This window comes from Denticeps clupeoides, chromosome 6, assembly GCF_900700375.1.
Source record: "Denticeps clupeoides chromosome 6, fDenClu1.1, whole genome shotgun sequence".
In the NCBI taxonomy this organism is placed as follows: Eukaryota; Metazoa; Chordata; class Actinopteri; order Clupeiformes; family Denticipitidae; genus Denticeps; species Denticeps clupeoides.
This window is the reverse complement of record NC_041712.1, coordinates 23,113,891-23,185,678: the sequence shown is the minus strand read 5'-3', so window position 1 is coordinate 23,185,678 and position 71,788 is coordinate 23,113,891. Positions and strand designations below refer to the sequence as shown.

At 45.0% G+C, this 71,788-nt stretch overlaps 3 protein-coding genes and 1 pseudogene across 3 annotated transcripts; 1 reads left to right on the top strand and 3 right to left on the bottom strand.

Annotated features, from left to right (window-relative positions):
• Positions 1-13,067: 13,067 nt before the first annotated feature.
• LOC114793069 (ubiquitin-associated and SH3 domain-containing protein B-like) lies at positions 13,068-33,997 on the bottom strand. The gene is made up of 14 exons (XM_028984705.1): positions 33,544-33,997; positions 19,326-19,379; positions 18,291-18,477; positions 17,979-18,177; positions 16,778-16,947; positions 16,292-16,500; positions 16,006-16,156; positions 15,743-15,863; positions 15,539-15,661; positions 15,085-15,177; positions 14,652-14,796; positions 14,463-14,569; positions 13,638-13,747; positions 13,068-13,393 (listed from the first exon to the last, which is right to left on the bottom strand). Exons 1-14 carry the CDS (start codon positions 33,669-33,671, stop codon positions 13,256-13,258), a joined length of 1,935 nt encoding a protein of 644 aa, XP_028840538.1. The 5' UTR covers positions 33,672-33,997; the 3' UTR covers positions 13,068-13,255.
• Positions 33,998-34,529: 532 nt separating this feature from the next.
• Positions 34,530-38,684, bottom strand: LOC114792662 (junctional adhesion molecule A-like). Its single transcript, XM_028983991.1, has 10 exons — positions 38,423-38,684; positions 37,117-37,176; positions 36,911-37,030; positions 36,672-36,812; positions 36,310-36,512; positions 36,110-36,212; positions 35,898-36,005; positions 35,667-35,679; positions 35,436-35,493; positions 34,530-35,272 (listed from the first exon to the last, which is right to left on the bottom strand). The coding sequence occupies exons 1-10, from the start codon at positions 38,475-38,477 to the stop codon at positions 35,234-35,236; spliced, it is 900 nt and encodes a 299-aa protein (XP_028839824.1). The 5' UTR covers positions 38,478-38,684; the 3' UTR covers positions 34,530-35,233.
• A 1,604-nt stretch (positions 38,685-40,288) lies between these two features.
• On the bottom strand, positions 40,289-45,851 carry LOC114792463 (upstream stimulatory factor 1-like). Its single transcript, XM_028983608.1, has 11 exons — positions 45,734-45,851; positions 44,551-44,634; positions 44,190-44,239; positions 43,885-44,000; positions 43,611-43,736; positions 41,902-42,049; positions 41,763-41,817; positions 41,484-41,542; positions 41,313-41,407; positions 41,103-41,231; positions 40,289-40,938 (listed from the first exon to the last, which is right to left on the bottom strand). Exons 2-11 carry the CDS (start codon positions 44,556-44,558, stop codon positions 40,852-40,854), a joined length of 873 nt encoding a protein of 290 aa, XP_028839441.1. The 5' UTR covers positions 44,559-44,634; positions 45,734-45,851; the 3' UTR covers positions 40,289-40,851.
• An 8,072-nt stretch (positions 45,852-53,923) lies between these two features.
• Positions 53,924-67,314, top strand: LOC114792479 (tubulin-specific chaperone cofactor E-like protein; annotated as a pseudogene).
• Positions 67,315-71,788: the final 4,474 nt, after the last annotated feature.

The following is a 71,788-nucleotide window of genomic DNA, read 5'->3' as shown; positions in this document are numbered from 1 at the left end:
TCAAATGACTAGAATACACTCACACGCCACAAATGTACTGGTTTCCATTCGTGCGGTCAACACTTAATGGCGCTTAATGGTTGAAGGTTTACCTTTTAGAATTACAATAAAAAAAAAAAAAGACCTTTTTTACCGTATTGGGGCGCAGCATTATTGCTCATTCCAAGAACTCTTTTAGGTAAGATTCTAAATAGACCTTGTCCTGCTCGCGACACAGAGAAGCGCAAAGCATAAACCTTCAGGTCAGTCCCGGGTCTCCGTTCGTGGAGAAACGTCACCGGCCATCTACACAGGCCTGTGAGATGAAGACATCTGATGAAGACATCAGCAACGTTCTCATGTCCGAATGCAGAATACATGACGTTGCTGTGTAAAAAAGAAACTTTTTGCACATCAGCATCACCAGGAACATTACTTTTATCAACATTTGCATTTGATTTAAATCCTCACATCATATCATATTGTCACGGTGGCAGGACGTGGCGAGGAAGAAGGACATATACGCACGTATACATCACCAAACAATGACCCGACGGAGAACAGACACAAACAGGGCAGCTTTATACAATTATACACAGGTGATGACAATCAGGAAACGTAACACAGGACCAACATGAAACTCCGGAGTAACCCCTGCCGGACCGGATCATGGTTTTCCACCTATTTTTAAGTAACTGCATTCAAAATCAAATTTCACATTGAACAGAAATACTTTATTGTTGTATTCTGAACATGCATCACTATAACTTGCTGCTGTATAAAAAACAGGATCCTGGAGATTGTCCTCTCGCACATACACTCCCACCGAGTCATAATTTCCAAATGGCCTCGTATCTGGAGGTCTTTTCTGTGCACAGAATTAAACCAGATTACCAAATTACAGTATAATGGGGCGAAACAATTCAATTTATCACTAATCCTGAGCAGCAGAAGCCATTCCTGTCATTCGTTGCCACATGTGACCCGAAGCACATGGTGACATACGAGGGAACTGGCGTTCAAATATAAACGGCGGCGCCGTAGCAGCACAGTCGACCACAATGTAAAGAGGGTCTTCTTGGATGTCTGGTTGTCCCTTTTCAGATGAATAGCACAAGAACGGAGACGTTTTTCATTTTTCGAATCTCGATGCGAGTCGGGGGTGAAAAAGGACGGAACTCGTGCGAACGTGAGCGGGATCATTAGTCCCGCGTGGAACGCCTTTGCCGGCGCCGGGGGCCGCGTGAGTTATTAGCAGTGTGGGAACGCGCCGCCGCAGTCTGGTGTCGCCCTGTTTCATCATGTTTGCTGGCCTACAAACCCGGCCCTGGGCGGCCCTGTCTGCCCATTATCTCCCACTCCGCTCGCACCGCGGTGACCCACTTTCCCCGCCCGCTGCCGCCTGACTCGTGACGCGCCGCTGCCCAGCCCCCGCGCCCGGCAGAGACGGCGTGTCCAGACCCCCCGCGCCCTCATTCCGCCGCCATGCGCGCTTCTGTCCCCGGAGCCGGTATCGCCATCTCCACCTGAGACCAGGTCTCAAATCCCATGCAGAAGAGAGGCACCCGCGGGTCCCGAGGTGACCTTGAATGTGGGCGTGGCCACGCACAGCTGTCCGAGAGGCGTAATCCCGCGCGCAGACGGAACGTTCTGTCTGCTTCTCTGCCTCGGCCTTTTCCCTTTTTTACCTCCCGCGCGGAGATAAGCCCGAGCTGAACTCGCCGCCCCGACATGCCCCATGTCCCCTTGCAGCTCGGCAACACTGAGCATGCTCGGTTAATCTGACAGATGTAGCCTGCATGTGTATAGATATGAGTGTGTGTGTGTGTGTGTGTGTGTGTGTAGGCAGGTGCAGGCTGCTTGTGTGTGTACGTGTTAAGTATAAGTGAATGTGTGTGGATTTGGATGACTGAGTGTGTGCAGGTGCAGCGTCTATAGCGGCGCGCGGCGTGAACCAAAAGGGCTTACCTCTCGTCTCCAGACAGGCACCCGGCTGATGCAGGAGGTCAAAGGTCATGAGAAAAGCGTAGAACAAAGCCTGTCTCGTGGGGAGAGCAGTGGCGGGAGGTAAGGTGGGGTGTGTCGGTGAGCTCTGGGTGTGTGTGAGGGACGAGGACTCACCTTTCTGAGACAAAGGTTCCCAAAGGTCCCCTGGGAACACGAGCAACGGTACCTCACGTTTCCTAAATCCCAGCCGACAAACCCGCCAAACCCGTCGCAGACCCCCAGATCACTTCCTCCACACAACACGCCAGAAGGCGTGGACCAATCTGAGCCTTTGTGTCACGAACTGACCCCAAAACAAGTTGAGGTGACCTTTGGCCTGGCAGCACATTAAAGCTGATCAGAGGCAGTCACAGGCCGTCAAAGCCGATCAAAAACCGCAACGCGTCCACGCGGGCGCGGGATGAAACTGATCACATCGATTATCTATTTTACTTTGAGTGTTACCCAAAATCCTCTTGGAATGAGAAAAGGTCATTACAAACTTTTGTTAAAAAAAAAAAAATTTGTAATAATAATATTAATAAATAATATTATACAAACTATTTAAATCATAGTAAACATTTATTATTCGACTAATCTTACTTGTCCAAGCCTATTTTTCATATTGTTGTTATACCATATGAAGTTTATGACTACTATATGATTACATAATTGTTGTTTATGCCTGATTGTACTGATATTGATTATACATTCTGGTCAAACAGCACGCAAAACACATATAAGCACATGATATGCAAGGAGAGGATTCATTAGAACGTTCAAAAGCATCTTTGAATTAATCCTTTAATGTGTCTAAGTGCAGAGAATGTATAATTGATCAGGTGCACACACTGTTCATGGCTCAGGCTGTGCCTTCTTTTCATAAACTAAATGAACGTTTGGCCATTTTTAGAATAAATTGCCGGTGATTTACATCACCATGTTGTTATATCCTGCTTGCAATGGCATTGCGGAATTGAGGAGTTTGTCCTCTCCGCGCTACAGTTCTCGCGCCCGCCTAATCCCGCTGCAGGCATCAGATCAGTGAGGAGCGGAGAGGGGTGTTTAACGCACGGTTGCTGATCAAACCTAAAGACCAGTGACCTCTGACCCCCGCGCCCTTCCAGGCTCCTGGGACGGGAAAGGGGGAGGGGCTCAAAGTGCACCGAGTTCAGCTCACTCTTACAAGTCGGGCCTTATGAACACGCGCTCCGTCACTCCCGGCCCGTATTCCTCCGACAGCTCATACGTGTTGTGATCTGAGGTGAATGCCTCCCTGTTGCTATGTATTCCATATAAAAAAATATTTTATTTGCAGGACAAATAAAGGATCATCTTATCTTATATCACAAAAACCAAAAAATTCTGACACGTAAACAGCTGAGATATCGGTTAAAACCCTCAAGCTGCAACCAGACCACAGATTCAGGAAAAGAGATCGTGTTCATCTCAGGAGGACCAAGCAGCCCTGCTTCACCATGTGGGACCACAGTCGGAACCCCGGCTGTTGTTACGTAAAGCATGTTTGGATATGCTGCGTATGATCGGGATGGGGTTCGGAAGATCAGTAAACCATGCTGAGTTTCTAATTGCAACGCTACATGAAACTTTGTAGTCGTAATGTAGGTGTTAATGCACCACTTTTTATTTTATTTCATCATTTATTTTCTCTTCTGTTTGTTTCCTCTCGAAATCTCTTGTTAAAGTTACCAATAGTGCTGACATTTGCAAACCTATTTGTTCTCTATCTCTATATTTATTTCCACTCCCCCTATCACTCTTGCTATAAGTACTTTGGTGACAAATGTATTCATATAACTATTATTCACAATGTTACATTGAGGAAAAATTTATTACTGAAGTAAACTGAAAAATGACCTCAATAAATATAATAAATATAATACATTTCCCACTGGCCTCCAAACCTGCTGGCAACTGAAATATGCATAGCAGCTGACATTGGGGAACTAAACTAAAGCACGATACGTTCTTATTATCCATATCTTGGGAGACCCTACGCTAGATGTGAGAGCGAAGTGACTGTCATTGTGAAACACAGCACAACACACGGTGCACACAACGAAACGTGTCCCCTGCTTTTAACCCGTCACCCTTGGTGAGCAGTGGGCAGCCACGAAAGGTGTGTTGCATTGCTCAGTGGCACCTTTGGCGGTTCGGTGATTCGAAGGAGGCGCGATTTATGGAGCCGCGATTTATTGGCTCCGGTATGCGTAAAAGGCATAAAATGTCTAAAGTGGGACCATTTTATGCTGCGTGGACAACGTAGTGCAGTGTATACACTGTAAAACGGACCTGGCTTACCATAATAGTACTACGTCAAAACTACAGCACCTTAACCGAAAATATCCTCACATAAACCGCACTTCTCCAAGCAGACTCGGAGCTTCTACAAGGTATTATGATTGCTAACTAACATTAGCGCTTCTTATAACATACATTATTTGTAATTATTTGTGTTATGAGTCGATAGTGACGAGGCATGACAAGTAGCAAGAGAGCAAATACACCAAGATCTCACTCATGTAATTCACACGCATACACAAACACACACAAACACACTGATAGGTTACATCTCAAAACATGTACATCATGTACATCATGAATATTTCACAGAATGATTGATTAAATGGGATTAGTTCTGGAGTCAATAACCCAAAGGTTTTTAAGCTTTGATCTAATAAAAGTATTGAGTTTGAATAAAAAAACTTTTTTGTGAGGAATAACAGCCAATTGCTTGTTGCATAACACACTTTTGATAGAGTTGTTTAAAAATGCAAAAGTATGATTTATCAGATTAATCAACGAAAATCGAATACTCGATTCCAAAAATATTCTATATTTGTAGCCCTAGACGCTGTGCAACACCTGGGCGTATGTGAGGTATTAACAGGAGAGGGTTTAAATTGGGGCTGCACGATTTGGGGAAAAAGACATATTGCGATTATTGAGATCAATATTGCGATATGCGATATGATAAACATACCAACTACTTATAACCTGAAATGCCCAGTGCTTTCAAAATACAATATTAAAATACAAAATACAATATACAATAAATAAATCACAAAAAACTCTTTTACATTATTGTCGAACGACAAACCCTGGTAAGGCTAAACAACTGTTTTGATTATATTTGGCCATTATAAAATCCCGTATTATAGTTCTTACGTTTAACCAAAACGTTGTTTGGAGGCTGACTTGAACTCAGGGATGCATAGCTTTGCTAGCTTAGCTAAGGTTAAGATTTGTAAACAGAGGTGAATTTCTTTAGGAAACCTTCAAAATTTGAGAAAAGTTAACTAAACAGCTAAGAACAGTCTAAATAGTTAATGCCTACGTTTAGCCAAAACGTTGTTTGGAGGCTGACTTGAACACAGGAATGCATAGCTTCGCTAGCTTAGCCTATCTTAGCTAAGGTTAAGACTTATAAAACGGGGATTTTATAAAGGCCAAATATATTAAAAACAATTGTCCAGCCTTACCTATGAAATGTAATCCCTGGTTTGGAACGTACAGCGGTTTGTACAGCCCCAAGCAGCAAAAGAGTGAGCCATTTTTATGCACTTCTCTCCATAGACATGTATATGCTTCATGCCACAGCAGAGCCTCTCGCAATATGGCGGCGACGTTGACGTACGATGCAGCGCGTCATGCGCCGTCTAACCATATGTCTCCGAATCGAAAGTCATGTGACCAAATACGTCACATCCGACTGAAGTGAGACTCGCAAACTTTGAGAGAATGAGAGAATGGATCGGATATGTTGCCGATCCAATCCATGTACTAATCATTTAAATCGCAGCTTTTTGCGTTCATGTAATCGCACAGACTGACATCGTGATTACGATTAGATTAATCGTGCAGCACTAGTTTAAATCATCCAGAATATGGAATCAGATTTGTGCCAAAATTCTGAAACAAATATAAGATGTTGACATGTAAAATTACAGGTTGGGATTTTTTACATCTCGATCTTTTTCATTTTCTTTCAATTTCGCTGCTCGTTGTTTTTTTCAGTTTCACTGCTGGGTTTTCAGTTGCTTTGCGCCCGTTTACGTGCCTGAAGATTTGATTGGACTTCTGGCACAGTTCTCTCACGTGGGCTTCACCTCATTGGCCAGCAGGTATTTGAGTGACAGCTCCATTCCTCTGAATTAGTAATGGAAAGTTTGTCTCTTTTCAGAGAGCCGGCTCTTGCGGCACGGCTCTAAATAGTCAGAGATTGTCAATGTGAAGCACAGCACAGGGTGACACAACAAAATGTGTCCTCTGCATTTAACCCTGAGTGAGCATTGGGCAGCCATGACAGGTGCCCGGGGAGCAGTGTGTGGGGACGGTGCTTTGCTCTGTGGCACCTCAGTGGCACCACATATGGAATGATATTTGTGTACACAATCAACTGCACGATTAACCGTTTGTAAGTATTGATCAAATACACTGATTATGATGTGATCCACATGTGATTGCTAATAGCTGATGCTGTTCTTGAAGCCCATGTATTTCGCAGTGACAAAGTTCTGGGGAACAGAGCTGTTGCTCAAATACCTGCTGGCCAATGACGCAATGCCCCGCCCACACAAGAAAAATGTGCCAGAAGTCCAATCGAATGTTCAGGCTGCGTAAATGTAAAACGGGGCGGAGCAACTGGTGGAGCAGTGGTGGCCTAGCAGTTAAGGAAGCGGCCCTGTTATCAGAAGGTTGCCGGTTCGAATCCCTATCCCCAAAAGCACCGTCTCCACACACTGCTCCCCGGGCACCTGCCATGGCCGGCCACTGCTCACTCAGGGTGATGGGTTAAATGCAGAGGACAAATTTCACTGTGTGCATCATGTGCTGTGCTGCTGTGTATCACGTGACAATCACTTCACTTTAACTTTAACTGAAAAGCCAGCAGTGAATCTGTAAAAACGAGCAGCGTAACTGAAAGCCTCACAAGCAAATATGAAAAAGAGCAAAAATGTAGGTTGTCAAAATTCCAACCTCCAACCTGGTGGTTAAGGAAGCGGCCCCGTAATCAGAAGGTTGCCGGTTCGAATCCCGATTCTCCAAGGTGCCACTGAGGTGCCACTGAGCAAAGCCCTGTCCCCACACACTGCTCCCCGGGCGCCTGTCATGGCTGCCCACTGCTCACTCAGGGTGATGGGTTAAATGCAGAGGACAAATTTCACTGTGTCACTGTGTGCTGTGCTGCAGTCTTTCACAATGACAGTCACTTCACTTTTAAATTTTTTGGAATAAATCTGATTCCATAAATGAGGAGGCAGTTCATCTTTGAAATGCATAAGTCAGTCTTGCACACCCATGACCCTGTCAGCAGTTACTTTTTTCTTGGTACCAAAAACACCCCACAAAATTCTTGTAATTACAATTTCACTGGGTCTATTTAGATGCAGCAGCCTTTGACAAAATACCAAAGCCTGCCTGTGGGTTTAACTCAGGTGCCAGACTGGTGTGTGTATTTCTGAACTGGCGGAGAGAAGTGAAGACAGCAGCGATGTGCGGTATAAATGGGATAAGTGGCATGCCCTATAAATTTGGCGAACGGGAGACATCTTGATTATACCGGCCTGCTGCAGAAATATCTGCTCCTTTGCGAAAACGACAGCGTCGCATCACCTGCACTTGCAGCACGAGCACAGAGAGCGCTGAGCACACGGCAGATCCGCGGATCTTTAAAAGTTCTAAATTCCAAAAAAATAAGGCCTTAAATATCATTAAAATGACCAGTAATCCTTACATTTAGAGTTTAAATGTAGAGATTGCGTAACTGATCGGGCAAGTGGGTGGTAGTAGCCTAGTGGGTAACACACTCGCCTGTGAACCAGAAGACCCGGGTTCAAACCCCACTTACTACCATTGTGTCCCTGAGCAAGACTGTCTCCTGTAACTACTGATTGTAAGTCACTCTGGATAAGGGCGTCTGATAAATGCCATAAATGCCACAGATGGTCCTAGTGTGTTGGGTGCAAAAAAATCACACTATTTTTAATGTAAACTGACAATATTTTTAATGTAAATACTGAATACAGAAAATCTTTCAGTTTTATATAGTCACTCGCATCATACAAATACCTGGTATTTCACTGGCCTTATGTGTGTGACAGAAAGTCCACTTGGAATTGCCCAGATCTTGTTTTACCTGGTATACGGTTATGCTATATGTTGATTTATCTGTAAAAAAGTTTATTATACAACTTCCTGCTGCAGTGCCTTTCCTATGGACCCATTATTCTTTCAAAAACAGTCACATTTAAATGTACTTACCAAATGATATATGTGTAAATTTATATCACAGTATGAACTTTACCGCGCGGCCCTAGAAGACAGGACATTTTCCTAAAAAAAAACGGTCGCAAAGTAAAATTCCAACAACGTTCCAGTAGCTGCCTGCAGACAATTCAATGTGTCACGTACGCAGTGTGTGTTGAGGTTTCTGTTTTCCTCCAGAGGAGGAATTCTAGCCTGCGTATAACCTCTTTCTCTCCGAAAGCCACGCTAATAAGCTGTGACAGGCTCACTGCGACATTGTGCTACTTTCGTCGGCCGTCAACTTACTGAGACGCGGGCACTTCAAAGCCTGCCGGTGGAATTAAACCAATGCCGACACGCCGGACGTCTGTGCCATCCGCGCTAAATCCGCCATCTTAATATTCCGAGTGCTGTCTGCAGTGCCAGCGGTGTAAAACCGGAGCCACATGCTTACAGGATATTTAGAAAATGTAACCTGCCAGTAACCTGCTCCACTGTAAGCGTGGAAGGGGGTGTCCCAGGACACTAACTAGCTATTAATCGACTGAGAATTATAATACATTTTGCGGGTTTGGACTGATAACATCTAGTCCACTCTAATAAATCCTACACAGCGTGGCCAGATACTGCTGATGGTTTTCCAGTTCAAAAGCAAAGCCACCCAAAGCATAATACATCCTTTATTTGGAACAGCTACGTAGCTCACTGTAAAATATGAATGCAAATCAAACGAATGCAAACGCTCCACTTACATAAAATGCACAGCAGCAGTCAACCCACACAAAGTACAGAGCTCAACAATTGGCTAGAAACAACGTTAGCTACCAATTTTCATCTGGAAGCATCTTAATGACAACATTGCTGTTTTCAGGATGGTCTCTACAGTCTAGTGTCCCTATGTGTTCCCTCAGCTACAGTCTTAAATCTCACCTTTTAAACTCACATTTGTAAAAATGTCTTTCTTCGGATTATAGTATGTGTTTGCAGAAATAGCGGCCCAGGCAAACTCCTTTATCCAACAAAGCAGTATTGAAAACAGTCCAATCTGGCGACACCGGCAATTCTTTGCGTATAAAGAGGTTATTACCTGGTTTATTTTGATTAATCAAAAGGATAACTTTGTTTTATCTAGTGTTAACTAAGCATTCTATGCTGAAACCACACCCACAGTAACAAGCAAATAGCTTTAAAATTCAAGTGTTGTAAACAAAAATTCATTTTTTGATCCCAATCACAAAATAAATTGTGGATTTAAGACTTTTCAAAAAGTAATACAACATATTATTTGTATATCGGCTCCTTTAAATAATTCAGAGTGTATATGATAGAATAATGGGCGTAGAATGCGCCAGAAGGCAAACATTTTGGGACTTTTAGAGGCAAAATATTTTTTCCTAATCGGATATTTGACGCTAGTTGACTTTATCCTGCCAGATCCCGACTGAACTGAAAACTGATTTGGCGCTTCTGTTCTACTAATGTCCTTCTTAGTAAACCATCATGATAAAATATTGTAATTAGTCATGGAAACATACCTAAATCCTGCTGCTTTTTCGCCCCGCGTTTTTTTGTGCCTCTCTGCTCTGCGCCAATAAGTACAGACTTGTACAGACTCGCAAACCCCGGCAAACGATACTGAAACAAGTATTAATGAACGCATTTGGGTTTTTGTTTCGTATGATTTCTACTGGTTATCGCGTGCCAACACATAAAAAAAAATGAAAATGTAATAAAGTGCGTGACATTTCAGACGCCGTTGAGCGCCCCCTGCTGGCATGGCGGCTGCTTGTGCTCCGGGCGCCCGGCGTTCTGTCCTGTCTTGTACGTGGACTCTGCTTTTCCGGGCATCTCTTTATTGCACAACGTGCATTTGTTGCTTAAGACATCAGAACACCCTTTCAAATGCGCAGAAAACGCAGCAAAGCAGTGGGTGTCTGGAAGGGGCGAAATATACACTGGAAGAAAAGTGCAAACGGGAACATTCCATGCAACTCATCGGAGGGTTAAGTCGGTAAAATAACTTGGCCAAACAGCGTTCTCGGCACTGCCAATTAATCTCGGATCATTAAACGTGGACGAGTCGTGTCCGGAGAGCAGAAGTGGCCACGCGTGGGTTTCACAAAGAAAAAGAGCCCCATCTTGTGGCGCGGGCCGGGGCTGCACAATTCTCGTTTGGCCTAAATGTTGCCTATTTTTCCCTTTTCGCACGTTGATGTTTGTTTATTTTTTAATGATTTATGTTAATATAGCAGCAGTTGTTTTTAGGGAGTGCTGTGATTTATAAGATGTCATTTAACTTGCTTGCGGCCCTTATTTACTTGCTGCATAATTTAAAACTAACTGCAACAACGAATCCTCTTAAGACTGAGTCCCCAAAGAATCTCAAGCAGAGTTTTGTATTATATATACAATTTGTCAGGAGAAAGCACGAAAATGAAACAACACACTTCTGTATACGCAGATAAAACATTTATTTGCAAACATAATTTATATTCGTAAGCAGTAAGTCGTTAAAATAAACATACTATTTATTGATGCAACCTTTTGCAACAAAAATACACATTCTTCTGGAACTATTTGTTTTAATAAACAATAATATAAATACAGAGAGCATTATCATTATTTTATTTCTGTTACATGTACAGTTTTCAAGTTGGCTTTAAAACGAACAGTTTCCCCTTCTGCATGCAGAGCACATGTGGAAATTGCAGTCAGTGCGTTAACTGATCGAAAGCAGAGGTCATTTAATTTCCAATGAAAATCATAATTTAAAAAAATAAACCGTGTACTATCATAACAGGACAGGAAATTCAACAATGGAGGGCAGGATAAAAACAAAGTTATAAAGCCTTTTGAATTTATCTCACTGGATGATGTTAGTTCACTCAGAAATAATATGCTTCATAATTATACCAGATTTCAAAACAGCACTGTTAAGACACAAAAGTTTTCAGTACAAGAATGGTGAAGTCCGCATTTTTTACCATGGACCTCCCTTCACCTCGCAGAGACAGGAATCTTGAGACAAGTCCAATGCTACAGGCTGGTGACAAAATCCGAATGAATTGAGTGGAGCGGCATGGTCCAGGGTCTCCAGAGGCCGGCAGCTCCGGCCTCTAAAGGGAAGGGTCACTGCACGGCCTGGAATGTTGTTTTCCCGTACACAGGAATCACATCATGTCACCTTCAGGTCACCCAACTCAACATGCCTTAAACAACATTTCCACAACCACCATCACAACGACTAATGAGGGAAGAGCTTTAGTAGGAAGAAGTTTGGAGAGTTTGAGCTGAAGAGCACAACTGTCACAACTTCCTCCTTTCTTTTGTCACCAGTCTGTGCTCCTGTTGGATAATATTGGCTTTGGCTTCACGTTTTGCAGATAACGGGGGAAGTGGGGCTTAGTGGAAGAACCCTGGGTCTCTCAACGCTCTGATACGGAGGCACGGAGCAAACTCGGCCACCGAATTTCCTTATGCGGACACAGCTGCACATTTAGCACAGGGAGCGGTCAGTTAGAGCAGACAGCACATTATCGTGCCGGACGTTACTTAGACCTTCCATCCAGAGACACCGGTTCTCCACCACACGCATCATTAGGCTGTTAATGATTGGCTGGAATAAAAGGAACAGGACAGGGGCCGCTGGGCCGAGGCCAGTCTGGAAGAACCAGGCAAGCACCAAACATTTTGGCAGCTTTACAAAAAGAACAAAGAAAAAAACAAACAACGAAAGGACCAACTGGTCCGGTTTTCTGGAAGAATTATTAAAATCACAGCTCTTGCTCAGGAAGCATTCCGAAGCCCAGAGCATAGGAAGCGTATTTCAGTTTCGCAAAAAAATATCTCCAGGTCTGGGGGAGCAAGACGTTTAAAGCATGAAATACAATCATGGGAGGAACTAATAGAAAAATAATTTTAAATGTGCAACCACCTCAGGCCTTCTCAAACATAAAATATTAACATGAAGGACCGAGCTGGACGGAGACATGGCTACACTGACAGCATGCAGGGGGAATAAATGTGGAAAATATAGCAGAGTTTGATATGTTATAAGTGCTGATGTCAGAAATTAACTGTATTATAGATTGCTGCTACACACTTGGTCTGCTTCGGTGTTAAAGCACCAGTCTCAGTGGTGACAGACGAGGAAATGCCATTGGCGGGAGGGGGGTGGCCTTTTACTAAACAGGGGGCATTTTATAACGTTGCTGAAACATTGCTAATATGCTAATATTGTAGTCTGAAAAGTACTCAATGTATGTCTCACCCTTCAAGATGGAATTATAAATTATTTTTGTTATAACGGTTTTGTTGGTCATCATGCAGAAATAACCGTAAAGTTAAGACGTCACATGGTGCGAAGGCGAAGCCCCCCCAGCTCCACGACGCCCTTTGTTCGGTCTGATTGTCTGGGCTCCGCCCCCTCAAGTTGTGCTTTGTTCTGGAAGGTTTTGTGCAGGTGAGATGAAAAGATGTGGTGCTCCAGGTGGGCGGGGCCTGTAGGTTTCTCATGGTCCTCACAGTGAGTTGAAGTGCAGCTCTCTAGTCCCCCCTGCTGGACATCTTGTGTGCTGGGGTGTCCTCCCCAACTTCCTCTGTCACTCTAACATGTCATCCGGCCAACCACAAGGTCTCTTTCTCTCTGTGTAACAGTAAACCTGAGGTCGTCCCCATTCCAGCACCTCCATATTTGTTTGGTTGGGAGCTGAGGGTGCAGGCAAAGTATGTTTGGGCTCAGGAGTCCTCAGTGCCCCTCACCCAAAAAAAAAAAAAATCTACCCATTCTTCACCTATGGCTATTGACCGGTAAACATTGGGGGACACGCGACACATGTAGGAATACATTTATCAACTTTCATCAGCCAAAATACAGAATATATATTATAGACAAGAAGAATGGGCGTGGTGCACTGCAGCTGCCCATGGACAGCGATGGAAGAGTGGGCGTTGCCTTTTTTTTTTTTTTTTTTTTGCTTCTGGCTCCGACCTGCATTGAACCCCCCCGGCTCCTGGCTTCTCAGTCCTGCAGAAGGGTCTCCCGCCAGTTGAAGCTGTGATTGGGCCCATGGGTGAGAGGCAGAATGGGCGGGTCCACCAGCTGCCACACCCCTGTTTCAGCCATCTCCTCGCAGGCACAAAAACCCAGGTATGGAATCTGAGAAAGAAAAGAACAAATGATCAGAAAACTTGACTAAATCCCATTGCTTATGTAATGACTTCCACAACACACAAGGACACAGAGCAATATAGAAAAAAAAATGTCTAAACACAAATTGGACATAGAAGACAAATAATGCACATAGTCTTCCACACAATGATAGTTTAACTCGTAATAAATATATATACAGTCGAACCTGACAGAAGACGGAAAAGACGGAAAAAGCAGCAAAAGAACCGACCTTTCGGACCACTTGTACAAAGTCCTTGGAATTCTGTGGGCTGAGACCTTGCATCTGCCGGGTGCAGGCCTCCAGGGAAGAAGCGTGGGCCACTATCAGCACTGTGTTTCCTGTCGGGATACAGAGCGCATTGTAGGCAGTGGAAAGAGGGACACAGGCGGGGGTTACAGCGGGGGGGGCGGGGCTACAGCCAGACCTCGGCGCAGGGGTCACACCTGCCCAGATGAAACGCTGGAGGGGGGTCCCCGCCCCACTTCGCAGAAGAATAAAGCCTATTCTCCCCGTTTCTTGGCAGGTCGTGGAACAACACATGTGCACCATATGCCTTCATGCAGAAGGACCCTGCAAGTCCCCCTTTAGGGCTGGTTTCTGTTAAGAGGCCAGATTATTTGACTTGCACACACATCTGAGCTTGTGTATTCAGGAAGCGCCTCAGACTTGCTGATCTGGGTCTGGTTTGGTCGTTTGGTGCAAAATTAAAATCAGAGAATTCCAACTCTTGCTAATCTGGAGCGCGGACAAGACCATAGTAACGAGGTCCTGTTCTAAATTACGTGCATGTTTTGTCTGCGTACACACATCTGAGTGACAAATTAAAGGAAAACTTGAATAAATAAGTGAGTTAAGAAGGCGCGGCCGGTCTTGCTGTAGCTCTTAGGAGAAAAGATCCCTCCCTTTGCTCATCATTACATACTGACTTTGAGTGATGAATCACAAGACAAAAGGAAACTGTTGGTTGTGAAACTGACAAAAAACATATAAATATTGACCTTGACATCCCCAGATATCAGTGTGTGTGTGTGTGTGTGTGTTGGGTTGACTCACCCAGGTTTTTACACTCGTTGAGAATTTCCCGGGTCACCTGGAAACTGCGGCTGATGTAAGTTTCGTAAGTCTCGGACACGGTCAGCTTACTGATGGGTACATGAGGTCTGGAAGGCAGAGGCGGACTTTCACACATACAGCCAATGTTCATGCGAGTGGCTGTGTCTGTCTGGGTCCAGATCCTCTCACCTGTAGGTTGTGTCCACGCTCAGGTTAGCAGCGGCCAGGTCTGTCACAGGGATCCAGGTGGGCAAGGAGTTCCCAGAGACCCACTTCGTCCACTCAAACAGGCCTGGCTCCACCCGGATCTTCATTTTCCCATCCTGCTGCAAGCCTGTAAAGACACTCAAGCTAATGATCACCTCATAAAGTGGCTTATGATGATGACAGAGTAGCCATGAAGTTAAAGAGAGAAGTAAAAATCATACAGCCATGCCCTCTAAAGTACAGATCATATGGCCACGCCACCCCCCCAACCTCTCTTTAGAGAGATTCAAGATTTTTTTATGTGACAAATACAAAGCTTGAATCTCTTGAATTTCTAAAGTGAGATCTGTACATGAATTTTCGAGGGCATGGCTGTATGATCTATTTACAAACTGTAGGGGGCGTGGCCCTGTACCTCTCAGGATGTTGTGGGCCGTCTGCACACAGCGCAGGGACGGGGAGCAGTACACAAAGTCGACCACTGTGTGACTCTCCAGCAGAGCTTCACCTACACACATTCAAGTAAACCACAAAGATGCCCAGGTTAGTTTTCAGAATGTTATATATTGATTTATATCGGTGATATAGAACTTTTTTACATGGTACAAAATGAGAAATCCACAATAGCTCGGTCAGAAGCTACTGAGGCCTAAACTGGGAAGCCTAATCCATTATGTTGTTAGTGGCTGACACTGGAAGGCAAAGTAAACTTCCTGAATGCCAAATCGCTCCCAAACCATGCGTAAAATTTGTTATCTATGGTCCGCATGCGGACCAGGACTCTGGGCACTTTGTGCGCACTCAGCCGTACTCCGGGCTGCCGTTATCTAAATGATCCATGTCTGGTGGGGCCGCAATGCAGCGCTGACCTATCAGGCGGGCCTGGGTGGAGCCAAACACAGTGATTGGGCAGTCTTTATCATAGTCCCTGAATCCTCCACTCCTGGATGGAAGACTAGGGGGCATGTTGAGATTGGTCCGCACATACCGACCTGGTACAAACACAAACAAGATTAAGTTATTGTCATGGAAAGAAAAAAAAAAAAGTGAACTAAAAAATGTCAGGCTCAAACCTTTGGCATCAAAGCACTGAGAGATCCAGTGTTTCCCAAACACCACATCCATTCTCTCTCCATGGCGACAGACAAACAGGGTCCTCTTGGGTCCTCTTGACTGGCTATTAGCACGAAGCATCTGAAACAACATCACAGCAACCTCAGAAGTAATCATGGGTAATAAAACCTGGTCATATGTCAGATATATATGACTATGCGTGCCATAAGCATATGATGTCTGTTTATTCTGATATCGTCGAGTGAACATAGCGAGGGTTCACCTGCATAGGTTGACAGATAACACTGAGGGTGGGTGGGTCTATTGGACTCGACTCATCAGGAAGACGACCATCCTGCTGTCCGTCCAGAAACATCCCACCCATAGCACCCCCCGGGCCGGTCGGGGAAGCACAGTTGAGGAAGGAGTGGGACCTGTGGGCCAGCAGGAGCATCGCAGAGAAACACATTTCCTATCACTCGAAAAAAAGCAACTAACTAGCCAGAAATAAACTGAAAGAAAAAATGATTGAAATGGGCCGTATCGTCTTGACGAATTTCTCTACTCACCCATGGAAGACCCAGGTGTCACACTCGTCCGCTCGGCTGACGTAGTTTTCAGGCAGTAGGCCGGACAGCCCCGTGCCCATGGAGGTCCCGTACACCCAGCCCTCGCTGGCGCTGCCCTGCTCCATGGGTGACATAAAGATGAAGTCCCCCGTGACCAGCTCCAGCTCGTCCTCGTTCTGTGGTGTGTACGGGTACATCACCCGGAGTGTCTTCCATTGTGAGGGGAAACAGGACGACATTTTACATTTACAGCATTTATCAGACGCCCTTCTCCAGAGTGACTTACAATCATTAGTTAAAGGGACAGTCGCCCTGGAGACACTCGGTGTCACAATGGTAGTTTGAACCTGTGACTGTGGTCTTGTGGTTCATAGGCTACCACCATCTAACCTGCCCTGTGGCTTTCTGCTCACATGACAGTACAAAAGGGCTGTCAAGTGCACTCTTTAGAGCTGCACCACTAGACCAACATTTGAAGCACCATACCTCATGATTGGCGAATCGGATGTCGCGAGAGTACAGCACTGCCAGCCAGTCACAGCCCTGCGACACGTCAACGGCCTTGGCCAGCTTCTCCAACGAGGCGAGGTGATTGGCCTGAAAGTGGTACGCCAGGGTCACATGGAGCTGCTTCTTATGGGACTCCACATGCACCTCTTAACAGAGTAAAACAGGCAAAAAAACAGACATTAAACACGTGAAGGTTTTCAGTTTGGGGAAAAGTGTTCATTTTGCAGCAAGTGCTGCATCGTTCATTGTTATAAAGGTGGTTGCTGTTTGATAGCATAGCTTATATGATCATTTTGACCCCTGTTGCTACCAACATGCTACACTTGACCCTTTTGCATGCTGCAGTGTGACTCAACTTCATTACTTCCTGCAAAGCCCGTCTCCCACCACCCATCCTCACCACCTTCTATAGAGGGACTATTGAGAGCATTCTGACCAGCTGCATCACTGTCTGGTTTGGGAACTGCACCGCATCGGACCACAAGTCCCTTGTGACAGCTGAGAAGATCATCAGAGTCTCTCTTCCCTCCATAAAGGACATTTACCACACACGCTGCATCAGCAAAGCCACCAGCCTCGTGAAGGGTTCTACACACCCCTCACGTGCACTCTTCACCCTCCTGCCATCCGGAAAAAGGTACCAAAGCACTCGGGCCTTCACTGCCAGACTCTGCAACAGACTCTTCCCACTGGCCATCAGACCACCTGAACACTCAGGGACTTTCCACTCTGAACTGACACACACACACACATACACACTACCTTGTATGTACAGAACACATTTCTATTACATTTCTATTACAGCAGTATTTGTACCTTTTTTTTTTTTTTTACTTGGCAGCTTCATTATTTGTCTGGTTTATCGGTGTCACACACGTGCACTTTCTGTTAGCACCAGGTTCCAGAGAAACGTTGTTCCGTTTCACTATGAACTGTCTAACATGTATGTAGCTGAAATGACAATAAAGTTCAACTTGAACTTGTTAGTGAATGACGTTGGTCTTAATAAAGGTGGCAGGTTTTAAAATGACACTGACACACCCGACTGAATGCTTTTAAACATGTAAAAGTCTTCCGGTTCGTTTCTTAATTCTGCATCTGCAGCTAGACATGTAGTCTGAGGATTAGGATGCCAGATCAGATGTCGGCCCCAGCCACCCTCCAGCCTGACGTGCACCTGCTTTAGCGACGGCCTCGCTGGCGAAGTCCGACGCGAAGTTCTTCAGCACCTCCGCCACCTGCTCCTCCACGAAGAGCCCGATGAAGTTGGAGCAGGTGTAGAGCTCCAGGGGGATGGGGTTGGGGAAACGGCCTCTCCACTGCGCCACAGTGTTCTGCAGAGCTTCGCCCAGGGCATCCACCTTTGAATCTGGGCACTGCAGGACAAAAAAAAAAAAAAACATAGATGACACATTGATATTTGGAAAAAACACAACTCAAAAGCGCCAGTTAGAATATAACTGGAACCGCAGAGAGCTTTCATTCTCACCATGAAGAACTGGCAGAGTGTTATGTGAGGGAAAATGTTGTGGGCTTTGTTCTTGCCGCAGAGAACACGGCTCTGCTGCCAGAAGTGGGTGAGCTGGTGGAGGAGCGGCCCGCTGGGCCGCAGGTACAGAACGTACTCCCGTGGCAGCGAATCGTCCAGGAACGGGTCGTCCACATGTGAGAAGAGCCTGCCGAAGGGGAGGAGAACAGCATGTGCAGAAACGTAGATGAAATTCAGTGCTGGTGGGTGGAATGTCTAAATGTTTGGCTTGAGATCGAGGCCTTTTACATGCAACACACATTCATAAAAATTGCTATGATTTCATCTACAAACAGGTTAAATAGTTAAAAAAAAAAACGTTAAATAGTTAAAATTGGCAACTCTGACTTGTCTGTAGGTGTGAGTGAGTGAGTGAATGTGAGTGCCAGAATGGGCTCCAGCAGCCATGACCCTGAGTAGGACTAAGCAGTTATGAAAAGTGACTGAGTGGAACTGATAATTTGTTAAACCCAAAATTAGATGCAAAGTCTCATACAAGGAAGCACCACCAGATGGCGATCAAGTGATCAAGATTAGCATACAAATCCAATAGATTTTGTATTGCCCCCTGGTGGCCTACAAAAATTATCATTACAGATCAGAAGACCTATCGAATGAATTGGAAATGTATTAAAATAATGTTTCCATCAGTAATCCACATATTGTGGCATCTCTTCACATAGTTCTGGATATTCCGATTTCTGTTCTGACTTTTCTCTCATAAGTCAGCTGTTGCACATTATCATTGGTGAGACGTGCATGATGGGTATAGGAGGCACTGACCAATCAGCACACAGATGGAATTCAGTCGTTCACCATTACATCTTTATGAACGTGATGCTTTTAGCTCTAGTGCCCAGCAGAGGGCATCAGTGGCACATTAAAAGAGGGAGGGGCGTTAGGCCTCACTCTATGGAACTGGACTCGGATTAAATCATTCACTTCAGTTGATATGTGAAGGTGGACGTGTTTGTGCTTTAGTACGTGTGAACTCACCAATCACAGGCAGCCTGAACATTTCTGCCCCCAGTGGAAATCAGGGCTTTCAGTCTGCAGGACAAAAGGAGGGAGGGAATGACAGGGGGGGGGAGAGAAAGAGGAGAGATGAGCTCCATGGCTGCACCAGTCATGAAAATCAATAGTCTCTTTTCCGGGGGATGTTTATTACAATATGAGCACTCAGGAGTGAGTCGAGACAAGCGCGCATTGAGTCATGAGAAAGGACACACACACACACACACACACACACACACACACACACAGCGTGAGGATTTTATTAGGAATGACTCAGGAATAAGTTATGACAGGCTCATACACAAACCTTCAGCATTAAATAAAATTAGCATTTTCTTTTTTTTAGGTGGGAAATGTTTTTTTCTTTTTGGATTATTATTATTTTTGGTTTGTCTTCCCCGTAAAAAAAAAAAAAAAAAAAAACAGAATGGCTACATAAATAAATCTGCCATAAGTAAATCTGCCCTTCATTAAAATGTTAATTTTCAAAAATTCCTAAACTGGCATCAAAAGAAGATAGAAACGGTCACATGTTGCAACACCACATACTATAAATGCACAATTTCTCCAATTTTACACTGCAGTTGAGGAGCTCAAGAGCTCAGTGCCTTTAATACAAGTATTTAGTATTATCACGTTGTCTACATGTTTTTTGTTAAATGTTATGAACTTGCACTGCCTGTGTCCCCTGTTTGCACTTTATGTAGCCTGGTTTGTCTGTGTTGCACACGTGCACTTTATGTCAGTGTGTAACTTTATTTAACTGTTTAAATGTTGCATGTAGCACCAGGTTCTGGATAAACGTTGTTTCGTTTCACTCCTTACTGTCTAACACGTATATAGATTAAATGGCAATAAAGCTCAACTTCAACTCATTTTGCACATACTATAATTAGATAAAGGTGAAAGGAAAAGAGGGGATTAAAACATATCTGCGGTTTGAACTACATGACTCTTTTTTCCGTAAAATTCCGAAATCCGCGACCGAACGAATAGTGAATAGTCGCATAATCCACACCATCCCTACCCGCCCTGCTGAAAGTTAAGAGGAACCACAGTGACAAACATGCAGACCTAATGGCAGCATTGCCATGTTCACCCCATAGGAAACGCTCAAGTCTGTGGAATCAGTGACTAAAGCGTGAGTGAGTTTCTACCGACTGCGCTCGTCAAGCGTGCCGTGTCCGAGTTTAGGTATGATTCTGGTCTCTTAGGAAAGCTTTTATGTCACGTACCTCATGCCATGGGGGCAGAAATAAAACAGCATGATGAGAAGAGGTCATGGAGCCTGGTAGAGAGGAAGTGACACTGTTTAACAGGGTCATTAAAAACCTGGAAAAGTCATGGAATTTGAAAATAGATTTTTCCGGGCCTTGAACAGTTTTGGGATAAGAAATATCCCAAAATGAGAAACACTGTCATTTATGTTCAGCTTTTCAAGGTTGTCAAGGTTTGAGTCATTAACAAGTAAATGGAAAAGTCATGGAAATAATTTTCTAAAAACGTGTAATAACCCTGTATTTACTACATGTTACCAGGTACTACCTTGGGGGGGCAAAACTAAGATTTGTTTTTAAACAACTGATCTAGAGATTATTTTAAGGATGAATTGATCTAACGATTAGTTTTTCCCCAAAACGGTTTGATTCTCGATTATTTCCACTTTCCACTGACCAGTATAGCAGTTTATACATTTTAATTTACCTATAGGAATGAAAAGAATTTTTTCACATTCCAATACAAAGTCCCAAAGACATGCGATTTCACTGATCAACAGGTCTGATCGAATTAGGGGGCAGGCGGTTTAACCACAGGTGGCCAGAGTCATGAAAAATCAATTTTGCCCATATTTTTTGCAAATATTTTAGGTAGTTGACAATATAAAGTACAGGCGTTTGGACACACCTTCTCATTCAATGTGTTTTTTTTATCTTCATGACCATTTACGTTGGTAGATTCTCACTGAAGGCATCAAAACTATGAATGAACACATGTGGAGTTATGTACTTAACAAAAAAAGGTGAACTAACTTAAAACATGTTATATATTCTATCTTGTTCAAAATAGCCACCCTTTGTGTTTTGTGTTCATTCATAGTTTTGATGCTTTCAGTGAGAATCTACCAATGTAAATGGTCATGAAAATAAAGAAAACACATTGAATGAGAAGGTGTCCAAACTTTTGGCCTGTGCCTTTATACCCATATATTACACAGAGAACCAAGAGTCGCCTGTAACACCTTAAACATTCGTCACACCCACTCACGAAACGGAAATACTGCTCCGTGCTAAGGTGCCCCCTTATAGCCTACTCCATCTTCCAGTTTAAAGTACACATAAAGAAATAACTTCTTTCCACATTCAAGCATGCCCATATCTTTGACGAACAATCGTGTTTCTTGCACTGTTCAAATCATTCAATAACGTTGACACGAAGGCTACGCTCCCCAGTGGAGACAAGGTGTATAATGTTGGATTCCAATTTATAGACATTTCCCCCAAACACACACAACCAGCCAACACCTCTGACTCCTGAACCTTAAACGAATTCCAACATTTTCATTCATCAGAGCAGGAGAAACTCGGGATATCGGAGCTGTATTGTTTTTCCCCTGCGATTGCCTGTGCATTAGGAAATGGAACTGACACCATGAATCCACCGACATAGATTCTCCTCCTTCTGGGAAGAAAAGGAGCCGATTGCATTACCTCGGAATCTAATTAATGTCTTTTTATAAACGTTTGACAAAGGGCCTGTAGGGACGAACTGCCCTGGTGCATGGTTTAAAGACTCCTTTACCCAGAATGCCAGAATGGACAGGCCTGAGGTCTGTGAACTGAAGAAAATGGGGCCCGGGGTGCGTGGGCTTCAGACGTGTTCTTCACACAGCACGGTGTGTGACCACACACACGCTTATCTGGCAGCATCTGTGCGTGTGTAGGTTGAGAGGTTACTCCATTTCCCCACAGCAAATTTCCATCTCTTGTCTCGCAGCGGCGGATGATGAGGACGAGCAGTCATCCGAGCGTCATCTTCTAAACATGAAGTTAAAAGCCTCAGGAGACGCACACACACACACACACATTCTGGGCTATCCTCACACCCCTCCATGTCAAATGTACTGCATGCCGGTAACCCCCACTGGTCTATATTTATCCACATGCCACACCCAGCCATCCCCAGGCTGGAACGCCCCCATTGCCCCAGAGCATGCTGGGATAGGAAGACCCCAACACATACAGCACCATATGGACATATGCATACATGGTGAAAACTCGCACACACACACACACACACACATTGCAACCCATTTGGCCCAGTTTCACAAGTGATCACTGAGCAGATAAACCACAGACATAATCAATACAGCGCTTGGTTTGTCACTGATAATCTTGTCTTATTTCCTCAACATGACCAGTAAGCATATAAAAGATACGATCACATATAAAAATGTGAGGCGAGAAGTTCATCAGGACGATTTCAGCCAATGCACATGACCGCTCACCAGTAATACAGGCACACTAAAGGTGTTGCTCACCACAAAAAATAATCAACTCAAACCCTTTTAATCCAGAGCATCACGTGTTTGTGCCCCAGAGGAAGCGGTTCGGCTTTGTTCTTCTTTGTCTGGTTCACATAGTTGATTAATTATATGAAGTGACCTTTAATAATCCAATAAGTAGGCTTTTTTTAAGCCTTGTTCCGATACAGAATGTGGGGAGGAAGCCTGTTTTTTTTTTGTTTTTTTTAAATCACACTTACAGCATCTCCAAAGTAAGAAACTCACACACACACACACACACACACACACACACACACACACACACACACACTCACACACTCACACAGATCCCCACCCAGTGTCTGCAGAGTGATTGTGTTTCAGCCTGGACTCTGAGCAGGAACTGAATGATTTATTTATAAACTGCATTTCCTGTCCTTGGAGCGAGTGAAGCCGGACCAGGGCTTGCACACATGTGCATTTGTTTATGTGTGTGTGTGTTGCAAAGATGCTCACTACATGTGTTCACATTCCTGGAAGGAAAAGAAAAGGAGTCAACTTTTTGGGGCGGAACCAACGTTTCTTAAAGTTTTTATTCTGTGCAAATTCTATGTGCCGTATCCATTGGCAGTAAGGAAGAGACACACACACACACACACACACACACACAGCTTCCCCCAATCCCATCCTTCCAAACCCTAAGGGAAAATACACACTTCCTGTTTATACAGCAGCCAGCCACTGTGCCCGTCCACAGCAGGAGACCCCCGGTGGAACCCGGGACCCCCGCACACCACCCCCACGACAACAGCCCCTGTACCGCACTGTTCCGCGTCGACTTGATCATTACACAGAACCAGCAGGCTGTATTAATAAAGTACAGCGTCGCTTTTGTGCTTCGGCCACGCCCCCTTCTCTCTCCCCGTTCTTCCTCCCTTTCGCCCACAGACACAGAAAGGAAGGGCCTGTAACAATGGAGGGAGCGCTGGCTCCGATTGTTCGCTCTAGCCCCCCTCTTCCTGCGGCAGGCTCATTAGCGCGCCACGCTAATTGCACGGCCGTGACAAAGCAGGTCCTTCTCTCGTCACGCCACACTGCCGGCTGGTGCTGGCATCGCTCCCCGACTCTCCTACACTCGCCGCTCTGTGTCCCGCTAAGCACAGAGGCGGCTCATAGGACGCTGGGGGTCGCGGGGGGTCACGGGGGGGGTCCGTCGGGAACAGGGTGACACCAGCTAGCCACATTAGAACCACATGACTTGCAATTATGGACGACAAGTCATTACAAGGCGCACGCAGCCTATGGCACCGGTCCCTTACGTCACATGGACTCCTACAAGCTGAAGGCAGGAGCTGCTGGTCACCACAGCGGCGTTAGAAGTGGTTTCTGAGGAGCTCCGGACGGAGATGTGAAACCCCCTTTTTGCAAGGACATGTGTTTAATATTGCGGTACTGAGAGTCAACACGGCCCAGATGAGGTCAGGAAGAGAAAAAAAAAAAGCACACTGAGTGTGTGTGTGTGTGTGTGTGTGTGTGTGTGTGTGTGTGTGTGGTGACTCACTCAGACTCTAGGTACTAAATAATCACGAATGAGAAAACAAAATGTGAATCTCAACACAAAGTCATTCAGGCCGTCAGCGCAGCAGAAAGGGTGAGTCACCAGCTTCCTGGGCGTGGTCTGAAACCAGAGTTCGATTAGAACCGGTAGAACCGCACATAGAACCCGACACAAGAGATTTATCACAATCGGCACTCATGGTGGAAAACAGCACTTGGCCCAACTACAATTTGACTCATGTTCTCCTTCTGAACTGGTGATTTACGAGTCGGACTGTAACATGTGATGAACAGGAATTATTTACTGTATATCGTTTCTCATATACGTTATATACATGTTCTCATGTTCTCCTTCTGAACTGGTGATTTACGAGTCGGACTGTAACATGTTGAACAGGAATTATTTACTGTATATCTTTTCTCGTATACGTTATATACATGTTCTCATGTTCTCCTTCTGAACTGGTGATTTACGAGTCGGACCTGTAACATGTGATGAGCAGGAATTATTTACTGTATATCGTTTCTCATATACGTTATATACATGTTCTCATGTTCTCCTTCTGAACTGGTGATTTACGAGTCGGACTGTAACATGTTGAACAGGAATTATTTACTGTATATCTTTTCTCGTATACGTTATATACATGTTCTCATGTTCTCCTTCTGAACTGGTGGTTTACGAGTCGGACTGTAACATGTGATGAACAGGAATTATTTACTGTACATCGTTTCTCGTATACGTTATATACATGTTCTCATGTTCTCCTTCTGAACTGGTGATTTACAAGTCGGACCTGTAACATGTGATGAGCAGGAATCATTTACTGTATATCGTTTCTCGGATACGTTATATACATGTTCTCATGTTCTCCTTCTGAACTGGTGATTTACGAGTCGGACTGTAACATGTTGAACAGGAATTATTTACTGTATATCTTTTCTCGTATACGTTATATACATGTTCTCATGTTCTCCTTCTGAACTGGTGATTTACGAGTCGGACTGTAACATGTTGAACAGGAATTATTTACTGTATATCTTTTCTCGTATACGTTATATACATGTTCTCATGTTCTCCTTCTGAACTGGTGATTTACAAGTCGGACCTGTAACATGTGATGAGCAGGAATTATTTACTGTATATCTTTTCTCATATACGTTATATACATGTTCTCATGTTCTCCTTCTGAACTGGTGATTTACAAGTCGGACCTGTAACATGTGATGAGCAGGAATTATTTACATAATTTCATAAATTATGAAATTACAGAAATTCATGTATGTATATGGCAGTATGACTTACGAGGTCGAATCCCTGTCTGGGAGGCCTGAACTCCTGAACACGCTCATGTCAGTTATTAGTTGATGTTATAAACAGTGGGTAAGGAAAATATTCAGACCCTCTTAAATTTTCCACTCTATGTTATATTGCAGCCATTTGCTAAAATCATTTTTTTCCTCATTAATGTTCAATTTCAAAAAACTTTATTTATCCCCGAGGGGCAATTTAGAAGGCGCAGTGGAGGTATAAACGTATAAAACACGTTACAATAGACACAACATATGTTCCTTGTATTGCACTATGAACAACAATAAATAACTGTACCTAACAGGAGCTGTAAGGTGCATCATTTATAAAGTGTGTGAGGTGATAATGATTGTTTTGGGTAGATGTCCAGAGTTCAATAGTAGGATAGCTTTAGGAACAAAGGTGACCTTCCTCTGTGTCCTGCAGCCGGGTCATCGGAACCGGTGTGTGGAGGGGAGCCACTCAAAGGCAGAGTTCAGAGGGTGTGAGGGGTCTCTAATGATCTTGAGTGGCAGCCTGCTTGTCTGCAGGTCACAGATGCATACTGGTGAAATGGAACCAGCAGATGATGGAGAAGATGTACACACATCACCCCATATTGACAGAAATAAACAGAAGTTTTGATATTTTTTAATATAAAAAATTCAACCTCCTTGAACCTCCTTCAGATGGTTCTACACCTTCATTTGAGTCCAGCTGTGTTTGATTATACTGATTAGATTAGGAAAGCCACACCCCTGTCTAAAAGACCTTACAGCTCACCACGTATGACAGAGCAAATGAGAATCATGAGGTCAAAGGAACTCGCTGAAGAGCTCAGAGACAGAATTGTGGCAAGGCACAGATCTGGCCAAGGTTACAAAAACACTTCTGCTTCACTTTCCCAAGTGCACAGTGGCCTCCATAATCCTCAAACAGAAGACGTTTCGAACAACCAGGACCCTAGAGCTGGCCTTCCGGCCTAACAGCTATTGGGAGAGAGGAGCCTTGGTGAGAGAGGTAAAGAAGAACCCAAAGATCACTGTGGCTGGGCTACAGACATGCAGTCAGGAGATGGGAGAAAGTTGTAGAAAGTCAAGCATCACTGCAGCCCTCCACCAGTCGGGGCTTTTTGGCAGAGTGGCCGAACGGAAGCCTCTCCTCAGTGCAAAACACATGAAAGCCCACAAGGAGTTTGCTAAAAAACACCTGAAGGACTCCAAGACTCTTAGCAGTAGCGGTGTGGAGAAGACCAGGTACTGCTCATCACCTGTCCATTACAGCCCCATCAGTGAAGCATGGTGGTGGCAGCATCATGCTCTGGGGGTGTTTTGCAGCAGCAGAGACTTGATGGCTGGTTGCAATTGAGGGAAAGATGTGTGCCGGCAAGTACAGGGACATCCTGAACTAAAACCTTCTCCAGAGTGCTCAGGAACTCAGACTGGACCGAAGGTTTACCTTCCAACAAGACAATGATCTCTGGAGAGACCTAAAAATGGCTGTCCATCAACATCCAGGTGTGAAAAACTTGCATCGTTCCCAAAAGGACTCGTGGCTGTATTAGATCAAGAGGCCACATCTACTAAATACTGAGCAAAGGGTCTGAATACGATATTTCAGTTTTCTTTGTTAATAAACCTGCAAAAATGTCAACAATTCTGTGGTTTTCTGTCTATATGGGGTGCTGTGTGTACATTAATGAGGAAATAAAATGAACTTTAATTATTTAATGGTTGCAATATAACAAAAAGTGAAAAATATATACATGTGACCACTGTACATGTTCTTTTGCTGGGTACATTTATTGCAGATGAATAGCCTATAAATGTTCTAAAACCCCTTTAAACAAACTGTCAGTTATGAAAAATGTACGACTGTTGTCCCTATTAACACTTTTTTCCAATACAAATTATATTGCAAGCTCAACAAATGCATATACCGTCTCAGCACATCCACAATTCTTGTGGATTAACATATGAATGTTAATGATGGACACACACAATCATATCATTGGTATATACACAAATGTAAATACACGTGAAAAAGGTTCTGAGCATTTGCAGCACTGGAAGGTTCTACTAATGTAGCTGAGCTGAGGTGGTTGTTCTGTTTGACTTATATGGGGAAACATCTTTGTTAAATGTTAATACTTTTTTAAAAGCTGGATAAAAAGTATTGGATAAATACTTTAATCACTCCGTTATTATTTGAAACACAACTGTCTGTGATATTTCTATATTTGTTGGAGAGTTCAAAGACCAGATCTCTGTTCCCTCTGTGAGTGATCTCATGTTCGGATTTTATTTGCTTTTCAGGCTCTTTGAAGCTGCTGCATTATTACACCTTCCACCAAAGGGGTACATTTTGTAACCAAATACATAAAAATAAACCGGGATCTCTCCCGGGTTCTAAAAAATTGATTCAGAAATGCAATATGAAGTATGAAAACTGATCTGAAATGAGGATGAGGAGGAAGAGAGAGCGAGACGCAGCGAGTTGCACATGAACCGACACACTCACTCTCTCTCTCTCTCTCTCTCTCTATCATCCCGCCCCCACATCGCTCTGCCTTGGCTCACACGGGTTCCTTTATGTCCCAGCAGCCTCAGCGCTCTTCTAAAGGTCACAAACCACTTCCTGAACGGGCCACTTCCTCTCGGCGGACAAACTTCTTGATGCGTTTGCACAACAAAAACACACACACACACACTCTAAATTCCATGCACAAAAAAGACATTACTGAAGGAGAGGGCAACTTTGGTGTCATATGCTGCCAAAAAAAAAAAAAACAAACAAACAGGGAGACGGCAATCTGAGGTGTGTGAACGTTCTCGCAGAACTACGTGGAACACAAGATGTAAAAGGGAGGTGTAAGAGGTGCAAAGATGTCGCGGTGTTAACAGAACCGTGAGACGATAGTTAACAGCTCTATTCTCAGTATAGCCCATCAGAATCAAGCTCGATAATAGACCAGCAGATAAACAGCCCAGTCACCGTTATCACGCCAAATTTAAATGATTTTGTAAATTATAAGTCTGTGTGTCATTTCAGAAAGCCACATTTTGAGTTTCCTCATTTATGAGGCCGATGTGCAGCCCTGCAGTAAAGAATGAAAATTTCTAAATATCAGTGCACGCACAAACGAGCTCAGCATTTGATCGTAAAACTCTGAGGCTGGATGGTCCAATTGCATCCTGTCAACATCTTGACCTTCGTGACGGAGGCACCACTCCGACGTTCCACCGCGTCTCCCTCGCTCAAGCACCATCATGCAGCGGCCACACCACCAGACCCATAAGGGAAGGCGCCGTGTCATCATTATCAGGCCACAAAGGCGTGGCAGCGCATCGCCGGCGCCCCCTGAAGATCCAGTTCGGTCGGGAGGTGTAATTAAACAGCCACCTCGTTACCCACCGACCCTCTCTGAAGTCCATCTCCAGCGTGAGGTAGACATGCCAGACCACATAGAGAAGCCCTGAGGCGCAACCGCACACTCAGGGGGTGGTGGGGGTTATGGACAGATGGCTCATCTACACACACACACACAAACACACCAAACTGTTTTGATGTCTCTGTAAGGAAGCATGATAATAACTGTTATAGTGCATGTGTTAAAAAAAACGTGTAATAACCTATGAGCAAACTTTTTTTGTGCGTGTGTGAAATTAAATGGTCACCCTGTCGCCTCGATGGGAACGTTCTGCACCTCCTTCCTATCTTTTACTTACTGGAGTTCTAAACGCTGTAAAGGTACGTCAGGATTAGCACAATCTGATTTTGTGACACGGGCCTGTTATACTAATTTACACTTCTAATTTTTACTTCTTCACAAAAAAAACACACACACACACACACATTAATATATATATATGTATGCATGTGTGAAGTCATTGTCATTGCAAAGCACACGTTGACACGTCGAAATGTGTCCTCTGCATTTAACCCATCACCCTTGGTGAGCAATGGGCAGCCATGACAGGCGCCCGGGGAGCAGTGTGTGGGGACGGTGCTTTGCTCAGTGGCACCTTGGCGGTTCGGGATTCGATTACAGGTCCACTTCCAGTACCTGCCAGGCCACCACTGCCTCTGTGTGTGTGTGTGTGTGTGTGTGTGTGTGAGAAACATGCGGAACACACGGCACGAGTGTCACGCAGACTTCTGCAGGGGACTCAGCCGGGGTGTGAAGGGGACGCCCCTCAGCAGCAACACCTGTCCCGATTCAGGAAGGAGGCCGAGCCGAGATTCGGAAAACCAGCCTCCCCCTCACTCTCTCTTTCTTTCTTTCTTTCTCTTTCTGTCTGCTCATTGAATGGAAAACTTATGCAACTCCTCGCCCGAGGTTGCATCATCGGGGTGAGACGGCGCAGAGCCCCTTGGGCGTCACAGACAGCTCGGAGCGCTCAGTGTTTCCATGGCGAGAAACCACCCCGGCCCATATGCTGACCTGCCTGACGCCCACGCCACCAGAGGAAACCTCGAGTGAAAGCACTTTCCACCGTGCCCTCAGTCAGACGGGAGAACTCCTGAAACCCGGGCCCGCCTCCTCGAACCCGAGATGAGAATCATTCATCAGAAAAACCTCGAACGCGACTCATACAGCAAAAACAACTGTACTCTTCCAAACCAGCCCGTATCGAAATCCGCCTGGCGTGACCATCGAATAACCTTTGCTTCCTGTTTTTGCTGACAACACGATTAGCCGTTTAGCTGCAAACTGCGTGCTACAAATCCAAAGTTTTTGGCCAGTTAATGGGTGGTAGTAGCCTAGCGGGTAACACACTCGCCTGTGAACCAGAAGACCCAGGTTCAAATCCCACTTACTACCATTGTGTCCCTGAGCCAGACACTTAACCCTAAGTTGCTCGAGGGGGGGACTGTCCCTATAACTACTGATTGTAAGTCAATCAGGGTGTCTGATAAATGGTGTAAATGTAATGTAATGCCGCTGTACTTTACTGATACAGATCGATGTCTGATAAGCATCGCTTCTCTCTGATGCTAGAAAAAAAAAATAGGATATTCTGTTGCAGAGTCCATGTTCCAGAAGATGTATTTGCATTTGATGTATTTATCCATCAAGATCAACTTCCTTCGGCACTGCCAAGTTCCCGTGTGAGCTTCCGACTTCTGCACAGCGGTCACAAAAAAAAATTTGTGGAAGTTGTGCATGTTCAGACAGGCAAGCATGAAGCAACGCGAGGGGCTGACGACGAGAAACTTCCATGGAGGAGTGGAGGAGCTAAAGGTCCCCTGACAGTGGTCCCCTAATACTCTATCTGAAGTCTCTTTCTGAGATTCAGCCATGGTGCAGAATTTCAATTTCACCAGGACGCACCGTTTTGGTGTCTGGTAGTGTTAGAAGCAAATCCTACGTGCTACCATTGTGTCCCTGAGCAAGACACTTAACCCTGAGTGTCTCCAGGGGGGGGGGGGCTGTCCCTGTAACTACTGATTGTAAGTCGCTCTGGATAAGGGCGTCTGATAAATGCTGTAAATGTAAATGTAAAATGTAAATGTTTGGAAGCCATGACGGTCGGTGAAGATAATGGTTTAGGGGAGGGGTAGGAAATTCTATGAGCGGAAAAAGCATGAGAAATTATGTCCCCTTATGACATAATAAGGGGACAGATTCCACATCCGACCGTCTGAGCTGCCTCTCTCTGAACGGCGAATCAGAATGACCAAAGCGCTCTTTACACCTATCACCATTTCTAGCCACTGCAGGACCATAGACAGGCAAGAGGAACTATTTAATTAATGTTAAATCATTTCACAGAGTCACATTTTCATGATAGGGGACCTTTTTGGGGAAGTCAAGAGTGGTTATATGGCCTTATAACGGTGCGCTCAGAGGTTATAACAGTAATGGCAGCTAACACAATATGAATTATACTGTCAAAACAAAAGGCCCTTTGTGCTTTTGTTGCATCAACTGATCATATCTGCGTCCCCCCAACCAAGCGAGGCGCTGGGCCGAAACCTGCCACTCATGCGCTGAATCATTTAATTCATTCATTATTATAGATTGGGCCTGCTGTTACTTAATCATCGTCATTATGAAGACATGAGAAAATATCTGAGCCAAAACCTTTTCCGCCCACTGAAAATGACCTGTCAAATCCATGCAAAAACAGGCCTAACCGGTCTTTAAATAATCTTCTGGGGTTTTTTTGTCAGATTTTAATCATCTGACACCATAAGAGATGTGGCCTGATCAATTAAAAAAAAAACTGGTCTCGAGCGACATGAACCTTTCATTCTGGAGACTAAATGAAGAGCAGGAAACCTGTGATGCAGAATTACGCTTATTTCCGCAGTCGGAGATCAAGCATCTGAAGCACAAAGCGCCGATGATGTGACACACGTGTTGACTAAATTCTTCTTTTTCCCACGAGTCCTGAAACAGCTCGGAGAACGAAGACCTCCTATTCCGACCCGACGGGAGAGCCGGTGGCGGCTGGTGCAGAGGGAAGGTCGGGTGCAGAAGTAGTTCAAGCTTCAATTAGCCAGAAAAACAGAAAATCGATCTAAAGCAAACACTAAAGCCAAACCCTTACTTCTCATCACTTCCCCATATTATTTGCTTATCTGAGACTTTTTTTAAGAAACGTTTCGAAATTAACTGTTGTGACTGACCACGGCTTGCGAAAAAAACCTTTTTAAGTCATCTGATCAACCATGCCAAAAAAAAAAAAAAAATCACTCCCGTACTAATTATTTGAATAATTTATCAACTTTTGTGTGTTTAAGTAATCTTGGTTTTTATAAATGTGTAATAACAGCATATTGCTCCCGCCTGAATATGCAGAACCAATGTGCGGTGCGGCCCAGGACTAGGCCAAACTACCAGCCCGATTTCCATAAAACACGGTGGACCGACGGAACTCAGACCAGCGGCTCCACGAACGTCCTTTCACTTTCCGATGCGGCCCATCGCTTTACAAGCTGTAACATTCAGATTTATGTGCAGTACGCCCCTTCCTAAACATTATTCTCTGTCTCATTGACAAAGACGTAGTGCTTCTGATCACGAATCTGAATATCGTAGCCATGATATGTTTCCACTAGGCTCAACTTAAAGCAGTATTCATCGCCATCGCAGTGGCTACACCTTTTTTTGGAGATGATTTCGGGGTAAAAATTAACACACACAACCAAACGTGCGGATTTAGAAATCTCTAAAGAATAATCTCTGGTCATGGACGCACCGAACTCACACAGACAGGCCATCCGAGAGGCCTTTTAAAAGCAGATTAGTGTTCAGGGACGCGGTAAAATGGCATTTCACTACAAGGGACTTGGCCAAATCTCTCCGACCCCCACCGAAGGAGTGCCTCGGCGCGGCACCTTCCCTCCCGTCGGCGGGATTATAATCTGCTAACATTTGGATGATAGCACGGAGATGTAGAGGATTTTGCAGATTATGGCAAGCGGGGTATTAAAATGACCTGAAGTAAATAAAACGACATGGCTCCTGTCTGCTTTAGATCTTAAACCACGAAGCACAGAAGCCAAGGAGCTCTAGACTTCGGCAGTCACCACGGAAAGGTTCCTGCTCGTTACATCTACGTTACATTTGTGGCATTTATCCAGAGTGACAGGGACAGTCGGGGTTCAGTGTCTGGCTAAATGGTCGGGCAGGTGTGGTCAGGACTGGGCCAGCATCAGCACCTAATAACATGGCCGGCCGGGAAAGCCACCACCGTCTTCGGGTGACCTCTTGGTACGACCCCCCCCCGTGTCAGAAGCTCGCAACTTTACGGCTTTCGTCCCACCGGAAGTCGAATTTGCGCGGCCGCTGTGAATGCGGCCCGGGTGGAAAGCGGGTGGAAGGGGGTCGTCATACTCACGCCCTGGTTTTGGGGAAGCCCATGGTCAGCAGCACGTCCAGGCTGGACCCGTGTTTGACAGTCCCCGGCCGGGTCTGGCGCTGCCTCCGCGGGGTGACTTTGGCGTACAGGTCCTCTTTAGCCGCCATAGCTCACCATTCCCTGCGGTCCTCTGCGGCGCGGGGGGGCATGGAAGGGCGGCCGCGGCCGAGATGCGTTTAGACGTCGGGGAGGATGGAGAGACACAGAACGCGTAACGCTTTCCTGACGGCGCGACCGACCGACCGACCGCCTTCCCCCCCTCCCCGTTACAGGCGCCCCGTGGTCGGAAGTCACTTTCGCTCCATGGCGGCCGAGATTCTGCGGAGAACGCGTCGCCGCCCGTGGCCCCCGGTCGCCGTCGGCCAGAAGTGTTGCAAGCGCCACATCTGTTGACTGCAGAATTTATGAAGCCCCGGCCGAGAGACACTTCCTCCTCGGGATGACTTATTTATGAATGGGGCCTGAGTGGCAGCGCGTTGGGCCAATCGGAGGGCCGCCCGCAGGCGGCCACGCCCATTGCCTTAAAGGCGCCGTTTTCAATTCTGCGCTGGGGGCGGGGAGAGGACCGTGCGAGTTACATAAGGCAAAAGATCTTTACAGTTCCGTGGTTTTTAATACGCACGGACGCGTTGAACGTAGCTTCTCTTGAACGAGTGTAGCCCAGGCGGATCGCTGCATCTTCTTATAAACCATAAATAATTTACAAATACTTACCCCTGACGTATGACGCATGCGAAAAACTGTGTGTATTTGTTTTACGAAAACAAGCAACGCAAAAATATCGAATAATTAAATAATACACCACAATGGAAAATGAACGGAGTAACATTTTCTTAATTTTCAAAATTAAATTAATCACAGTAATCACATCGAAAGTTTAAAATAAGTAAATGCTGTTCGTGATTAAAAGCTGGTGGTGATTGATCGCCACCCAGCGGCAATTCACACACAACGAGGACCGATGAGACAGTTAAAGAGAACACATTTATTAAAAATTATTTTACAAAAAGCATGTTATAAAGCCTCTACTGTAACCCCAAACAAAAGTCAGCTAGTCTGCTCATAATTGAAGGTAAAAAAAAATAGATTAATAACAGCATTCACTTAAAAGGAATAAAAAGGGGGAAGGAAAGTCAGCATTTTCTGTCTAAGTATTTACATTATACAAAAGTTCAAGCCATTCATGAACATATAACGCAAAAGAAGCATAAATAGAGAAGAGCATCCCTAAAAGCACAATTCATACAGTAAACACACATTACAAGTAACTTCACATTTAAATGTGGGCGTACAGGCACCATTTCTTAGCCACATTAGGGGTCCTAGAATATTTCTGTGGACCACCCTAATTATTTATCCTTCAAGATATGAGTCTCTACAACCAAATCCTTTATATTACTATAACCATACAGAACATTTTCCACTTTGGTGCTATAACTAGGTATGTACATCATTCATGATTAAAACTATAAAGACACACACTCATTGTTCATTGAAAAGGATGCTTGAACATTCAACATGATCTGCTAAAATTCACCACCATGATATTGGAAAATAATAAAACAAAAGTAAAGTCCTCGGTGTCCATGTACTACAAAGAGTTCATTCAGCTAAAATGCTGCAAACACCACACACCCGACAGCTGGTAGGACTTCCTGCGCGCCACTGGCTAGACAACGAAGGAGGATTTCTGTCTGAACTCTGAACCCTGAGGGACAGAAGAGAAACATGCACTTAAGAATGGAAAAACTGAATTGTAAAAGCATCTGCGCAAGAAGAAGAATAAACTAAAACGCAAGGTGTGCACTAAACAAGACAGAGAACACGGAATCTTTTAGACTGCTTAAGAGACAGACTGAAGCTGAACTCACATCCCCTTCGTCTGGATTGTTTTGCGGTGGCGGACGATATACGCCAGGGTCTGATTTCCTGCGGAGATGAACAGAGCGTCTAGAACATTTCACATCAACACAAATCACATTGATTTAATTAAAAACCACAAATAAAAAAAAATAAAAAAAAAAAGTTTCAATAAGGTAAACCAGTCCCACTAGATGAACTGAAGCAACACACCCGCCCCCCAAACAAAGAAAAAACCTTACCGATTGTCCTTTTCTGTAAGAAACAAAAGACAAAAGGAGTTTTAAACCCACAGTTTTTCATTTACACACTTCATTTCACATTAATATGATTCAATAAGCATAAGGTTTAACAGCAAATTCAGACATCCGCAATCTTTCACACTACTACTATTCTGTCAGTTTTATTATCTTTACTGTAACTGGTCTAATTGGTCTGTTAAAATGCAGCGTCGGTAGGTAGGAGCAACGTACTGGGCAGATAGCCTTTGCGATACGCAAACCACAGTGCAAATCCCAGCAAGGCCACCGCCAACAGCGCCAGGATAATCCCTGCAGCAATGCCGCCGGTGTTCAGATCGTCTGAAGGGGAAGCAGAAATATCTATTTACCGTACTCATTTACTCATTGGCTTTAGTGGAGAGAAAAAAAAAAAAAAAAAAAAAAAAAAAAAAAAAGACACTCACGAACTTCCATCCTCACTGCAGCGCAGCGCTGGGCAGGGCCAGCTTCATTAATGGCTTCGCAAAAATATTCCCCAGCGTCCACCTTGGACACACGAGGGAAGGCCTGCGAAAGAGCAAACGTTGCTAGGATTTTGCTATAACCGACGGCTGACGACGCCGAGCGGGCCGGCAGGCGAATGGGTGTGGTGGAGAGAACTGACCAGGCTCCCGGTCACAGTGTTGACCTTGTAGGACGAGTTCTGGAAGCTGCTGAACTTGCTGGGGTCCTCCGGAAGGGGGACGTTGTTGAAGTACCATTTGTACGTGGCCGGAGGAGAGGCCTGAGGGTCCTCGCACGTCAGGAGGGTGTTCCTGTCCGTCGTGACAGACAGGGGGATCCGACAAATGGGTGGCGAAGGTGGCACTGAGGAACGGAAAAGGGCAAAAATTACCAACAAGGAAGGCAAGAAACCTTTAATTTATTCTGCAACACAGGGCACTTATTCGGGTAGCAGGACAGGGATGGAAAAATAAAACGAACCGGTGTTACCGTATTATCCAGCACAGGCCAGAGATGTCTTACCCAGTACGATCAGCTGGATTTTTGCATCGGCGTACTGTCCCTGGCCAGCCACCGTGCAGTCGTACTGCCCGGTGTCCTTTCTGGTCACTTTGCTGAACCTCAGGCCACCGTTGTACTGTGTGACTCTGTCGGCGTACTGGCCTTTGGGTGAGGAAGGGGAGAAAATAAAACCCAATAAATTCCACCTTAAAACCTGTGTCCCAAATCGGCTACTAGATTAAGGTAGCGGTGGTCCCCACTTGTAGGCTTTCCGTCATAGAAGACGTAGGACGTTTGAATCCCCAGAAGGTCCTTAAACTTCCACTCGACTCGGGGACTTGAGCCAAAATCCGCCGAATAAGTGCATGTCAGATCGGCCCCTGAAAGATACAAACAGAGAAAACGTCGAATGCCAGGAGTCTCAACGCCGCGCTCATCTGCCCATCAGGCCTGCTGTTGGTTTTACCTTGGTTTTCAGGCACCTTCAGCGTTGGAGTGGTCGTGGTGGCTGAGAAAGCGTGCGCACCTACAGACAAGACAAGCGTCACAGTTACACGGGCTTTCCAAGAAGAAACATATAAATCCCATCTCTTTCGGGAAATACGTGAGGTTTTTTTTTTGTAAAATTGCCTATTTCACAGACTAAAAAAAAAAAAAAAAAAAACTCAATAATGATTAAAAAGTGAAAGTGGCCATTTCAGGTAGATATCTATTAGGAGAATTTTAAGAGATTAAGTATGGGGTCCTCGACTAGCGGGATTCAGCCCCACCGTACAGAGAAGCAAAGTATCTGTTTGTGAAGGTTGTTAACCTTTATCGGATCTTTATCTCGTCTATTATTTATCTCATCTTCGGAGGAATGTTTTTCTGGATTCGCCAGGTGTGTATGTGGTTTGTGGCATGGCAGTCACGTGGTACGCACAGGCGCACACACACATTTGAAAATCGGTCGCGCTTTAATGGAGCCTCTGTATTTCTGTCTTGGTTGCAGGAAGGAAGAGAACCAAGCAGCAATACTTCTGCTTCCGAAATCCGAGACCTCTGAGCGATGGTTATTATTTATTGATCTGATTGCGAGTCGCAGGTGTGGAACGTGAGAGTCCTGTGGCAGGGTTCTGAAGGGGTCACTGTAGGCCGGAAGAGCTTGGTGGCCACTGGGCCGCGCCCCATAATCCAGCTCCTCCGCACGGAGGACAGGGGAGAAGGGCCTGTGGATGCGAGCATCCTAGCAGCGACCGTGAACTGTGAACCCGCCTTTAAAACCGACAACCCGGGCCGCCGAATGGCAGTTGGGTTCGTAAAGGTCACGAATTCCGAGTTCGACCCCACGGACCCCCCATTAACCCGGAATCCACGAGCCAAAAGGAGCAACATGATCCGAACTTTATATTCCTACACAAATTGTCAAAAGAAACACGTCGCGGGTGTAAAAAGAAGACGAAGAAGAAGGTGAAACCGCCGCGCCACTTCCGTGTTTGTAAGTCCACACACCTCTGGTTTCGGGGAGGGGTGAAAATCAACTCAACCTACTAATTCACGTCGAAAGATTTTTTTTCCCTTAACAAAAATATACATGAAATTATTTTTTAAGGACTTTTAACTCACTTTTAAAACGATTTTAGCTGTTTAGATTCCGTGAAATTACCATACACGCATAAGCGAAGACTTAAATTTAACAATTGATTGATTGGGAGTCTACAAACTGCCAGAACTTTAACACGTAATAACAAAAAGAAATCCTATGTGAAGAATAAGAGTGAAGGTAACCTTACCTGTTGCGAACAACAGACAAACCGCAAGGCCTGCAACAAACATGTCGGCCGACATTCTTCTGCTCGTCCTTTCCCGCTTCAGCGAGCACAGATCCGTCGGAAATATCGATTTGGAGCGAAACTCGGGATTTCCCCGCCGCGAACTGCGCCCTGTGTGTCGCTACCGGGCGTTTAACGCGCAGAAGCGGCCGCGCCGAGCAGCGTCTCCGGACGGCGCCACACCTGGACTGAGGGCAGGTGAAGCCGCGGCGGAACCTGACGCCCGTGCGGCGTGACGTCACGACGAGTTTCGCCCCGCGGGAGCCGAAGCGAAACGCATTTACATGTACAGCATTCACCCGACGCGACTTACAGTCAGTAGGTACAGGGACAGTCCCCCCCTGGAGACACTCAGGGTTAAGTGTCCTGCTCAGGGACACGATGGTAGTAAGTGGGGTTCATTTACATTTACATTTAAAGCATTTGGCAGACGTCCTTAGAGCGACTTACAACGTGCTTTCAAGTTACCATCGATGAAGAGATCAATTCCAGTTCACTAGGACCCTCAACTATGAATACAATCTTTTTATTCACTCTTGTTGTAGATTCTGTACACAAGTTACACAATAAGAAGGTTACAAGTTAATCTAAATATTCTCTAAAGAGGAAGGTCTTGAGCTGCCGTGTGAAAATACTCAGTGACTGAGCTGTTCTGACCTCGAGGGGAAGTTCATTCCACCGCCGAGGGGCCAAGACGGAGAAGAGTCTAGATGAACCAGTGGATGGGAGCCAGTGGAGGAAACGTAGCAGAGGGGCGGTGTGGGACAATTTGGGAAGGTTCATAGGTGAGTGTGTTACCCACTATGATGAATGCGAAGGTTGGAAAGGTTTGCAGTTGTTCATCTCAAACCTATCGGAAGTATTTCCAATTCAGACGTAGAATGAACAAACTGAAAGTGAAGTGATTGTCATTTAACCATCTGCCACGAATGCGAGTATGTTACCCACTAGGTAGTAGGCTAGTGTGTAACACACTCGCCTGTGAACCAGAAGACACAGGTTCAAATCCCACCTATAGCATTGTGTCCCTGAGTAAGACACTTAACCCCGAGTCTTCAGGGGGGGGGGACTCTCCTGGTCACTACTGATTGTAAGTCCCTCTGAATAAAGTTAATGAAAATGTAAAAATATAATATGTTACCATACAGTAAATAGCACATCTGTTTTAGGGTGGTAGTAGCCTAGTGGGTAACACACTTCCCTATGAACTAGAAGACCCAGGTTCAAATCCCACTTACTACCATTGTGTCCCTGAGCATTGTCTCCAGGGGGGTACTGTCCCTGTAACTACTAAGAATTTGTAAATCGCTCTGGATAAGGGCTTCTGATAAATGCTGTAAACGTAAATGGGACGGGGCTTTGCTCAGTGGCACCATGGTGTTTCGGGACTCGAACCGGCAACCTCCCAATTACGAGTCCGCCCCCTCACCCGCTAGGCCACCAGTGCCCCCCCGCTGCGTGGATGCTGGGCGACGCAACTCTGTCCATTCTGAAACTGTATGATCTGTATATCGTGATTAGATACGGACTTGGTTTAAAACGCGTGTTCTTGGTATTATGGCAGCTGTGCGACTTAAACAATTAATCACAAGGAATCTAGTGTTTTCACATCGTTAATACATTTAAACAACAACAAAAAAAACACATTAACAATTCAATTTTCAACATTTAATATAAATTGCAGACTATATTTCCAATTCCAAATGAGTTATAGAGGGGGGGGGGGGGGGGGGGGAGCATCAACAAAAGGAAATAACGTTATTCTATCTTCACACATTTAACGTTTGGCATATGCATTATTTCACATTTGTAACCAGTTTTACTAATCCACACACCATTCCATGCCAAGTCCTCATACAATGAGCCTGTAAAAAATATATTGTGTGTACAACTTGATGGTTTATTAAATTGTCAAATAACAGCCAGCAGTGCATCGATGACAAAATTATACATTTTGTAATTTGACAGCGTAATGAATTGTACTGTATCTCGATGTGAACTGACTAGCCGTGATACCTTTAAATTACGCAGAAAGGAAAGCAAATCAAATTGGCGAAAAAAAAAAAAAAAAATGTTCATCTTCTCGTGACTTCCGGTCATAGTGTGACAACCGGAATCCACATCGCAGGATGTAGCGTTCCACAGTCGACGCTTTATCGGTCTTTCGACTTCACCTACTACACGTCTTTTAAATGAACTCGGTGTCCATGGGTGGTGATGCAAAACAATCTAAACAAACACAGATGCGTAGTGCTCGTTACGATTCAGAAGACCGGGGAATTGATGACTGGGGCTTTTTGGGTGGTAACACTACAAGAAAGGGGGGGCGGGTAGGGGTTACAAATATAGTGCAGTTCAGAGTAGACCTTCTGCCACCCTTTGACCTGCCGTCACTGCGGCTCTGTGCTGGCGGCTACGATGCCGTGCTGTCGCATTTGACTTCTCAGCATCTGGTTCTTAGACTTCCACTCCTCCGCCTGGGCGAAGAGACGAAAACAAGAAACGAAACGTTGAAAAGGTAACGTGAGCAAGCGTTCAGGCGTGTACCGGCAGATAACGCGGTGTAAACAGGGTAATTACGTGCCGGTAGTCGACCAAAAAAAACGGAGCCCTGAGGTGAACCCACAGAGATATGCTGTACCTCCTGTCTGAGAAGCTGGTTGTCCATCCTCAGCCTCTCCAAGGTTTCCAGCTCATCCGCCAGCCTGCCGTTACTCTGCACCAGCTCCTGGATGTAGTCGCAGGCCTTGGACAGAATGCCACCTTTACTCTGTACGCAGAGACGGACGGAACAGGTAAGGCAAAGCGGAGACGCAAGACGGCGCGCCGGTCAGCGGCTGCGTGAACTCGCCTGTCCATTCTTGGTCGTGTCCATGTTGCAGTCGGGAATGGTTTTTGACAGCTGAACTATCCAGTTGTTGATCTTGTCCCTACGGCGCCGTTCCACTGCAGAGGAAAGCGGGTAACCAGGTATGACGGGGTATGAAAGAGGGCGCTGGGTGCTAGATGCCCACTCACGTACCTTCGTTATGCTGTGCTCGTCTCTTGTCATCCCTTGACGTCCGGGGAGATTCTGTCTTACTGAGGGTCGGAAATGAGAAACTTTGAAACTGGCATCACTGTTGCACTGGGACATCTGATGATGAAACTGAACTTGGCACTTTTCATTATCAGAGTCAACAAGTGCTATTTCACTACAAATGTTCATTTCCAATTACTTGCATATTTTTAGGCCCCACACACACACACACAAACAAAACTTCCCAGATGTTGGGATGCCAGATGTTGGGAAAAGGCGTACCTCTGACTGGCGGTGCCCAGAACATCCTGGGGAGACATCATTACATACAGCTGACCTGAGGAAAGAAGGCCAAAGGTCAGACAAGGCACAACACTTAGGCGTCCCATGAGTGGAACAGAGCGGCTGCACACGTGTTCACCTGTAGGCGTAGTCTGAGTGAGTATCGAATCGGGGGCTTGGACGTTGGTTACCATGGTAGCGGGTGGGGTGTCTGCAATGGTCGCTGGGTAATAGTAGTGCGTCTCCGAGCCCTCGGCTTCCAAACTCTCAGACTGTGCAAACACAGTCTAAGAAGGGAATTTAAGAGATTTATTTAATAAAAACATTTAAATATGTTTGAATACAGCTGCATGTTACAGATATAAGGAATTATACTTTAAGTAGAACTCTTAGCATTTAGTTATTTTTGCCAAATTAGCAATGTTTTTATTTCTTATTCATATGACCAACCTCAGCAAATAAGGCAATTTAATTATAAATAATTAAATGTGTGTGTGTGTGTGTGTGTGTGTGTGTGTATATATATACATATTCTGGCTGATGTTTTGGTCACTTTTGAATGCTGGCGGTGCTTTCACTCTGGTGCTAGCCTGAGACTACAACCCATACATGTGGCTCAGGTAGTGCGGCTCATCCAGGATGGCACATCAATGTGAGCTGTGGCAAGGAAGTTTGCTGTGTCTGTCAGCATAGTGTCCAGAACATGGAGGTGCTACCAGGAGACAGGCCAGCACATCAGGAGATGTGCTGGCCAAATCCACTGGTGCCCTGTGGTCTTCGCAGATGAAAGCAGGTTCACACTGAGCACATGTGACAGGCGTGACAGAATCTAGAGAGACCGTGGCCTGCAACATCCTCCAGCATGACCAGTTTTGGCAGTGGGTCGTTTTCTTTGGTGGGCCACACAGCCCTCCATGTGCTCGCCAGAGGTAGCCTGACTGCCATTAGGTACGGAGATGAGCTCCTCAGACCCCTTGTGAGACCATATGCTGGTGCGGTTGGCCCTGCTTTCCTCCTAATGCAACATAATGCTAGACCTCATGTATTTCTCCATCTACCAACGCCAGGTGGTTCTCCTCCAGGTATGGGAGGAGATCCCTAGGGAGACTTCAGGACGTTAAGGACATTAATTCACCCGGTCCTTATGCAGAGAGAGTGAAGGAAACCCCACCTTCCCGATGAGCCTCCTTTCTCTGCGCCACAGTGGTCAAAGTTCAACAATTTCCACAAATCACCAAACAATGTCATTATGATATAATCAATTATTTTCTGCACTGCATTGAGGCACAATATCAGGATTAATTATACAGTTAAGTTCAACACCCCTAGCTTGTAGTGTGTTTTTCCACTTAAATTTTTAGATTTTTAGATTAGATTCAACTTTATTGTCATTACACATGTACAAGTACAGGGCAACGAAATGTAGTAAAACGCTTGAGTGTGACTCCAAATCCAGACCACCATGGGATGATAAATTTCATTTCAATCAATAATTTTTGGTGATTTTTTGTCAGCACTTTCAACTGCAAAAAGTATTTAATAAGAATATTTCGTTTATTCAGATCTAAGATGTCTTATTTTTATTTTTTTGAGCAGAGTATTTAATGTGTTGTTTGTTTGTCTTTATTTTCCATTAAAATATAGTAAAAATTAATTGCTTTTTAAATTAATAAATGTATATAAAAACAGTGCGATTTAAAAGTGCGTCTTTTACCTAATTTTGTTGCCAAGGCAACTGCGTAATGACAATACAAAGTCTTTTTATTATGATCATGTAGTTCTTGTTAAGTAAAATGCTTTATTCATGGCCTCATTACTTAGTTTCGGTGTGCGTGTAAATATTGTAACCTGTGTAACAGCTGGTGTTACGGCATGCGTTGCGTTGGGAAAGCCGGTGACCACACCAACAGCTGCCGCTCCGTCCGGCTGACCATCAACCTGCCCATCGGTGACGTGAATCACACGGTACGTCACCTGCAGCAAAATACTAATTATTATTATTATTGTTTTGGCTTTTTTAGATGATAAATGAATGATCTATGTTTATGTCAAACAGTCATAAGTGTATATCCACTAACGTGCAGGTGGAAGATGCCATTGATACTACTAACGCCGCTCTTACCTGGCCACCAGTCCCTTCTGTTTTAAAGAGATACTTGATCGGCTGGTCTGTGGAGAATGTGGCTGCTGATTGGATGGTTGTGATGGCTGATGGGTCATCAGCTGTGGCTACAGCACCTTCGAGCAAAACACACACTCAGGGTTGAACCAGCTCAGCCAGCTCGACCAGTTTATGCCAGGGGAAATCCACACTAAACACGAAACTAGGAAAGCATGTTCCGGAAGCACAGAAACTACCTGATCCCTGCAAGAGGCTGAATGCAAGAGAATTAAAGTAGAAATGACAAAAAAAGACAGAGCACAAACCTTCTTCCATTACTGAAACATCCCCTCTAGAGTCTGGACTTTTCTGCTGCCTGTGGAATTCAAATACTGCATTAAAAAATACAACACACATATGACTGCACAATATTTTTTTTGTTGCTTTAGGCCACTTATTAAACAAATTTAATCCATTTGGACATGTTTATAACCCAAAACAGATCCGCTTTAGCAATCAATAATAATTATTGCATCTAGTTTTTAAGATTCAGAGAGGTAGTGCACGTGAAACCAGCAGTGTTTTGAGGTATCTAAAGTATAGTCTGATTTTATCCCATTGCTTGAAGTGCATGCAAAAAGTGGCCCAGAGGGTATTACTTAAAAAGAGACACAATGGTAATCTCACCCTTTCATTTCCACCAGCGCGCTTTTGACCTTAAAAGGGCTTCTCTGGCCTTTAAAACCCCAGAAAATCTATTTCATCAAGCACCTAAAAAACAGAAAAGTAAAAAAAAAAAGAAAAAAAAAAAAAAAAAAAAAAAGAAGGGGTCACAAAACAGGCCCCACGGCTGTGACCTCGGGCACAGAGACTAAAAAACAGACTCTGCTTGGTTTCACCTCAGCGCAGTTACTCGCACCTGACCTTCAGTTATAACATTCACTCATTAAAAAAAAAAAAAAGACAGATTTACGACATCAGCTTTATTATCCTGCCGATTCGGAGATACTCAATATCTGTGTAATTTCAGAAGAAAAGGGACCATTTCAACTTTAAAAAAAAAAAAAGGGCAAACGTACACATTATAGCATGTCCTGTAGACCTTATTATGAAGTTATGAAGAACGCCGGGTGTTTGGGTCATGCACCGCCTGAATAACCAGGATAATAATGTATTACTAGCAGTAGCCTGGTGTGTAACACACTCGCCTATGAACCAGGAGACCCAGGTTCGAACCCCACTTACTACCATCGTGTCCCTGAGCAAGACACTTCACCCTGAGTGTCTCCAGGGGGGGGACTGTCCCTGTAACTATTGACTGTAAGTCGCTCTGGATAAGGGTATCGATACAGGAAGCAACGCGACACCAGTGTACCCATAATGCATCAGTAACGTATCGTGGGCGAGGGATGGCGATATATCGCCGTATCGATAAACGGCGTCGCATCCTTCTTCTTTCATTTTTGACGTGCCGGTGTTGCGGTCCGCCGCCCGAGTTGGCGGGACCAATCGCAGAATAATTCCCGTGCCGAGGTGGAAAGGAAGAGGGCGAGAAGTCGGGACGGTCCGAGCAGGAGGGCGAGGCGGCGCGACGCCGTCCGACGACGCGCACACGGCCGCGTTTCCGCCGGTCGCGACATTTCACCGCACGTCGTTTAAAACGGGACGAATAATAATAATAATAATAATAAAACGCTCTGCCCGCGAACCTCCACGGACGCGAGCAGGCGCCGCTGCGACGCGACGCCCGGGACAATGGGAGATTCGCGCCCGGCGCCGCAAAAGGGTTCATTTCGAACGGGCGACGTTCAAAGACGGCCGAGCGCCGCCGGCGGCCCCCCCAAACGCCCGCGGGAAGCGTGCAAATTACCGGGAAAGCGCCGAAACTCATCCCCGCTGCAGCGTCCGCTCGGATCCAGGGCAGATAAACAATTTCTGACGTCTTTATGCCGCGACGGGCCCGAGGCAGCGCCCCGCCTGGGCGCCAGGGGGCGCCGCGCACTCGGCATTTTACCACACAGACACACATTTTGACGTCATAAATTACATTTGCAGCATTCACCAGACAGCCTTATCCAGAGCGACTTACAGTCAGTAGTTACAGGGACAGTCCCCCCCTGGAGACACTCAGGGTAAAGTGTCTTGCTCGGGGACACAATGGTAGTAAGTGGGGTTTGAACCTGGGTCTTCTGGTTTATAGGTGAGTGTGTTACCCACTAGGCCACTACCACCCTACTACCACAACACCAAATGAGTGATTTTAATATCACAGACGCAGAGAGTGTTTGGTTTTGGACGTTTTTTTATTTCAGTCCTGATCAGAAAAGGATGGTCAAATTGCATAGCGCTGGCATGTCAAATGAACACAACGGGGCAGAATAGAAGGCCGATATAACAGAGACCACGGCCACACACGTCATGCGTCAGATAATCTCTGCACGAAGGCACAAGGCCTGAAACGCTCGCTCAGTGGGGTCCAGGTAGGAACGAGGCGAGGATGAGGATGAGGAGCGGTGCTGCGCTGCTCTGCAGGATGGCGGCCGACGAGCACGTCCCGAGTGCATCTGCGGACACACACACACACACACACACACACACACGGGAAAAGAACGAGAGAAATTAGGCCCGTGGTCGGAATTGTCTGCGCGTTCGTGCGGCCGGAGCTCACTCTTGTCCACGGTGGCCGTTGTCTCCGCCCTCTGCGTTGCTCTGATGATGCAGGTGAACTGCTGGGTGACGTCCGGCAGGCCGGTCAGCGTGAGCAGGCACGCGCCGCCGCTGACGGTGACGTTGGCGCGGTTCTTGTACTTGGGGTCCTGGGCGTCGGTGGAGTTGGTGCTGGCCACGGTCCTGTTTGCTTGCACGTACTTGCACTGCGGGGCCGGCGTGTCAGGGGCAAACGTGCACACCATCCTCAGGTTGTTCTCCTTCGTGATGCAGGAGGTCAGGTCCACTTGCTGGCCAGTGGACAGGCCTGTGGAGCGGTGTAGGGTCAGTCTCGTAACATCAGCGTGGAACTTTTATTACGAAGACACATTCAAGTGCAGTCTAATCTAATTTTATATTTGGTTTAATCTGTGTGAATGTAGTACTTCAGTAACCTTACTCAGTAGGCAAAGGGAAGCAACGATGAGGAACATCTTCACACCTTCACAGCCGGAGGGGGGAAAAAAAGCAAAGAGACGGTGAGGAAATAGACACCGAACAGTGGGAATACGGAATTACGGAACCCCGCGGCGGCTCCATCGAACGGGCGGGGTCCAGATGGCTCTTCAAATATAGTCGCAGGCAAAAAAAAAAGAAAAAGTTATTATTTGACTGCAGATGTTTGAAATTATGTGAATTATGGCCGTGCATTAAACAAATCTGGCTCATTTTAATAAATAACCAGAATACCCCCCCCCCCTTCCATTTTTATAGCAGCTGGGAAGATTATGATCGAGTCAAGACTGTGCAGGTACAAATTCCTGACTGAACAGGACCTGGATTCCCTGGAATGTGAGTCGGTAGACGTGGAAATCCGCTGCCAACAAGATCTGTCTCTGGTTTTCCGTTTTTTAATTTTTTTTTTCCTATTGTTCAATTGCACAATTAAACTGCTGCAGACGGTCCCCAACACGGTGACGCAGCTTTTAAAATGCACAAAAAAATAAATCCATCCTCTCGCCTCTTTTGCGCGCCTGTGGCCGAGAGGCGCCGGCGCGCTGGCGGCTTTTTTTGGCATAATTTGACGCGGGGGTCGGTCTTACCTCGGATCCGTTTATCCCGAGCGCGGCGGCGGCGGCGAGGTCCGTTAGCGCGTGCTGGACGGCGCCGTTCTAATTGATGGGACGGTGCGCGCGCGGCGGGGCGGGGCGGGGCGTGGCGCGGCGGGGGCGGACACGCCCACTATACGGCGGGCGGCTTCCTCCTGGTCAAAAAAAGTTAATGTTTCGCATATCCTCTTCATCGTTTTTTTGTTTTTTTTTTCCCGTTTCCATTTCAGATATTTGCATATCTGCAGTAACATTCTTGTTAGGAAAAATATGGAGACAAATACACCGTTCACTAATGCATTTCTTGACTGATTGTGATGCACAAACGTCAGTGCTGTTACATTTATTCACAAGCTGACTGTCATCGTCGCCAAACACTGCAGCACAGCACATGGTGACACAACAAAATTTGTCCTCTGCTTTTAACCATCACCCTTGGTGAGCAGTGGGCAGCCATGACAGGCGCCCGGGGGAGCAGTGTGTGGGGATTCGAACCGGCAACCTTCTGATTACGTTCTGATATATTTGTGAACACCCTCAGATTTATTGCAATTTCCCTGATGGTGCTTCATTCACAAATGTCTCCAGTGTTTACAGCCAATCACATCAACTGATGTTCGAGAGACTGACAACATTGCGCTACTTTCATGCATTGTTGTGGTCTCTTGGTAGGAATTGCAAAGGTTTCATAAAATGAATCGGGACAAAAGTCATAAATGTAATGCAAATCCTGCAGTGTTTTGTTGTGGTAGTAACTGTGTTTCTGCTAAATTTAAGTTTCCCTGCTCACTTATCTCCATTGGTCACATGTCAACATGGACAGCCTGGTGTCTGGACAAACCCTGGACACAAGAATACGGCCTTAATGAAAGGGGAAGCTCAAGTGAAGTGAAGTGATTGTCACATGTGATACACAGCAGCACAGCACACAGTGCACACAGTGAAATTTGGAAACATTGACAAAGACAACAGGACATCAGTGTTCAGCCATAGTACCTTTATTACCACCTACTGCATGTTATCACATTGACCCTTGAATGAAAATGACAGACAGACGGAGCCAGATTCAATTCTGAAGTGTCTTTCTGTGTGCATGTATACAGCTATTATGCACAAATCATACCAATGATGGCAGTAGATATGAATAATCTGGCAAAAAGAAGCCTAGGTAAAGGCACGGAAGCCATGCACTACAACCGTTTAAAGTGCAAGCCAAGCAATGCAGCGAAAGTGCTGGAAGACTTTGGAAACGAGTCAAGCAGCAATATAAAACTTTTAAGTGACCCTTTTGTGGCTTCCATAGGAAATCTATTGCTCACTTCAGTGTGCAGTGCTACAGTGGGCATGGCCATAGATTAATTCTGTGCAGTGCTTCAGATATATTTTAAAAATGTGACGCTGCCTCTGGTATTTCCACCCATCATCAGTAATCAAGACTTAACAGACACAATCCCCAAATAAAAAAAGCAGCAGTCCTTATTGCAGATGGTTTCCAGGCCTAGAACATAAGCAAGAAAAACTGATCAAGCAATTATGCCACAAATTATGATATCAAAATCATTTAGTCTTAATTGGCCATTGGCATGTTTCAACCCGGGTTCCAGATGTTTCGATAAGAAGAAAATATTACAAAAATGCATTAGTGCAGTCAACCATTACACTTTGCAAATATGTGAATAGCTTATTATTAGCTTGAAGTGACACAGCAATTCTTACAGTAAAGAAATCCTGAAGACGATATTAAACATAGTCTGTGTAAAAATAAATTGATATTGCATTTCATAAACACTGGAAAAGACCTTGGAAGGATTTCTTGGCATAATTGCTGAATCATGTTCTTAAATCTTAAGTGAAGACCTATTATGCAAATAAATAAGTAAATATAATAGGCATGTACAAGAAGACAATGAGAGACAATACTGATGCTGTACAGCCACAAGGTCAAGCATTAAAATGATTGCATGCAATGTGGCATCCTCTCCCTTTTCTATTCAGTCACGTTATTCTTTGCCGAGTTACATGGAACAATTCATCCCAAATTCCTTTTCAATGTTTTGTATCACAAAAAATGCATATGCACATGAATCAGATACTATCACTGTGGAAATATGCTACAGCACTGAAACTGAGGAGTGACCAGAAATGAAAAAGTCTTGCAGGTCACCGAGAATGAATTGTGTTTGGGTTAAGACAGCAGAATGTTATTTTAGAAAGCAGTTAAAACTGAGCACCAGATACACCTTTACATGTTGGTGAGCATATGCTAAGTGCAATTTTGTTTTACGTTATAAATAATCTGAGGAGACGTATTGTACAATGGATTATGAAAGAGGAAGACAGACATGGCGGAGCGCTGTCATGCAGACAGCGACCCCAAGCACACAGGAAGAGATATTCCAATCATTCCGAGGAGCCATGGTGCGGCGTGGAAAATCCAGCTCACAGCAGAGCAGACAAGCACATTTCCTGGAGAAGAAAATGAATGCATGTCACTTACACGCTCCAATCGACAATGGTTAACTGTGTACGAACTGGCGGTGATGCATGTTCTACTCACTTTGGTGAAACGCCATGCTGTTCTCCTTCCAGGTGCTGCCCTGGTACACCCGGCAGGTGTATGTGTAGGACCTCTCGTCTGCCATGGGCGCCCAGGTTAGCCGGCAAATGCTCGGGGAGACCAGCGAGACGTTGGCACGCCGCCTGAACTCCAGCGTCGGTATGAGAAAGGAAGGAGTGTTGGGGTATGTGGTCCCGATAATTCGCCCGTCCTGCTTAAATTCGCAGAAGGGCCCCGGGATCTCGTTGGTGATGGGGAATTCACAGTCCACCCTCAGGTTCTTCTCAATGTAGGTAAGGCATGAGTAGATCTGCGGTCCCTGCGGCGTGTACCAGAACCCTGCCACACCAGTGACCAGCACTGGAATAAACAAAATGCACAGTTCTCTGTAAGCTTCCTCTCCTGCCTTGTTGCTTCTGGCTCACACAATAGTCACACCTTACACAAGCTATTAAAATTCATTTGGCTAAATGTGCAGCTGCATAATTTTATCCCTGCTTATCAATTCAATATGGTCCTGCCCCGTGGAACTTCTCCTCTCACCTAAAAGGAGGCTGGCAGTCCGCGTCGGATCCATGGCGCATGCGCGGACGAGTGCCCCCTTCCGGCCTGCTGCACAACGACACCGCAGGATTATTCCGTTATCTACACAGACGTGTGTTTCACTGTCAATTAATCGGCTGTATATACGCGTGTGTTTCTTTAAAATAACTCGGATTTTGAATTCTGGTCATAAACAAACAAACAAACAAAAAAATAATAGAAATAAGAACGTACAGAGCCCTCCACGGTGTTTATTGAAGAGGCCTATCGCAATGGCACTACACATAAGGGCATTTTCTAAACAGAACAAATACACAAGTGCTGCGTAGTTTCAAACCCTTTACTCATATTTAACGCGCAGGGCAAAAAAAAAGCAATGCAGTCAAGCCCAAATAATCTCGATCTAAGCAAAAAAAAAAAACATGATCCATGCCTTTCAAGGACGCCGAGCAATGGTGCGGGAGACAGCAGAGCATCCTCACCGGGGCCCTGGTTACGTGGCCGTGCCAGACACTGCAGGCAGCGGACGGTCCAGTAGAAAATGCAGAACAACGTGGCGTGCACGTTGACAAAAACTCACCTTTCCGCGGTCCGAAGGCACGAACCGTTGGCAGCACAATGTCCTCACCGGTCCAGAGCGCCGGGCTCCACGACGGAAAAAAAAAGATCCCCTGCGTCTTTAAATGTGCGTTGCAAATCATGACGGTCTACGGCAAGCCGCTCCAGAGATTTCACAATTATCAATAAAATAAATGTTGGGAATGATGGGGACAAATGCGTCCTCATATATTCTCTCAGTGGACTGTACTGTGTAATAGTACTGCATGCAATTTTATTCACGATGTTGGTTTTACAGTTTTATTGTGGTCATTATTAATAATAATAATTTACTATTTTATTGTTTTATTCGCTACCTATCTCTTTTCTTTTATCTGTGTGCAGATAAAACTGGTCAACTGCGTTGTGTTAAAGTGCTTTATGAATACAAACTGATTTACCATTTTTTCGTTTGCTGCATGAAATACTGACATAATGTGTGGAGAGAAAGAGACTCCTGAGCAGCAGTACAATATTGTTCTCCATCTGTAGACTTTTGCTTGCAGGAGAGACCAGTTGGGAGAGACCAGTTCTTCTAGAACATCTCTGCATACCACCATCATTTACTTTTCAATCAGGATTATTTGTGTGTTTTACCCGTTTAGTTCTCATCTTAAACTGTTTCAGAAATTTTTGCTTAAAACCTTTGCACAGTACTGTACTTTTAAAATACAGCATTCCTTTGAGAATACATTGATTTTGTTCCCTTCTATAATTGAAGTATGCTCTGCATACTATGCATGTAACAAGAGCTGCTCATCTTTGCCTAGACAAGACCTTATTCTGTTTCATTGCAGAACTATTGTTAAAGGGAAAAAAACGCACTGCTCTCAGGATTTATTAACCACTAATTTAGTTGCGTGTTTTTGTCTTTTAGAAAGGCTATGACATGTTTTGGTTTGAGGGCAAGGTGGTAAGGAATGTGAAGGGGCCTTAAAAGGGAAAAAAGAAATCTCCTCCCAGGGTGATTCAACAATCCATTCACGAATTCCATCCCATTTATTGTCATAAATAAATCCAGGGTGCAGGGCAACTCCATAACAGCCATGTTTGGGTGCTCTTCACAACAACAACAACAAACGTCTTGATCCCCATGGAATTTTAGACGTGTTGAAGCCTAGAGGTCTGAAATCAGCAGAGCAATTTGGACAGCAGGTTGCACTACCTCATTTATAAGCAACCCATATAACCATATATATGTGAGGGAAGTGATCCAGACCACAAGACTGCACCCTGTGGCTCTCAACAAGCCCTGGACGGTCATGTGGGCGGTTTGGTTTTGTTGACGGAGGTTAACGGCCACATTAACATAGGCCTATATCCTGATAATGTACACAAACACCCTGGCATGGTACAAAAAGAAATTCAAACCATGCAACATTTTTCTGCAGAATGAAAAGCACAAGGATCAGTAAAGTCCTCAGTAAAGTGCACAGAAGTACTCATTTCACTAGTTTAGCGCTGTCTGTTTCATTCTTGTCTATGTGTTTTTTATTAGATGTTACTCTTGCACTGCCTGTGTCCCCTGTTTGGACTGTATTTAACCCGGTTTGTTAATGTTGCACGTCTGCGCTTCATGTCAGGGTGGTAGTACCCAGTGGTTAACACACTCGCCTATGAACCAGAAGACCCAGGTTCAAATCCCACTGACTACCATTGTGTCCCTGAGCAAGACACTTAACCCTAAATTGCTTCAGGGGGGGACTGTCCCTGTAACTACTGATTGTAAGTCGCTCTGGATAAGGGCGTCTGCCAAATGCCTTAAATGTACATGTAAATGTATGTAACCTTGTTTAAGTGTTACTCTTGCACTGCCTGTGTCCCCTGTTTGGACTGTATTTAGCCCAGTTTGTTAATGTTGCACGTCTGCGCTTTATGTCAGTATGTAACCTTGTTTAAGTGTTACTCTTGCACTGACTGTGTCCCCTGTTTGGACTGTATTTAGCCCAGTTTGTTAATGTTGCACGTCTGCGCTTTATGTCAGTATGTAACCTTGTTTAAATGTTGCTCTTGCACTGATTGTGTCCCCTGTTTGGACTGTATTTAGCCCGGTTTGTTAATGTTGCACGTCTGCGCTTTATGTCAGTATGTAACCTTGTTTAAATGTTACTCTTGCACTGATTGTGTCCCCTGTTTGGACTGTATTTAGCCCGGTTTGTTAATGTTGCACGTCTGCGCTTTATGTCAGTATGTAACCTTGTTTAAATGTTGCTCTTGCACTGCCTGTGTCCCCTGTTTGGACTGTATTTAGCCCGGTTTGTTAATGTTGCACGTCTGCGCTTTATGTCAGTATGTAACCTTGTTTAAATGTTGCTCTTGCACTGCCTGTGTCCCCTGTTTGGACTGTATTTAGCCCGGTTTGTTAATGTTGCACGTCTGCGCTTTATGTCAGTATGTAACCTTGTTTAAATGTTGCTCTTGCACTGACTGTGTCCCCTGTTTGGACTGTATTTAGCCCGGTTTGTTAATGTTGCACGTCTGCGCTTTATGTCAGTATGTAACCTTGTTTAAAATGTTGCTCTTGCACTGACTGTGTCCCCTGGTTTGACGATGTCACCAGCAGAGGGCGCTGTGCGCGCGTTAAAAACCATCGCCGCTGTAACCCGAAGACGTTGAAAGCCGCGCTGGTCCCTCGTTCCTGGGTTCCAGCGGGCCCTGTCCTTCCAGGTGTCCGCTGTTCGAAGGCGACACGAAACGCGTGTCACGCTCAACCTGCAACGAGTCCGGCGGCTGCCGACAGCGCGCTGTTTCGCAGCCACTTTTTGAATTGAAACTCGCCAGTGACGTCATTTCCGGGATGAGGTCGACGTAAGACAAGTCAACTGAACTCAACAATAACAAACATTCGCGGTGACCGGAGTTAACGGTAAGGTGAACGTGGTAATCTTATTTGTTCGTTTTTTTTACACGACGTTCTGCGCCTGCTTCGGAAACGTCGCACGACGAGACGTTGGAAAATGTCAAGCGTTATTGAGTTATTTTTAGCCGCCTGCCCCCTAATGCCCTACTGTAACGCAGCCTGCAGTACAGTACGGTGCTTTTTAAACATATGTCGTCACTTTTAATCCGCACGAAGCACGAATTTTAACAAGTTTCGTTGCATTTCCATGACATTTCCTTGGTCGCAAAATAACCCTGCGGTTAAAAATAATTGCTGTAGTAAATATAGCCGCGTGTTTGTGTGTGTTTTCCTCCTGATCTTTTGCCGCACTGAACTCTGGACTGTCATCGTTTTTCATCGATAATAACAAAAAAGGGGAAATATGGTTCATGTTCGTGCATCACGGTGGTTGTGCCGGATTATATTTTTATAATCTTGACCCCCCCCCCCCCCCCAACCCCAAACCCCGCCCCCACCCGAGTTCGTAACAATCCGGTTGTCATGGCAGCGAGTTTTAAATTCCGCGACCTGTCGCTGCGCAGCTGCCCCCCACCCCTACCCCCAGGTGACATGTGGTCCTAACCCCCCATCTCATGGGTAAGACATAGTAAGATGATTCAGGACGCGTGCAGTAATAACAATTACTAAGCCTTTGTTAGGGGGGCCATGAAGATTCCCCCTATGCAGGACCGTTTTAAAATATTAATAATAAAATGTTAAGTCAACGTCTCAAAAATAAAATTCTCTCCTCAATCCTCTACTTATAGACTATACTATATATTTATAGACTATATATAGCCCCTACCATTTATGAGACGGCACCCCAGAACCATTTAGAAACCTGTTAGAATGGAATTATTTACCAGAAGCCGCGTTAGTTTGTTCACATCAATCTAACCAAATGATTATTAAATAGGACCACTGCATGCTGATGAGGCTATAAAATCAATGAAAAGGTTACCATTAAATGGTTGGTCAGAGTGTTAACCTGTTAACCTCAGCTCTGTTATAGGCTTTAAGGCCTAATCTGTGGACGATTAAGTCGTCTGTCTTCTGTTCATGGCGGTTTCTGTTGCATAGTATATTCGCAGGCATGCCAATACATTTTTTAAAAAATGCTAGCATAGTAGCAGAGGTCATGGCTACTTTTGTAAAGCCACTTATATATTATTGGTCGTATAGTTGTTTTAGTCTAGTCTTTGCATCCAGCTGTCGTTTTAGTCTTTATTAGTCTTAGTCGCATCCAGACTCGAATTATTCTATTGAAGTTTCAGTCAACTGAGTTTTTGATATTTTGCACGTGCACGGCTAGATTCAGAGCGGGTGTTCTGACAGATCAGCATACTTTGTCAGAATAGCATACCAGTAGAGCAAACTGATAGCCCTAAGCCTAACCCTAACCACACTTACGCTGACAAACATTACAGACGCGACCAAAATGTGACCGTGATCGCGCAACGTATGTGCATTACCCAAGGGTATGCTGATCTTTTAAAGCACTGGCCTCAGACTGAACATAGCCAACATTTACTGGTCATGCAGGCGGTTTTAGACGTGATATGTTACACATGTGCATGTGAAAATAAATAAGTAAGAAATACATTTGATCGGACAAATGTTTTGTGTAAATCAATCTCAAATCTTTGCGATGTGTTCAGGGCCACTTTGCCGCATGTATAACCAGAAAGTAAATGTTTTGAAGTTTGTAGGGGAGGTTTGTAGTAGCCTAGTGGGTAAAATCACAGGTTCAAACCCCACTTACTACCATTATGTCCCTGAGCAAGACACTGTCCCCAGGGGGACTGTCCCTACTGATTGTAAGTCACTCTAGATAAATGCTCTAAAATAGAAACGAGGTTATCCATTTTGTGAAATACTTTTTATAAGAAGCTGCGCTGTTGTAAGCCACAGAAGCCTACGTATGGCTACAAGACTCAGTTTTGCTGTATCGTGCACCATTCAAATGATAACATATCTAATGCAAAAATGTTCTCATACATTATTTACAAAATAGCAATATTTATCTAATTATAGATCATAAAAATGAATTAACACATATATAAATCTCACTTTTGTTCTTTATCTCACTTTGTCAGCATCTCTCCTCACCACTACAAGCCTTTTCTCAACAGCTGGTGAACATTCTATGTCCTGTGATGTCACTGCCTGGTGCCAAAGTTGGGATCCAGATGGGCTCCCTTCCATGCTGAGCCAAAGATTGGTTGTGTTGCGCTTCTCCTATCCTGGATATCTGGCATCAAGCAATTAATCTGTGAGTTGTTGTTTAATCTGAAATGGAAGTTTTTCCAGTCATTCTATGATCAGTGTGCAACTTCACCTTTTTTTCCACAGTCCCTTTGCACCTTGAGTCGTGTGTTCCGTCCAAAGGCTGTGCAAATATTTAACTATGTTAATGTCGATGGTTTTTTAAATATGTTTAGTGTCGTCACTGGCGGCTGTATTAAACTGCAGTCTAGTTGTATGGTCTCTTTTGTAAGAAAAAAAAAAATTTGACCTGCATGTAAAAAAAAAAACTTTACTCCACTGCTCTTGTTAGCCAAAATACTGGGGAGACGCAATGGAGGTGTCAGAGGAGACAGGTGGACGCACCTTGGTCGAGGTGATCAGTGACAAATACAGCCCAGACAACTTCCCCTACTGCCGAGGGCCTGGCAAGGGTGTGGTGATCCTGTCAAGCCCACAGAGCTCACCTGTCAAAGGTAACCGCCGGCCTTGCTTCTGTATACGTGCTTGGTGCTGTTGACGGAAAACCCAAGTGTCCTTTTATTCGTCAGACCGCCTGAACCTGCCCAGTGTGCTAGTGCTGGAAGGCTGTGGCATCACCGAAGCCGGGGACGAGTCGGAGGTCGCCACCTTTTGTGCCCACGTGGTGGAGCTGGACCTTTCCCACAACCAGTTGCGTGAGTGGTCTGAGGTGGGTTGGCAGTGTTGTTGCCAAGTGAGTTGCCTTTTGAAAAATTGAAGAAAAAAAACAAACAAACGCCAAGACTTAAGTGGAAAAACCCACGCCATATTGATTATTGTCAGTTACTTATTTCAGGTCAGCAAGATATTGGCAAACATTCCAAACCTCGACTTTCTCAACCTGAGCATGAACCCTCTGTCTGGGTCTAACCTTGAGCCGTCTGCAGCCGAAGCCTTTTCAGGGCTCCGCCGTCTGGTCCTCAACAACACGCGCGTGTCCTGGGACGTGGTGCACACGATCACGCGGGAAATCCCTGAGTAAGGACCCGGACATTCTCTCTTTATCATTGATACGGGACACCAGGATGTGCTTTTAGTCTGTAACACCCACCGCTGGCGTGTGCTTTACATGTGTCCGGCCCAGGCTGCAGGAGCTCTTCTTATCTCTGAATGAGTATGATTCTGTGGCCCTGTCCCCTGTCCCCTGCCCGTCCCTGCGGCTGCTGCACATCACTGACAACCAGCTGCAAGACTGGAGCGAGGTGCGCAAGCTGGGCATGATGTACTCGGGCCTGCGGTCCCTCATCCTGGCCAACAACAGTCTGAACTCAATCCTGGAGCCACAGGACTCGCTATGCCGCCTGTTTCCCAACCTGAAAAGCATCAACCTTCACAACTCGGGTACACGAACAGGGCTCATTCATTATTCACTTGTTGTGTGTGGTGTTTATTGAGGGTTAAGCACATTGTTAAAGGTCCCTTGATAGGAAATTTGTATATTGGTCTTAGGGGTCCCCTAATACTGTATCTGAAGTCTCTTTCTGAAAATCAGTCTTGGTGCAGAATTCCCCAGGTTCCCAAGGACGTGCCATTTGGGTGTGTGTAGCTTTAAATGCTAATAAGGAGGAGAGAGGGGACGAGGAGGAGAGCGCCCTATAGAATGTGAAAGTGAAGTGATTGTCATTGTGAAACACTGCAGCACTGCACACGGTCACACAACAAAATGTGTCGTCTGCGTTTAACCATCACCCTTGGTGAGCGGTGGGCAGCCATGACAGGCGCCCGGGGAGCAGTGTGTGGGGACGGTGCTTTGCTCAGTGGCACCTCAGTGGCACCTTGGCGGATCGGGATTCGAACCGACAACCTTCTGATTAGGGGGCCGCTTCCTTAACCGCTAGGCCACCGCTGCCACCAATGTCAGAAATTACATAATCAACACCATTCACCAACCACAATGTTTGGCGCAGACAGGAAGTCGTGTAACCTTTGCCCTTATGGCGTCATAAGGGGACAAATTCCACATTCGACCATCTGAGCTACCGTTCTCTGAACGGTGAAGCAGAATCCAAAGCACTCTTTACACCTATCGCCATTTCTAGCCACTGCAGGACCACAGACAGGCTAGAGGAACTTGTATTACTGTTAAATCATCTGAATAAATGAAATTTTCATATCAGGGGACCTTTAACAATCTTTTAACACATGAATCATTTAAAAATTAATCACCATAACGACTGGATTCATTTTGACAGACATATGTTAAATGTTAAATAAAAATTATGCTGTATAAAAATATATATGATATACACTTCCTGTCACAGGTTTCACACATTTTTCTCTTAGGGTTTTTATTTTACTGAGACTTCAGCAGTTGAGGTGTACAAAAGTAACCAAGTAACCGGTAAAGCGGTGTCAGCGGATTCAGTTGGAGATGCCACGTCTGAAATGACAAAAAGTGGTTTGACTGGGTCATGAGCTTGCTGAGCTGGTTTGAGATCAACTGGACAGAACAGTAAAAGCTGCAAAAGACATATATGTAGGGAATAACTTTTGCAGAATTATATTTTTTTCCATTTTAGAAAGATGATTATGATTTTTGTGTATTTACATTTTTTTTTACAAAAAAAAGCAGTGTAGAAAAATGTACATGGTCTGCATAATGATGCCGTGCGTGTGTGTGTTTGGTGAAGGACTGAGTGGCTGGGAAGACATTGAGAAGCTCACATGTTTCCTCAGCTGCGGGAGGTGCGGTTGATGGGCATTCCTCTGCTGCAGCCCTACACCACCACAGAGCGTCGCAGCCTCATTGTGGCACGGTGAGTGGAGCACGAGAAGGTGGAAGTAGGATCAGATAGATATCAGTAAATAGTTGTATTTTGATCATTAGGCAAAAATAGCCAGTACCCCTAAAACATCACAAGACCACTGGGGCAGTGGTGGCCTAGCGGTTAAGGAAGCGGCCCCGTAATCAGAAAGTTGCCAGTTCGAATCCTGATCCGTCTCCGTCCCCACACACTGCTCCCCAGGCACCTGTCATGGCTGCCCATTGCTCACCAAGGGTGACGCGTTAAGTGCAGAGGACACATTTCGTTGTGGCACCGTGTGCTGTGCTGCAGTGTTTCACAAAGACAATCACTTCACTTTCACTTTTCACTTCACTTTTTACCAAGGGTGATGGTTAAATGCAGAGGACACATTTTGTTGTGTCTCCATTTGCTGTGCCGTGTTTCCCAATGACAATCACTTCATTTTTACATACTGTGCGTTTCCTGAAATTTACATTAGACATTACCATTAAAAAGTCCTATTTTCTAATATGCGCTGGTCAGTAACTCACATACGTCAGGGTCTTATGAAACTAGCTGTGATCGGTTGTAATTCATAGTAATTTGCTGCTTTTTATCAGGAGATTGATCATTTTAGTCTCCCTAGAGCAGCGTAAGGTCAAGTGTGTTGATCAGGCACTAACTGGCTAGGCTAGTATCGGCATATTTTGCATTTATTTTGACCCACCATGTTCGCATATGTAAAATGTTGTGTCATTAAAGGACTGATTGGTTGTGACTAAATGTCATGACAAATGACAACTGAGGAATAGGTCATAGAGCATCGGTCTGTGTTTATATCGTGAGGCAGCACTCTAGTTGTGTCTAGTTTCCGATTAGAAGCATGTATTCTAGTTAAGTGTGATGCTGCTCGGAACACTGTCACTCCCTGGTTATCTCTGCGCTGCAGGCTTCCAGCTGTCGCCGTCCTGAACGGCAGTGTGGTGACAGACGGGGAGAGGGAAGACGCCGAGCGATTCTTCGTACGATATTATCAGGACAGCCCCGAGGACGAGCTTCCACAGAGGTGATAACGCACACCCGCGCACACACACACCTCACATACACCAATAAGACATAACATTAACACCACCATGTAATAGGCTGCAAAAGTAGCCCTGATGCATGGAGGCACGGCCTGAAAGAAACCAGGTACCACGTGGTATCTGCCACCAAGCTGCCAAAAGCAGATCCTGTAAGTCCTAGAAGTACCAAGATAATATATTTGTGGATCAGATTTGTTTTTAATGCTCGATTGGACTGAGATTTGCACACCAGCTCAACTCCTTAAATATGCTGCTGTGTTCCTCAGACTAGAGCTGACTCAGTGGAACCTTGACAGTTCAGGATTTAAACCCGCAACCCTTCGGTTATGAGCCTGCTTCCTTACATTTACATTTACATTTACAGCATTTATCAGACGCCCTTATCCAGAGCAACTTACAACCAGTAGTTACAGGGACAGTCTCCCTGGAGCAACTTAGGGTTAAGTGTCTTGCTCAGGGACACAATGGTAGTAAGGGGGATTCGAACCCGGGTCTTCTGGTTCATAGGCGAGTGTGTTACCCACTAGGCTACTACCACCCTCCTTACCCGCTAGGCCTCCGCTGGCCTTAGCGGCCGCTTCACAGCTTGTGAACTAAACACAATAATTTTTTTGTTTTGTGGCACCTGTACAGGCATCACAACACTTAAAGCGCCTCTTTCACCATTCCCAGTCGGTCCCATGGTAAAAATCCAGTCAGCATAACACAGAAATGCCTGATCTCAGATCAGTAAGAGCAATCCCCCCGCTTTGAGGATCCCCGAGTTAAAATCGTTTTGTCACTTCTGGGGATTCCTTGCCTTTTGCAACTCGAATTTGATTTAGGGGTGTTGGGGCGGTGCCTGTTCCCTCTTTCTCTCCCCTCAACCCATTCTTTCTATTCCAGACCTCACAGTTGAAATGGTTGGGGAGGTGTAGTGGGATCTGGAGGCGATGCCGGGAAGCAGGTCACCCACACCTTTTCGCCCACCACATTCCACTTAACTTGGGGAGAGTGCGGGGGAGAGCGTTGCGGGAATGGCCGCAGTGGACTCTCCTGCTGGAGAAGCTAACCTTTGAGAGACAATGTGGCCAGTCTCTCCATGCTCAAAGACACCTTTGTTTCGGCATACTTAGATCAGAAAACTGATACGCAAGGTGGCAGCTTGAAGTTTTTTTAATTTTATTAATTTTTTTTGTATTTCCCCCTCTCCATCTGTAGTTGTATGGGGATTGAGGTGTCAGATTTTTTTTTTTTTTAAAGTAGCGCCCCATTACCCCATTTCTTGCCTCGTTCTTTTTCTTGTTGTTGTTAAGTTGTCCTTTAAAGGGATTAAAGAACAGTCCTCTGTGTGTAATTGTAGCTGGTCCACTGCTGTCCATGTGGCCATGTGATCACGGACGTTCTGATGAGAGGCGACTGGCGGGGTTTCCACAGTGATTTGGGAGAAATGCAGGGTGTCCTATGACTCAATCTTCCCCTCAAGGTTGATTCATTCTTAGGATGAGAGGCTGTGAAAAGCAAACAGGTTTGGAGGTTTGGAAAGTTGACATGTTTAAAAAAAAAAAAAAAGTATCAGGAAAGAACGTGACCCTGTAGTGACCCGTCCGCAGACTGAGATCAGAGCTGGTCACTGCCGTTGAGAGGACGGAGATCTGACACAAGCCGGGGACACCTCAGAGCCTTTGAGTAACACTAACCTTGGCCGTAGCACGAGAGAAAGTGAGAAAAGGGAGACTCCCTTTGAGAAACCTTAATCGCTCCTACATCAGAGTCTGGCCACGGTTTGCCGAAGGGACGATTTCAGCGGATGGGTAGGGGCGAGGGACAGTGCTGGACGAGGTAATCGCTTGATTCTTGGCTGTCTTTGAGGAAACAAAACCTTGTCCCACACAAAGGAAGCGACCTGTGACAATCTTAGGCCAAACCCAGCAAGAAGGGTGTGGGGCAGAACGTGCAAGAATGAGGAGAATGAAAACGGAAAGTCGGGTGAAAAGTGGCCAAGCTGCATCCAGTTTCCCTGCTGTTCTTCCCCCGTGGAACAGCGGGGAAACAGAGAGATGGGGCGGACTGGAAAGGCCAAGAAAGAGAGAAGGGAAAACCCTGGGCAGAGGGAGAAGAAGGGGAGAGCGAACTCCCGAACTGTGATGGCCTTTGAGTAACTGAGCCCCGGGCGGCGGGTTCGCGGCTACAAGCTGGGAGGCAGAGCTGGGGCTGAAAGATGTAGGCGAGTGGGACGAGAGGAGGAGATTTGGAGAGATATGAGAAAGAGGGAGAAGGCCTCTGACGGCCTTTGAGTAACCATAGACCCAACGATGAGTGTTTGGAAAGAGTGTAGAGATCCAGGGTTGGGATTGGGGCAGAAGGGGCTGAAAAATAATCGCGGCTGAAACCTTTGAGCATGTCATTATTCATGCCGGTAACCAAGTAGATAAGATCATGCAACTCTAGACAGTATGATGTGGCCAACAGAGGCCATTTAAATCCGAGATTTAGCATTCTTTACACATGCTGACCTTTTTCCGATTTTCTATATCCTTAGATTAGCATTATGGAGTGCATTAATTGTTTATTAAATAGTATTAACAGAGCTATGGACCTAATTCTTTTAAAATAAGATGTCCGTGTAATGCTTATTCATGAATGTTTATCTGTAAGCATTGAGCCGCTGCATATCGCAGCCATGGTATATGGTTTCGCTGGAATAATTCTATAGATTTCCTGTCCAGTGAGATTGTGGGCGAAATACAGCCGCTGCTTTTGTCTAGTGTCATCCTAGATAGAACTAATGACTGGGCGAGGAATCCAGGGCACCCACGTTATCACCGCTAGTGTGATTTAGCCGCGTTTAAGAGTGCTAAGCGCACTAAATGAGAGCTTTGAGTGAAACAGTGCCATTCTGAGACAGAATGGCACTTTGTACAGGCTGAATTCCCATGGCAGGCCAGTGAGCTTTAGGCACAAACCCAGGCAAGGGGCTCGCTTTGTGGGGAGACTTTTTGGGCAGGCAAGGGGAAAATTGCTTTGATTGGCTCAGCTGTTACAGTAGCTCTCAAAGCAAAGTCTTTCTTCCAGATTTTATTTAATCGTTCCTGGGTCTTATCTCTGCCGCAATCCCCCTGTGGGGGTGGGGGGTGGGGGTGAGAGCTTTCTCACGGCAAAGGGACTCGTTGTGCTGCTTTGCGCACACACACACACACACACACACACACACACACACACACACAACCCTTTACAAACTATTAGTCATGCTCGCCAATAAGCAGACTTATTCAGGATTACTTCTTCAAGGTACTCTCCCATTCTAACTCTCATTCCCGAAGGCCCTTTTCTATTATTTGTTTATATTAAACTCACTCTAAAGCTATTTCAGAGGTTCTGTACAAGATATAGCACATCGTAATAATCTGTTAATCTGTCTGCGTGTTTGCTTTGGCTGTGCATGGCGTTCCTGTGTATTGTTCCTCAGTTCTGAGTGTACAGTGGCATCATGTCTTAGATTATACTCAACATTACATATGTCAGATCCGATGTCAGATCTGTCTGTCCTCACTCTCAGATTGCACATTCTCACTTCGCTCAACATTACACTACATATTTACCTCTTGCACATTATATTATTTATATTACATTACACAATACACAGCATTAAAAATGTGCCAGTCACAGGCTTGGAGGAGATTGATTTTATCATATTCAGCTTGTGAGTATCTAGGCAGGTTTCTGAAGGAGTTCAGTTACAGTTGAACTTGTTGATCATGCGAGTAATGTGTTAGGACAAGAGCCCGTCTGACATTAAGATGCTTCATCAGGATTTGGTTTCATTGAAGATGATGCTAGATGATAATGGCTCATCGAATTACTACGTTTAGCTGCAGACAGAGCTGGATGAGACAAGACAGATCGTTGAAAAGCGATGTGAGGTCCAGCAAGCTAGTAGAGCCAAGGCTCTGGACCAAAACATGAACCAATTGACCTGAGAAGAAGTGGAAATGGCAACTATATGACATATTGTGCATTGGGAAGGGAGGGTTTGCCAAGGTTTATGAAGCCAAGGATCGTCAAGCGGGTTAGTTTGTCGTCGTAAAAGTTCAACAGTGCAACAGTGCAACCTAAATCAACCATGGTAGAAACCACTGTTCTAGAGAGGCTAGACCACAATTACATTACCAGGCTTATTAAGACATACTATTTACATTTCCAGATTGACTTACACTCAGTAGTGACAGGGACAGCCCCCCCTGCAGACACTCAGGGTTAAGTGTCTTGCTTAGGGACACAATGGTAATAAGTGGGATTTGAACCTGGGCCAAGGCGAGCGTGTTACCCACTAGGCATCTGTGCACAGTCACGGAGTCTTGTGAAGGTGGCGATCTATACAAGTTCTGCATCGTATCCATGACAAAGGTTGTTTCCACAAGGGTATCAAACCAGGAAATATGATGATGCTGGCTAGGTGAGAATTGGTCAGAAGAGAACGCACTAGGGTGGCTGGGACATATTACATAGTTTTACATAGTGAACCACGTCACATGGTGCTGCATGGGTTGCCGCCATATTCCATCACCCCCGCAGCCGCATGTCTCCTTTTAAAAGTCATGTCAATTACAGCTGATGATCTATGCCCGAACCTGATTGGGCCCTATTTTACTCGGGCTCTGGCTTGCACAAACTTGGGGAACAAATCACTGTTTTTTAAGTTAAGCCTTTAAAGGTTGTCTTAAGTTAAATTTAACCATTTTCATTTGACTTTTGTTTGTCACATTTGCACACATAGCGTAGAGTCATTGAAAAGTCATGGAAAAGTCAGGGAAATTCTTTTGTAAAAATGTGTAAGACCCTGATGGTCCCTGGGCATCATTCTCATTCTTTTGGCAGAGGGCAGATGTCCTGTCTTTTCTGGCAGCAAACAGTCAGCTACTAGGCACTGGATGGGCACCAGCGAACCTCCAATGCTTAGGAAGGAAAGGAAGTGGTGGGGGCCACTTCACAGTTTCCTGGAGGTCACAATAAATAAAGACCCAGCGCAGAGGTCGAGTGTCGAGGAGCTACTGCAACACAAATTTGTGTGCAATCTGGAGAGTGATGCGTCCTCTTCGGCAGGATGCCTGCACCACTGTAGGGCCCTGGGCTAAAAATGTACAAACAAAGCTCTGAATGGTCTGCCGGCTCTTCCCCAAACTTTTCCACAGATGAAAAAATGTGAACGGTTTGGAGTAAATGAAGATGGAACACAGAAGAAAACGACAAATTTAATGGCGGCGAAACAAATTATACACTTTTGAGTGATTAGCCATCTGAAATGAGCTCTGGAAGCTCTGGTACAACATCGTGACCACAGTCTACACAAAAAAAAACCTTCACCAAAAAGGAAGATATTTGTAGAGTAATATCTATGCAAACTATCCATTTGGGCTTTTTGAAATGTATTAGAACTATAAAATTAATTTGTTTCACTTTCACATGTCACTGCAGTTATTCCATCTATTACAGCTATTTTGGGGGTTGTAATATAATATTTAGAATTATAATATATATATGATTTAGAATTAGTATTAAAATAATATTTTACTAATATAATTGTCATATAATAATTTAACTGTTTAGCGTTGTAATAGTTAGAATTCCAATAACAGAAAGTAAAAACTTTTCTCAGAATGCAATATAAAACTATTTTTAAAAAGTGCAATCCAAAGAGCGTTCTTTGGACTCTACTTCTTGTGTGCATTCTGCTGTGCTCATCTTTTAATTACGAATGGGAATTACTGGGCATATCACTGGTCAATCTGGATTATTGATACCTCATTAGGAAGTCGTTACCTGGACATGCAGCCTGCGTATGTCAGGCAGACCGTAGCAGGTAAATGACACCATGCTTTCAAAAGTATATACACAGCCAATGTGTGAATTCTTCATTTGTCACCAGCAAAACTGACCTGTACATTTCCATTTTTATTTGCCCAAATTAATTTTAACATGCATTTTGAGTGCGGTGCGGTCTAATGCAATCTAACGCAATCTTTGCACTAAATCCACACCAGAATTTTTGCACAAACTCTTTACTCTTTTTACTCTTGCACAATTTTTTTTACAACTTTTTTTACTTTTCACTTTTTTCACACCTTCACCCTACCTGTTACACCTATTTTATGTTTTATGTTAAAGACATAAAAGTGTAATATTTGGTTATGTTTGCAATATTTGCATATTGGTTCATTGTTTACTTGCAATATTTGCAATACTGTAGTCAATAGCAGTAGCTAAAGCATTTCACTGCACATCATATTGTGTACGACTATGTATGTGACAAATAAAATATGAATTTGAATTTGAAAGAAACAGGTACTTTTGACAGTTGCAGTCGGTTTAAGACTTTAAGTAAATGTCTTGTGGTCTCTTGTGTTCCTCAGGTACCACAGCCTGGTGTCCCGATATGGGCGCCTTGCCCCGTTGGCTGAAATTGACCTTCGCCCTCAGTGCAGTGTCCTCGTGAACATGCGTTATGGCGAGCAGGTGGAGCAGCTGACCCTCAGGCTGGAACAGACTGTGGCCGAGCTGAAGAAACAACTGAGGCCGGTAGTGCAGCTACCACCCAACAGGATGCGGGTCTTCTACATTGACCAGCAGCTTGGCTATGCCCTCGCCCCCCAGGAACTGAAGTATGGCGCCCGGGCGCTGCACTCCTACAGCATGAGGGATGGAGATGAGATTTTGGTTATGCCTAAGAGTCAGTGATGTAGAAATCTGTGCCCAAAGAACCTGCTTATCCTGAATCTGGTGGCTTGGGGTGGAGGAAATCATGGACGATGCTATGCTGTCACCTAATAGGGGTCTTTTTGTAAGGATATTGGTTGGTTGTAATTTACAATGTTTTCTTCCTGGCTCAGAGAGCCAAAGGTGGTGGATTGTCGACCTACAAAAGGTGAGGTGTAATATTGGGTTTTGATCAAGCTTTCTTTTGTGAGTGCTAAAAGTGAACAAATGTCAAAATGACAAAACATAAGCCCTCGCTGGGACTTTTTATAAACAATTTTTATGGGCACAATTTTTGGTGAACTGAACATCAGGGGTTGTCACTGTTTTATCCAATTTATATTACCTGTTGTCTTGATTCTTGTGAGGTAAGTTGTAATTTAAAGCACCATAGCTGCAAAGTTGACAGTGGCATGGACATTCTTTACACAACCTTTTTATTTGCTCTTTATTGTCTTGGGCCTCATTCACCAATTTCTGCTTGATTTACCCCACCCTCGTTCTTGAAAAAGATATAAATTTGGTTCTGGCATTTCTAAAATGAGTAATCCTACCATTGTTCCTAGTGAGTTTAGGTGAACCCTAGGCTGTGTTCACAATTCTATCTAGCTGTTCTCGAAAGCCAAAATATTTTTCAAAAGTTGTCATGTGTGACACACCACGGCACAGCACCCAGTGCACACAGTGAAATTAGTTCACTGCATCCCATCCCTGAGGAAACTTTGGGCGGCCATGAAAGACGCACAGCGAGCAGTGTGTGGGGACGGTACTTTGCTCAGTGGCACCTTGGCAGTTCGGGATTCGGATTTCTTCGGGTCGGAGCAATTATTATACATTTTTACACTAAAATGACTGTTACTCATCCCAGCTCTAAAGCAGTTGCTGAATGAGGCGCCTTTGTGTTGAGTAATATTTTTATTAAATTACAGAATTTCAGTAGACAGTGGCCTGTCTATGAACACAGATTGTGTTTTGCATTGCCAATGCCAAGAGGTTGCAGAAATTGTGACGAAGTCTTTCAGAAAGAAAAACCCTATAGAAGCTGTTCTCTGTGCATCTCAGGAATAACAGATCGTCTAACGTCAGATTGAGAAATAGTGCACTTATGTCTGTGTCAGTTGTCACTTTCTTAATGATTTTGCATGTATATGCGTGTACTGTACCATAAGGTTGTGAAGGGAGACGTGTCTAAGCACTTCTGTATCCCAAGGGGTACAGTAAATATAGTGCGCTTGATGTTAAATTTAAATTTTTGGCTAAAGGTGTATTCTGGAATTCAAGCTTTGCCTTGAATACAGCATGAGGAATCACAGAGGTGCATAGTGAGTGAGTGTGTGTGTGTGTGTGGTGTGTGAGAAAAAGTATGGGCCAAAGAAAGTGAACCTTAGCCGGCAGAGGTAACTGCACACCGTCCACTCTGTCAGGGTCCACTTCCTCTCTGCTTGGATTACAGCGGGTTCAACCAACGGGCTACAGCCCCACCTCCCTCGATGAGTTCGTATGCAGCCTATCTCAACCGCATTTCACACCCACAAGTCCAACACCTCCATTAGCAGAGGTGTCAGCAGGCTGCAACTTGGCCGTGTTTGCTTGATCCAGACCTCTGGCTCATGACGGCGTTGTGTAAGGCCAGTGTAAAATAATCCCAGTGATCTTTGTTTTATTCAAGATGCCACAGTACAGGCATTTGACTTAGTATTTGTTTTAAAAAAAAAAGAAGAAACTAACTGATTGTCAGGAGAACCATGTGCCTGTGGTACCATGTCTCACCTTATGAGCCAGATTTTCTTTTACAAAGAAGCAGCTTCAGGGACAGTCCTCCCCCCAACATCCCCATGCTTCCCAGCATAGAACGGGCTAATCCTGGGATTGCTGTTACCTTGCACAGCCCACTCTCTGATTTCAGTGTGCTGCCCATGCAACTCTATCTAGCACGGGGGTGTGAGCTGGGAGATCAAGGCCCCTTCCGATGTCAAATAAAGCATGTGTGTGCAATATTGATATTGATGGGTATTATCTTGTCAGGTGAAAAACATTACTCATCTTATTGTTATGCTGTGTCTCATCACTATCACAATAGAAGCTTAATTGACATTTGTTTTGCAAAAAACCAATCAGAAATACAGAATATATAAATAATTATTACATTTGTAAATTGTAATATAATATAAAAGTAAATGTTTTATGTCGAAATTTTAAAATCTGATAAAGCAAATGTGGTCTTGTTTTTGTCTTATCACTGTCCCATGACTGTCTAATCACTGTGTTCACTGAGTGTCCCCATGTGGTCCCTGTTCTGCCTTTTGTATTGGGTCGCTGTTGATGTTCTTATGTCCTGTCTCAGAGCTGAACCCCGAGATTACTGCTCCTATGAACAGCAGTGTGCGCTAAAACTGTTTGTGTTCAAGGAATGGAGAAATGTGTTGTTTTTTTGTACCATAACAAGTATGTTTATGTATTTTTGCTCATTGTGACTGAAATAAAGACAAAAAATTCAGAATCATTCATACAGTGAGGACACACCTGGGTATTTTGGAGGAGTTCAAAAAGATTGAAAAGGATTATTATTTGCTTTGTGACACCACAGCAATAGCACAGCACATGATGCACACAATGAAATGTGTCCTCTGCATTTAACCCATCACCATTGGTATCCTGAAAGTAGCCAGGGAGCAGTGTGTGGGGACAGTGCTCAAGGTGACCTTAGTGGCCCCATGGCGGTTTGGGATTCTCTTACTTCGCAGCTAGGCCACCACTGCCCCAGTAAGTAAGATTTTGAAATAAGATTTTTGCACATATGTCAGTGCCAACTTGAAAGCATTCTCTGGGCTTCTGAAGGTTTGGATGGATGCTTCCTGGTGGAGCCCAAGCAAGCTGCAGTCCAGCTGGAGTCGACCCAGTGACAGAATGGCCAGGCAAACACCAATGACTTGGCTGAAATAATCATCAGATTTAATTGAAGTTACAAAAAACAGGCACAGGTTCATAGATTATGGCAAATACATTCCTGATTAGCACCATCAGCCCACCTACACTGCTGTCAGGAAATCATGGCGCCTGGACTTGCTCACCAGCTGGCGGCTTGGACTCAGTACAGTGGGCAGGAGTTGGAGGTTATCAAGCCAAGACAGCCGGGACTGTCTGGTAGTGCTCTGCAGGAGGGTCAGTTGAGGGCTAGAAAGCTTTTTACCTTGCTCCATGCCCCAGAACCTGGCTGGACATTACGTAGCCTGATCCACCCCATGCACCATGGCACTGGAGCCTGGGCAAAGAGCACTGAACGAGAGCCATTGTGCCCTTAAAAGTGGTAGGTTTTTCTGGGGGAGGTTTGGGTTACCTGAGGGGGTCTGCACTATGGAGTAGATGTAAGAAGAGCAGGGCAGGGCAAGGCCAACTGCTGGGCAGCAGGTATGGGGCTGGGCAGGGAGGAGAAAGGCAGTGAAGGGATTGGATGACCCAGCTGAGATGCCTTCCAGGATCTCTCCATGGAGCTTCACCTTTGATGGACCCGCGTATACGTGGATGAGAGGGCCTTTTTGATACTTTTGACCCTTTTCCCACGCTTCCCTCTTGTTGTCAGCAATCCATCCCTGTCTTGGTTGACATTCGGGTAACTGGGTCAGCCTGAATCTGATTGGACAGGTCTACATTAGTGGGCTACTCCATGGCAGTTTGCCTAGATCCTTGATGCCATGAGCGATGCTCAACACAACCCATGCATGAATAAGATATATGAACATACCACAAAGAGCATTAATACGTTTAGATTTACTTTAAAGATCATGGTGAGGAACAAGAGCAGTCTGGAGATCCAGAATAAGGACGTGGAACTTCTTACCTTCCAGCTCCCCCCTCAGATCCAGAATAAGGACGTGGAACTTCTTACCTTCCAGCTCCCCCTCTGTCATGTGAAGAAATATGCCAGGGAATATGCTACTTATATGTTTGGTCAAGTTCCTGCATGGATTGAGTGGTGTGATTTGTTCATTTATGCGGTAAGGTGTAAAAGAGCAGTCCGCTGAGAGCCTCAGCTGTGGTCACTGGGAATCTGGGGACAGCCTTGTGTCCTGCGGCCTTTCACACTCCCGCTGTCCCCCGACACAGCGCTCTCTGGTTACCTAGACTGTCCGCGTCCCAACAAAGCCACGTCTGACTCCTTCTCCCTCCCGTCTTCTTCCCAGACCCCATCGGCATGGATTCACCTGAGATTTTCCCTGCCGCCGCAGAAATCTCTCCAAAGATCTATGGTAATGAGGTCCCACTGCGGCTGCTCTGGCACTTGTGTTCCACGGGCTTAATGAGTTGGAGGGGAGGTACACAGAATGGGGTGGAGGTTTAAAGTGTATATGCACACACACACACACACACTGAGTGTCCTAAGTGACTCATGTTAATGCTTTAACCTAATCCCTCAGTTTTTAACGGGGAAAAAAACGTATAGTTTTTTTTTTTCCCACAACATTCCATGTTTTCTTTTGTCAATAAATGTCCCAATGTGGGCTGCACTCCACTGGCCTTGTGTTTTTTCGCACAGAGCACTGATGGTAGTTTCTTAGTTTTAGCCACCACACATGGACAAGAGCAAGGCTACAATATTTCTGTGTTGTTGTTGTTTTTCTTTTTACTTTTAGCCCTCCCCTCCCTCTTACTGTTCTTTCTGCCTCTTGGACCTTCACTCTCCCTGTTCTCCCTCTCTTCTGCATTAGAAACACCTCCACCCCTCTCTCCGCCCCCCCCCCCCCACCCCACCTTTCCCCAAAAGCTGATCTCAGATTAGCTTTAAC

Bases quoted from the DNA above. Each gene is read 5' to 3' on its own strand.
- LOC114793069 (XM_028984705.1), bottom strand. From the start codon at position 33,671: ATGGCGGCTAAAGAGGACCTGTACGCCAAAGTCACCCCGCGGAGGCAG. The intron at 19,380-33,543 runs GTGAGTATGACG...TTTGTCCTGCAG, and splicing joins GGCTTCCCCAAAACCAGGGC to ACTGAAAGCCCTGATTTCCA. The intron at 14,797-15,084 runs GTACAGGGCCAC...GTGTCTTTACAG, and splicing joins GGCCCACAACATCCTGAGAG to GCTTGCAGCAGGATGGGAAA.
- LOC114792662 (XM_028983991.1), bottom strand. From the start codon at position 38,477: ATGTCGGCCGACATGTTTGTTGCAGGCCTTGCGGTTTGTCTGTTGTTC. The intron at 36,213-36,309 runs GTCAGTTCTCTC...GCTCTTTCGCAG, and splicing joins ACACTGTGACCGGGAGCCTG to GCCTTCCCTCGTGTGTCCAA. The intron at 35,273-35,435 runs GTGAGTTCAGCT...TCTGTCCCTCAG, and splicing joins ACAATCCAGACGAAGGGGAT to GGTTCAGAGTTCAGACAGAA.
- LOC114792463 (XM_028983608.1), bottom strand. The intron at 43,737-43,884 runs GTAAGAGCGGCG...ATTTTGCTGCAG, and splicing joins CAGAAGGGACTGGTGGCCAG to GTGACGTACCGTGTGATTCA. The intron at 41,232-41,312 runs GCGAGTTCACGC...CTCTGCGTACAG, and splicing joins ACACGACCAAGAATGGACAG to AGTAAAGGTGGCATTCTGTC.